General features: G+C 42.0%; 1 pseudogene; it reads left to right on the top strand.

The window, feature by feature from the left end:
• Nucleotides 1-13,997: 13,997 nt before the first annotated feature.
• On the top strand, nucleotides 13,998-70,269 carry LOC122641672 (annotated as a pseudogene).
• Nucleotides 70,270-72,089: the final 1,820 nt, after the last annotated feature.

Genomic DNA, 72,089 nt, shown 5'->3' with positions numbered 1-72,089 from the left:
CTCCATCCAACAAATGCTTCGTGTGCAACAAGTTCGGGCACATAGCAAGACAATATGCCAGTCGGAGATACAATCCCTACCCGCCATTTTAGTCTGCCGCCTGACCTTTCTAGCCCCAGGATAATAAAACATAAGGGAAAGTGTTCGCGCTAACCAATGAAGAAGCGGAGGCAAACACGAAAGTATTGACAGGTACTTACCCGCAACCCCGCCAGTTAGTGGACCAAATGTTAGAAAATTGATTGCATCATTATCTTTCATTTAAACCGTAGGTACATTAATCATATCATCCGCTCCTGCATGAGTGTTATTAGATTCTAGTGCATCCCACTCTTTCGTTTCAACCATGTTTGCGGATAAAATGAACATTCAGCCGAAGGACATAGGCCATAAATTAGTAGTTTGCACTCCGACTGGAAGTGTTGTGAGCTTGAGGGAGGTCTATGAGTCCTGTCTAATAGGAATCTGTGGGCAGAACTTGACAGCCCACTTGATAAAGTTTAACATGAAGGATTTTGATGTGATATTGGGCATGGATTGGCTATCTACATACGGGGCAAACGTCATGTGTACAGAGAAGAAGATTTTGTTTAAAATGATAGATGGGGTAGAATTCACCTACCAGAGTAAGCGGGCGAAGAAACCCAAACAGATATCCCTGTCCGCCCTCTAGGCACAAAAGTTGTTGGAGGTAGGATGCCAGGGCTATTTGTCCATGATAGTAGATACCGAGGTGAAGATTAGACCATTGGAAGAACTTGATGTCATTAGGGAGTTTCCCGATGTTTTTCTGGATGACTTGACTCAGCTGCCGTTGATCGAGAGACGAAGTCCGTGATCGACCTAGTTCCTAGAGCAGTACCTGCGTCCAAGGCACCATACAGGATGCCACCCATGGAGTTAAAGGAGCTGCAGGTTCAGCTATAAGACTTGTTAAAGAAAGGATTTATCCGGCCGAGTGTATCTCCTTGGGGAGCGCCAGTACTATTTGTGCAGAAGAAGGATGGAAGCATGCGTCTATGCGTTGACTATCGAGAACTAAATAAGCTCACCATCAAGCACCAATACCCATTGTCACACACTGACGACATGTTTGACCAATTACAAGGCACGAAGGTATTCTCCAAGATCGATCTGAGGTTTGGATATCATTAGTTGAGGCTCAAGAGTAGCAACATTCACAAGACGGCGTTCAGAACCCAATACGAGCATTATGAATTCCTAGTGTAGTCGTTCGGATTAACCAACGCTTCAAAAACGTTTATGGACTTGATGAACAGAGTATTTCATGATGTATTAGACAAGTGTGTCATCGTATTTATCGACGACATTCTAGTCTACTCCAAAAGTGAAGAAGAGCATGCCTGACACCTAAGATTCGTGTTGCAGCGGTTGAGAGAACAAATGTTTGCCAAATTTTGAAAGTGTGAATTTTGCCTCCACCATATTGGGTTCCCGGGACATATCGTCACCGAGGCAGGCATTAAAGTGGACCCAGATAAGGTAAGGGCGGTTCTCAAATGGGAGACCCTAAAGAATGCCACAGAAATCTACAGTTTTCTGGGACTGGCCGGGTGTTACCGGCGATTCATCAAAGACTTCTCTCGCATATCGGCACCGATGACAAAGCTAATGAAGAAGGGGGAAAAGTTCGAATGGACCGATGTGTGCGAGAAGAGCCTCCAAGAATTGAGAGATCGGTTGCTGTCAGCACTGATATTAACTATTTCAGATGGTATCGGTGGCATGGTAGTATACGCAGACGCGTCCCAAGTAGGGCTGGGTGCCATATTAATGCAAAAAGGGAAAGTGGTCGCCTACGCCTCCAGATAGCTGAAGGAACACGAGAAGAACTACCTTACCCATGACCTAGAGTTAGCCGCGGTGTTATTTGCCTTAAAAATCTGGCGGCACTATCTATATGGAGAAAGGAGCGAAATCTCCAGTGATCATAAGAGCCTGAAGTATTTCTTCACCCAAAAGAAGCTAAACATGAGACAGAGGAGGTGGTTAGAATTGGTAAAGGATTACAATTGCGATATCCAATACCACCTAGGCAAGTCCAATGTTGTTGCTGACGCGCTTAGCAGGAAGTCCCAAACCGGGTCCCTTGCATCACTGGCCATTAGCGAGCAGCTAATAGAAGAAGCTAGGAAGTTCAACCTGGAACTTGTAATCGAAGGAACGGCCGCTCTGCTGGCAGCAATGGACATGCAACCATCGATCAGGGAGGAAATTATTGAAAAACAGCCTAAGACCCCGAGCTGGCAAGGATTATCTGGGAAATTAGACAAGGAACTCACAGAGATCCAGACTTCTCGATCTCCAACGATGGAGCACTGAAGTTCAGAGACAGGTTATGCGTGCCAGCCGATTATGATGTGCAAAATCAAATCCTTAGGGAAGTGCACAATTCAACTTACTCAATACACCCTGGCAGCACCAAAATGTATAAGGACCTGAAAAGATACTATTGGTCGATCGAGATGAAGCAAATCATAGCACTATACGTATCAAAATGCCTCACTTGCCAGCAGATAAAGGCGAAGAGGCATAGACCCTATAGGTTGTTGCAACCACTCCCAATTCCAGAATGGAAATGGGAAAAGATTACCATGGATTTCGTGACTGGTTTGCCAAATACAAAGAAGGGAATGAATGCAATCTGGGTAATAGTAGCTGGGTTGACAAAAGTAGCTCACTTTATTTCCATCAAGATAACTTACTCCATGGAAAAGCTTGTCCAGCTCTACATTGAAAATGTGGTCCGACTGCATGGTGTGCCCATGACCATTGTATCCGATAGAGATCCCCGATTCACATTAAGATTTTGGAAGAGTCTGTAACAGGCCCTGGGATCTCAGCTAAATCTTAGCATCGCTTTTCATCCCCACACAGATGGACAATCCAAAAGAACCATCTAGACTTTGGAAGATATGCTCAGAGCCTGTGTGTTAGAGATGAAGGACAGTTGGGATGCCCATATTCCCCTGGTAGAATTTGCTTACAATAATGGTTACCACTCCACCATTGGCATGGCACCGTACGAGGCCCTATATGGCAGAAGGTACCGCATGCCATTATATTGGGACAAACTCAAAGAACGGAAGTATCTAGGCCCGAGATGATACAAGCAGCTTGCGAGAAGGTGGACGCGATCAGAGAAAAGATCAGAGCTGCTCAGTCCAAACAAAAGAGCTACGTCGATAACCGAAGGAAGGACATCGAGTTTAGGGTTGGCAAAAAGGTATTCCTCCAGGTTTCTCCAGCAAAAGGCCTGTTGTGGTTCAACAAGAAGGGGAAACTAAGCCCAAGGTACATTGGACCATATAAAATTTTGAAGAGGATTGGACAAGTATCATACCGATTGACCCTACCACCATCTTTGGAGGGCGTCCATGATATATTCCATGTGTCGAAGTTAAAGAAATACATCAACAACCCAACATATGTACTCTCGTCAGAACTGGAGCAGCTTGATGCTGACATAACTTATGAGGAGTAGCCGTCAGAGATATTGGATAGAAAGGAACATAACCTCCATAACAGCACGGTTGCATTTTTTAAAGTTAGATGGGGAAACCACCCACCCGAAGAAGCATCTTGGGAGCGGGAGGAAGAAATGCGCAAAAAATATCCTCAACTCTTTGGACAACAAGGCATGCCAATTTCGAGGATGAAATTTCTGTTAAGAGGGGAGAATGTTAAACCTACCCCAATCTGACTGGAACCTTGCTTGCAGGATCAAAGCCTGAGGTCACTCACTCAAGCACCTTGTGGTGTATCCTTCTAGTGATTATGATCAGTGAGGAGCCCCCACTAATGGCATCCTACCTACCAGTAAGAAGATGGGTACCATCACCATGCAACTACCCTGTGCATCATCAGATGTACAACTACCACACCAGGTAATCACTCCGTAATAAATTCTTGGGGGCCATGCCCACATTCATACCTGATTTACCTTGGTAAATGTGTGGGGGAAAGTACCCATGTGAAAGTCCCAGCCCTTGTGTTGAGCTAAGGCAAAATCAGCAAAAGCTGCATTCTCTGGGCGATGCACCCAAATGCCCAGTGCAAGTCCCAGAGTTGCTGGAACCTGTATTTTTCATTCCAGACTTGTGGGAACCATGTGCTTTGCTATTGAACTCCTTCAAAACATCCCCTAGGACATATAGGAGCCATCCCCCAGCCTTAGAACCATGTGGGCCCCATCTACATAGAGTTAAATAGAGTGAAGCAAGTGAAAAATGCATTTTCATTGGGGGGCAGCCTTGGCCAAACAGGCCCTAGTTACCCAAGGCCTAAAAATAGATGGCCCATTTTTAGATTTCATCTCCTACTGTTCAAAACGTTGGTGAGGAAAAGAGAAAAAGGAAAGAGAGGCAGAAGGAAGGAGAGGAAGAAGACAAGAAGAGAGTGAAGCCTAGGAGTCTTGGCCGAATTCTCTAAGCTTGAAGCTAACCCCCATAGAACCTATCCTACCCCCCCCCCTCATGCTTCCCAGATTCTATTCTATGTATGGGAATTCCAAAGACTCAACCATATACCCATATACTACCATGTTTCCTTGTGTAGAACCATGTAGAGTGCATAGTTGAGCCATGGATTATTGCATGCAAGCCTTCTTGCACATGTTTTCCTTCCCTTTTATACTGTTACAAGTTGTAGGTGCATAGATTTCCTATTCCAGCCATGTGTATAGAGTAGTCTCATGCTAGATCATGTATGTATCACATAAATGATAGCATAGAGACATGGATTCTTGCCAGACATGTTATGGTTATTGTTTTATAGCTTAGATTTGCTACTGTAATAGGTGACTATAACCTGAATTCATGTTGTTCATATGAATTAATGATACCTATAAGTCTGATTATAGCCATACTGGCTTGATCCTTTGATGCATGAACCCAATCCATCAACCCATTAGCTAATCTTTGTTAGGATCATGTAAGCCCATTACAATAGCCTCAATATAAGAGGTACTACCCTCTGGGGTCATTCCAAATTGAATTTGGGGTGAAACCAACAAGCAAATTCTGTTTTAGACTCAGAAATCCCATGTTAAACAGGGACTGGGTGATGCATTGGGCGTTAATACAAACGCCTAGTAAAATGCACAGTGTTGCTGTTTGTGGTCAGACTTGATCGTAGCCTTTTGGATCCTCACCCACAGCCCTAGAACAGTATGGGGGACATGAAAATCATCTGAAAGCCCTACCCCATCCACCCTTGTTGATATTCATGCCCTGGGTTCACCAATGGACCCAAAGGGGGTCAGGAACCAACACTATATCATAGACCAACCCTGCTTACTTATAATCTGTTAGTTTAGATGTCGTAGCCGACTTGGAAACGAGACTGGTGGTGACCCGTAAAATGGGATGCGGGGTACCACCCGACTCGTACTATGTCATATAGAATGCATATGGTTAGGGTATCATCACCCGTGCTACGAACCCTTACCAACAGGGGTTAAGGTGTTGGATGTCTGTGAAAGAACTAATACCACAGGTATTTTTCGGTTGGGTACCCGTCTTCAAGAAAGATGGTATAACAGACTAATCATAGAGGACTGGTCGGGCTAACCATGGAGAGGATGTTGGAGCCGACTGGTTTTCTCCGACAACTCAATGGGTGTATTGCGGGAAGGGGTTAAAGGCCCGCACCAGGGATACATGTATTGCGGATTGTAGTAGCACTATACCTACCTTAGTTTGATTGTTAGGTGACTTAATAATAACAAAAAACATCATGCATGCAGTCTCATGGTTATACTTGCATGTGCATGCATGGCTATATTTCATTCACGGGCTCGGTGGAGCTCACACTCTTGTGTATTCTCTTTTAGATGATACTACAGGTGGATATCTCGATGGCTGGGAGAATCATCATGAGTAAGAGAGCGATGTTGATTTTGACCCCGACGGAGGTTATCCCTCTAGTGCGGGTGATCAGGGTGACCCTTGAGGATGATCCTTGAGGGATGGGGCAGCATACTTAATCTAACCTTAGGGATTCTTTTGGGTAGATAGGTTCTACTAATGTCCCTTCTTTTGTATAGCTTACTTGGGCTTTTGTTTCTTGCCCTCTTTTGTATACGTGTAAAGCTATTGGTTAGAGATGTATAGACTACCTAACAAGTAATGGTTGAGAACAGAACAATGATGTTAATATTGATTTTAATGTTTAATGTCAAGTTTAGTTCTGCTTCACTTTGTATTCTATTATCCAGTGTTATGGGTGTGTGTGTGTTTGTGAGTGATATTAACTGCTTCCGGATCCTGGGAATTTGGCAGAGTGTCATCATACATTCTGGGTCCCCTGTCTAATCCTCTTAGGGGGTGGTTTGGGGCGTGACATTAAATATGGTGAGTTACTCTTAGCATCAAATCCTAGTATTTCATTCAAGATGCAATATCAAACAAGGACTACTTTGCAAGAACCAATAACCTTTAAGAGAGTATACATATGTTTGAATGCTTGTAAGGTTGGGTTTCTAAAAGGCTGTAGGCCCTTTCTAGGATTGGATGGATGTCATTTGAAAGGTATGTTTGGTGGGGTACTTCTGTCTACATTATCCATTGATGAAAATAATGGATTGTTTCCTGTTTCCTTCATTATAGTAGAGATTGAAAGCAAAGATTGTTAGAAATTTTTTCTGGACTGTTGATATGATGCTCTAGGCACAGAAGCAAATACTTTGCCAAGTACCTTCATGTCAGACAAACAAAATGTATTTTCTTTTACTTAGCATTCTAATTTGTTTAAAAAAAATTACCATTTTGGGGATTGTTATTATATGTAAAGTAATATATAAATGTATATGATTGTGCAGGGTCTTTCAGATGCTATCACAGAGCTATTTCCTTATGGTAATCACAGACATTGTTGTAGACATCTCTACAACAAATTTAAGAGTAAACATCCTGAAGATGAGTTAAAATTGGAGTTTTGGGTTACCTTGAGGATTACTATTGCAAGAGCATTTAGGAAGGCAATGAATGTTATAAAGAAGATCAACAATGAAGCACATGATTGGTTAATGAGGAATCCCCCAAGCACATAGTCTAAACATGCCTTTGATATCAGATCTAAAAATACGCATATCACTAACAATATGTCTAAGTCATTCAATAGCTGGATAAGACCTTGTAGGAGTAAACCCATTGTGTCATTGATTCACTGGATAAGAATCAAGCTAATGAGCAGCTTATATAAGAGGTATGTAAGGAGTACCAACCTTGAGGGGATGATCACACCTAGGATCACAAAGAGGTTAGATAAGGTACAGAGAGATGCTAGAGGTTGTACAACCATTCAAGCAACAGTTGATAAGTTTGAAGTTGAGGATATGGATGACAGATTAGTGGTTAACTTAGCAGACAGCAAATGTGATTTTAAGGTTTGGGAACCGAGTGAAATTCCTTGTAAGCATGTAGTAATGTGTATTATATACACTAGAGACAAACTGAAAGATCTCTGTGACCCTTACTATACCAAAGAGAAATAATACCAGCTGACATATGAAACTATAATACAGCATGTACTACAACTTCCAGATTATGAAGATTTGGACCAAAAGGATTTGTTGCAACCTCCACCACTTAAGAAGTTATAAGGTAGACCTGGGAAAAACAGGAGAAGAGAACCTGGTGAACCAAATCATACAGAGTACATGAAGAGATCCTCTACTATTAGATGTGACAAGTGCAAGGGAGAAGATCATAATAGGAGGACTTGTCAAAGGAATCTAGTTATTACACAAATAGGATAATCCTCAAGGGCACAGTCTGGTACGAAGGTATTATATCCTAAACTTTCTATGATGAGTTCATTATTTAGGATATTGATCTTTCTTACATTGTTTGTGTAGAGGACACAAAGTGTATGAGACAGTCAAGCTTATATCAACCCTTCTCAGAGGACATCATCTTCAACCAGTATGAAGGTATTATATTCTAAATTATCTATAATGAGTTTTAATATTAGGGAATGTTAGTAATGGTTCTTAATTGTTTGTGTAGACAAAGTAGAGTGTACGAGGCAGTAAAGCTGATATCAACTCTTCTCAGAGGACTACCCAATCACAGACTGCTTCCAGAGCCCAGTTAGTGATGTTGAATGCGTACAATCAAAGCAACTAGCAAGAAAGGCTGCAAGGACAGCAAAGATGTAGGCAAGGAGAAATGCTCAGAAGAAATGATGATGCCTTTGTTTGGATGTAATATTTGAAGTTGGGATGTCTAATATAACAACTTCGGTTTCTTTGGATTTATGTTGTAACATATGAACCCTGATTGAGTTTGTATGTCATACATTATAACAGTTTGATGAGCATGATGTGATGTTAGGTGGATTTTTAGGTTTTATGTAACTTCTGAATCAGGCGGATGTTTCTGTTTTATGCAGGTTATCAGTATGAATTATGTTTGAATGTGGAATGTTGTTAATACGAAGTATACTCTTGTACTCAATGCTTCAAAACATTCATAGATCATTTCATTAGTAATAATTGTCAAAATATAAACATAGATCTATAGGTTCTTTTATCATTTTTTTACAACAATAATAACAAAGAGTACAACAAACAATGTTATTACAACAACCAACAAAGTTTTCATATTTAGAACCTCTTCCTTCAACTGCTTCATCTTAGATATTATTTCACTTACACCTATCATTGGATATAATCCCTTTGTCTAATCAGGTATGGTATCACCTCCACCAGCCCTTGGAGATAAATGCCCTTTGGTTAAAATCAGTTCATCCAACTTGTACGCAGGAAGCATTGCAGTTGATGCTAGTTATTGAACCTAGTCTTTTGAAAGAGCTATTTGATGCTATTAGTAGCTCTAGATATGTATGAGAGGATTGTAGTTACCATTGGATAAGTGTCTAGCAAACTCACTCAATTTAAAATGTATAAATTAAATTGACTTGCATTATCATTTTATGTGCGATGTGTTGATGTGCTGCAAGGTTACAACAAGATTATTTATATATTTATAAATAAATAAATATATATATATATATATATATATATATATATATATATATATATAGATAGATAGATATATAGATATAGAAATAGATATTATGAGAGAGAGAGAGGGAGAGAGAAAAGTTCAATAGCCTCTTTGCAGTCCTTAGAAGATGAAATCCTTAGTCAATTGTGTGCTAGATCTGTGTGATTTAATGTGCTTCTGATTTCTTATGAAGCTCTTTCCCAATATTAGGAAAACATCCCTTTGTCTAGTAGCTGGATTATTGATTGTGTTTTGACTTCTCCTTTGTAACTTCAATTTACTTCTGAATCATGCAAGTTCCTATTTTTTAGCAGCAAAACATGGCTTATCTAACCATTCTGAATTTTAATATAGCTTACTAGCAAAAGCTCTCTAGCCTCCTTAGCTATCCCTTTCAATTTGGATTACAACCATGCTTTAGATGCCTCTGAACTTATACCATAAAATTTCCAAACTTGCACATAAAATGATGTGTCTTTTGAGATCAACTTTGTTTTGATTTCTTTTGAGATCATAATGTAAAACATTAATGGCTTATGAAATAGTTTCCAAAGTTGTTGAAGCTGCTAATCCCCAATTTCACTTAGAGATTGCATCTTCGATTGCAGTTTCTTTGCCATCTTTTACAATTACTGCAACCCCACAACAATAGCTTTCTGTAAACTGTGGTATACATCTCATCCTAGCAACTAACTCTTAGAGGGCAGCTAATTAAAAGCACATTAATATTTTAGTCACTAATTTCTAATTGCTAGATCTTTGTGGTATATGAACAACTGGTAAAACTTAGGACTTCAGCTATAACAGAAACAGTTGAAACTAAAAGATATTATTCAAAATCAAGCCTAAATTCATAATACTATAGTACACTTTCCACCGGATTATACCAGTGATCATATGCAAATTATCAAGTACATTGTGTCAATTGTTAATGGTTTCCAGAGATTTGTCAAGAATTAAAGTGCAGAATAATAAGAAAACCATTAATCAGGACATGCGAGCATAGCCATTAATCTCCAAATACATGTTTATGTTGGTTTTCTTTTCTTAAAATCAATTTGGGTGGAATTCAAATCAATTTCAACTGTTCAATACAATCAACAATTTGGGTGGAATCAGTATTAATTTGTTAACGGAGTTACATTCACGAGAGTCCGCAATTCCATAGGAGTGTACACTGGCTTGCCAAAGTAGGTCCACTAGTTCTCCTAGCTGCGAATGTCTATTGGTTCTCCTATTACTTACACGAAGAAGAGAGAAGGAAGATGAATAGGGTTGAGAACGATGAAGACACAGACAGGGATGAATCAGATGATGAACATGGTTGGGAACGATGAAGATGGTGAATAGGGTTGGGAACAATGAACCCTAAATCGCCTCTTCTCTTTTTGGATTTTATGTTTTGGAGAAGACAAAGAACCCTAGTTTCACCTCTTCTCTTCTTCTATTTCGTAACTTTTCACAAAATAGTGTTTTGGGGAAGACGATGCTCTGGTTTGGTAATGGGTTAAGTTTTAAAGGGCAAAAATGTATTTTTATATCCACTCTCAATGCCACATCATCACTTAACGTGGGATGCCTAATGGACAATTAGTTTAGTATGGTTTTGAAAGTATAGGGGGTGTATTCGTTCATTTTTTAAAACCTTGGGTTGATTTGTACTTAAGGCAAAGTATAGAAGGTGTGCGCGTAATTTTCCCAAGAAAAAAAGAAAGAAAGAAAGAAAGAAAAGATGTGTGTGTGTGTGTGTGTGAGAGAGAGAGAGAGAGACCATTATATCCAACCAAGCTTTTATTATTTTCTCCGTCAGAAGCAAATTTGCTACATGGGGGAGAACAGAGATGGAAAGAAATGTCGGGGTGAAGCCAAGAGACTCAAGACTCAGGAGATCCATGTGATATCTGTACAAACCTTTTCCTCGAGGAGAAAATGGCAAAAACCTAGAAACCTTAGCCACATCTCCTCAGCTTGGCTTCCCAGATCTAGTTGTGGGGTTGAGTTCTATTTGGATCTCCCTTGCCATGTAACCCCTTACCACTTCATCCATCTCCTCAGGAAATTCCATACCTCTGTAGTACGTCCGCCCTCTCTTGTGGTGACAGGTATTTCATCTTCCGTAAATTTTGTCACCTCCACATCTCCAAAAAACCTCTGCCTCTTGTTTTTCCGAATCCACCACAGTATCAGTATTAATGCCAAACCAAGAGACAGAGCACCGACAAAGCCTAGAATCTTCCACCAACTGATATTATTCTCATCTCCCTTTGAAGATGGAGGTGGCGATAGCACATCATAGGCTCTGGAGATGATGCAGAAGACTCCACGACCAGGCTGAAATAACCTTGTTCTACTGCTCAACAGACATTTCCAGATGAAACATTACTAAAATGGTCTCTCCAAAAAGATTAAACACTACACATTTGGGAGATAACTCAGTTGGAATTGATTGATTAACCAAACCACCGGATCAATATCGGGTCACCTGCAAACGCCCTTATGTCTACTTCTAAAAGATCAGTTGTAGATAAGTTGGAATCATCATAGCTCACCAAACCTAAAACAAGAAACAAATAATTGTATCCAGGTAGTGGATAGTAGATATTCGACCAGTTTCCTAGGTTCTGGTAAACCAGAACCAACCTCTTTATGTAAGGTCGCACTTCAATTCGTGTAGGAATCTTGAACTCAAAGTAGCTTTGGAGGCCCCTCTTTCTCAGACTACCAGATGCCAGTTCGTGGCCAAACGAAACTTCTATAAGCGTAACCTTGCAAAATTGCATCCAAAGATCTTTGGTCACTTGTCACCGCAAGCGTTTCTGCTCCTCGTGTCGACCAAATGATGAACAGGAAGAGGCTTCCAAGAAGCCTCATCGAACTGCTGCAAAATGCAGATGCAGAAGTTAGATGAACACAGCTTATCAGATCCAAAAGAAAGAAGAGCCAAATATGAGAGAATTGTAAGCCAGACTTCATTTCTTAAAAAAGGTCGTAAAACAAAGGAGAAAAATTATCAAAACAATTCAAATCCTTGACAAAACACACACAAAGAACACATAGAACAAGATTAAGAGTTGATTTACCAAAATGTTTTGGATCTAAAGATAGCCATAAACCCTAAAACCTCCATAACAACCACCAGTGATGAAACCGTATCTTGAAACAAACTTGGAAAAAAAGAAAGAATAAGAACAAATGGATTTTAGAGAAAAAGTAGAACGAAGAGGGTAGAATGAAACAATTTAAATAAATCCAGCCATTGCTACCAGAGGATAGCTTCGTCATTTTAAATGATGCTCGGTCTTTTTTGGTACTTAACATCGAAAAAATCAAAAAGTTATTGATAAGGAAAAACCTCCATAGACTGACACGTGTTATAGCTACCTATAACAAACTCTTGTATTATCACGTGTACTCTTAGTTGGTTAGAATCTTGATTTCTTTAGTCCAACTGTTATCTTGTGTATATAACTAAGTCTTCTTCTCATTTTGATTATTGGAAAACCTATTCTCTTCAGGTATATGCGCTGACATTTCCTAAGAAGGATTAAAACCATGGGGCTAAGAGGTCATTTCATGAAGAGACTAGAGAGAGGCAGTTGGCGGTTTAGAAAACCTTTTCCTATATATTTATTGGAAAAAGGTTCTCTGGAGTCTCTACACAAATGTATTTTTCTTGCCTCCTCACATGAAATGATGGTATTGCCCTTCTAATATACGATATCGTTTTACTTAGGGTGTCAATTGGTCGGTTTGGTGCGGTTTCTATTAGGCTGAGCCCATTTTCATTTGTTACTAAGCCAATCCAAACTAAACGTTAAGGAAGTTTCAGTTTTGGTTGGTTTTGATTTTGTTCCAGGTTTTTATCGATTTATTGCTATCAGTTTGTGATCAAATTACTATCGAGTTTGGTCTGATCTGATTTTGGTTTTACATGTATACATAAGGAAATCAAGAGGAAAAGTCTGGCTTTGGGGGGTTCTTGGTTTAATTGGGTTACTAGCAGTCCAATCTTTATTTTTTTTTTAAATTGAAACATTTCTCCTCCATAGCACAAGGATCAGCATTAAGCCCTTATCTGTTTGCACTTATCATGGATGAGCTAACTAGAGGCATTGAAGATGAGGTTCCTTGGTGCATGCTTTTCACTGATGACATTGTTTTTGGTAGATGAGACCAAAATTAGAATTAATATCAAACTAGAATTATGGAGATCAACCTTGCAATCAAAAGGTTTAAGATAAGTAGAGCAAAGACGGAGTATATGATATATAAATTTAGCGACTCTGGGACGAAGTACGAAGGGGTGAAACTTGATGAGATGGAGATTCCGCAAAGTGGCATTTTTAGGTATCTTGGATCAATCATCAGTAAGGTTGGTGATATAGAAGATGATGTATCTCAGATGATTAAAGTAAGATGGCTGAAGTGGAGAGGTGCATCCAGAGTGTTATGTGATCAACGGATTCCTTTAAAGCTTACCATAAAAGATTACACGACAATCATAAGACCGATTATGATGTATGGGGCGTAGTGTTGGGATGTTAAGAAGCGTCATATAGATAAGCTAAGTGTAATGGAGATGAGGATGTTGAGATGGATGAACAGCAAAACCAAGAAGGATAAAATAAGGAATGACCATATCAAAGCGGGTTTGGGAGTACCCCTGATTCAAAATAAGCTACAAGAAAGTCACTTGAGGTGGTATGCCCATGTTTGACCGAGTCTGTCGGATGCTCCAGTTCAGAGGAGTGACTTCATTCAGATTGAAGGTACTAAAAGAGCTAGGGGCAGGCCTAATAGAGGGAGAAGGAGCACCACATGGCTATGAAGAGTAGAAGAGCCCAGGATAAGATAGAGGATTTCCTCCACATTCCTATTAATATTGGAAATCCAAGGTCTGAAAGGGGGCCTTATAATTATATGTTATCTGTGAAGCCATTCTGTTCTTATCTTGATATATGTTTTGTAACTGGAGAAATTTCTTTTTTTTTTTGGTTATTGTTCAAATAAGGGATTAATTATGTTTGTGTTATGATCTTCAGAACCATTATATGGCTAGGAGTGTCAATTAACTAATTGTTGAGAAGTAAGAATTGAAAATTATTGTCTTCCTCAAAGTTGATCATGCCTATTGGAAGGATCGTATTATCATGAACCATAAGATATTGGAAGTTTTATCCTCCTCGGGCCTAAAGGAAACAACATGGCCAAAAATGATCAGGGAACCCTTGCAGCCTTCCAGTTTATTATAACCCGTTTCATATGATTAAATTTAACACCAAGCTGGCAAAACAAGTTATCTAATATTTAAATTTCAATTGTCATTATTTAACATAAGCAAAATTGATTTCTCACCTTCCCATTACTCAGGATACATTTTTCCATATTGCTATGATTCATAATTTTTCCAAAGTATTCATAAATAATTTTTTTCATTTTTTAGATGTCAGTCTCTACTTGACATATTTTGGTACTGATTTGAAGCAAAATTCAATGCAAGAAGCAACTTTATTTAGAATTTGCTATGAATTAACTCACTTCAGCTAAGATACATTCAGCATTAATGGGGAACTTGGCTTTGCAAGAAGAGCCGTGTTACTTACATAGTAGAGCGGTTAAACGCTTATAATGGATAGTTTCATCGTTATCTCTATGATGCTTAAGGGCTGATTTACCTTCCTTAAGACTGTAGTTTTTGAGCCAACCAGCGGTGTAGACACTGAAATTTTGCCACCACCCCTGGCGATGATGACGACGGGACTTGGACGATGGACGTTGCACCCCTTGCACCCCTTTCCCTTTCCCAGGACTAAAAAAGACAGGGCCCATGGGCCCAAACACACTCTGAACACCAAAAAAATCCCATTTAGACTCAAAAAAAGGGGAAAGAAGGGGACCATACTGTCCACGGCGCCGTGGACAGTGCCCCATGACCCTGAGGAAGCCTCCTACAGCAGTAGGATACGGAACCACGCCGCCGCAGAGAGCTACGACGTCAGCAGGATGATGTCATCCACGGCGCCGTGGACGACCTATCCGGGGCCGTGGGTGTAGGACACCCCCTATAAATAGGAGGGTCCCCCTCCCCTCATTTCAGGGATTTCAAGCCTTGGGAGACCCTCCCAATCCTATTTTTGCCCTCTTTCAGGCCTTTGTGAGTGAGTTTTGAGTGGTGTTCTGAGTTGTGGGTAGATCCATCGATTACTCAGTCGAGCGAAGAGCGATCCCATTCCAGTCAAGTCGTTATTCCGTCTGTATATGGATAACGAAAGTTCCTTTTTATAGCCGTTATTCTGTCCGCTTACAAATAACGAAACTTCCTTTTTATTAGCCGTTATTTTATCCACATACAAATAATGAAAGGCACATCCAGAGAGCCATTACCCTATTCAAAGAACCGGTGTTGATCCATCCATCCGTCTCCCCCTGAGCCAGGGGATCGCCAAGATCCGAGGAATGCTCGTGTGAAGGTATAATCATTGCATTTTTGTCGTTACAATGGAGTCTTTTATGTTTTCCCATTTCATGTATATAGTGTAAATAAAATGTACATTATGTAGTCATACGTTATGAAGAGAGAATATTCGCCCTTTTAGCATCTATAACAGAAAGACCGATTTCTGCTGGGCAAGATGGGTGCCTAACACCTTCCCATGCTTGTAACCTGGCCCCTTACCCGAATCTCTTACCAGACCATATGGAATTATGTAGCTCGTTTCCGTTCATAACGGATAGGGCTACACCCATTGGGTCCTAGGCCCTAACCCTAGGTGGCAACTCCTCATTTTATTTTAATATTTTTATGAAATATGACCCTTACCCCATGATAATGTATCAAAATGATACTCCCATAATACCAAACCGATAGTCTGTCGCCTATAAGGCTGAGGAAACCCCATCACCGGGGACCGAGGTACTTACAGTGGTGATTCCACTGGGGATTAGTGGGTGAACACCCACTTGAGGTCAAGCTTTCTAAAATAGATGCTACCAATAAATGCAAGAATAGTCTCTCCAATTTTGTGTGAAAACTTGTGTGGCTAATTTTTCTTTGTACTAACTACATCATGCATAGTGCTCGAAGTGAAATCAAACGACGAGGGTACTCCCTATCATACCTTTATCCTCGAGGAGGTGAGGTACGTCATACTAAGTACTCTGTGATCGGATGATAACCGCTTCCTGTACCACTTTCATGCACACACACACAACATGGGAACACATTTACCCCATGGTTAGCCGTTGGACCCCTTGAGTAGTCATGGGTAATTCACGGTGAAGCCACAGCCTTTGATATTTACTATACGAGTTTAGGATCACCAGCGAGGGTAATCACTAGTGTGTTGTGGGGTGCTTTAGCCACTCAAAAAAGGCACTAGCACGGTTACTCTGAGAGTGTGTGACCTACTCTCCAGGTATATTAAAAGAACCACGTACCCATAACTCACGCAAGCGACAGGTATATCAGTTCTGTCAAGGGTGACCTTTTCTGTCCTATTAGCCTACCCATTGTATGCATCATGTAGGAAAATAGATCATACATGATTAGGATACAACACAAACTAACCCTTATTAGCTTAGAGAAGGCCTGAGTTTAAGGTCACCTGATGATTAATCTGGCCTCAATATGAGATACCGCCCAAAGTAGGGAATTCCATAGTCCCACAATAGTCCCTCGAAGAAAGATGGGAGTCCACTCCCATATGATGGAATCCTACGTGTCACTCGAAAATGGGGCACCTCGTATTGATTCAAGATATCGTCATCAGGAACTTGAAACTAGGCTTTCTTCTTTGTTTGTTTATTTTTCCTTTTAAGAAATGTTTGGGCGACGATGACATTTGAAGTATGGTCTGAGGGAGTTTCTATAATATTAGAAATTCTGATGACAACTTCGATTACTTCAGCCAAAATAAAATAAAATACAAAAAATAAATAAAAAATTTGCATACTCAAGTAAATTCCTTGTGACCTGAAATAATTCTCTCTAACTTATGTAAAGCACAATTCACATCAAAAGACTTCCTATTACCCGCGTGAGCCCGTTATGACAATAGGCTAACCTGAATTGGTCCGATCCAATCCAGAGGCATTCAAAAGTTCCCTTTCTCCACTCAACATCGTGAGGCAGAGTTCAGTCAGGCTTTTTTCGAACAAAATCACCATGGATTCGTTAGGCAGTGATCCACCCGAAGTACAGTTGGGTCGGAAAATGAACCAATTACAAGCTGAGATGGTAGAGATGAAGCAACTTATGGTGCAAATCTTGCAAACAGTATAAGACATGTCCCAAGGAGGCACAATACCTACTTTCAGGGAGCCGGAGCATGCTCAGCCTATGACTCACAAAGTAGTCCCAACAGTGCCTAGGGTACCCACCAGGATTGTGATGGAAGAAGAAGATGTCATAATCAACACACCTCAGGAGTATCCCGAGACTGAAAGGGAGCGTATGATGAGGGAGAAAGTTAAAAAGCTTGAAATTGCTGTCAAGAACATGATTCGCGAGGAGCCTGAAGATGACTTGGTGTTCTTCCCTGAAGGAAGGATACCCGAAGACTTCAAATGGAAATTGGATAAATTTGATGGTTCAGGTGGTTCTAAAGCTCATCCCAAAATCTTTGCTATGGTGGCTAAATCTTGGGACCTCACAGAAAATCAAATGGGGTAGACTTTTCTCTACTCACTTGTTGGACCTGCTTTGCGATGGTTGACACAGTTGGATCAGGCACAGACTCAGACTTGGTCAACGATGGTGAAAGCCTTCACAAAGCAATACTCATACAACACTGAAGTGGATGTCATACGGAGAGAGTTGGAGACAATAAGGCAAGGCCCTACTGAAGGGTTCTACAATTTCATTATAAGGTTTAGAGAGAAGGCTGTAAAGATGATAGAATCACCCGACAGAAGCAGAACAGGTGGAGATGATCTTGGAAAATCTGTACGGAGAATGTCACAATTGCCTTTACTACCAACACCTCAAGACTTTTGAAGAGCTAATGGCCATAGGAAAACATATTGAAGACAAGTTGGTTAGAAATGCACATGGCCAATATAGCCACACAATGCAAAATCATAGTCAAAACTCAAAGGAGAATATGACAAATTCAAGTCAACGTCAGTTCATCGATTTGGGTATGGCTAGGTCTCTTACATATGCTGAATTGAAGAAACTGAGACTTTTGGGCACGGTTCCTCCGCGACCAGTCAGGGATCCCCCACCATCTTGGTATGACCCAGATCAGTACTGTGAATATCACACCCAGAAGGGGCATCCTACTGATGAATGCATTGCACTCGGGCATGCTATCTAGGACCTGCTGGAAGCAGGAAGGTTCAAGATGAGGGCGGAGCAACATCCTAACGATCAAACAATCAATGTTCTCGAAGAAGATTTAAAAGGGTTTGATCCCACCTCTTTGATCCGGACTTTGTCAATTCCTTCAAAAGAGGTCACGACAGGACAAATGTCTCTATCAATGACAGTCACCCGAGACGTCAAGGAACCTTCCCTTTTTCCATCGATCAATATGATTGTTGCCAGTGTGGGAGAGCCAAGTGAGCCTGAAGATGGTGAAAAATCCAAGGAAGAAAAAATCTTGGCAGAATTGCAATCTCAGGTAAACCTTTTGCCCTTCAATCTCCAGGAACAAATTGTGCATCAAATCTTACGGACGAGGGATGAAGAGTGCCTAAAGTTGTCTCATGAAGTTACTCTCCTCAACCAAGAGAATGACGACATCCTTCAAGAGCTTAAATAAATATATGGAGAGGCTTTTGCTACTCGAAGTGTCCTTCGACAGGTCATTCTGAGTATGTCGGGCATACCTCAACAGTCTCACTGGTCAAAACATCAGCAACCTTTGCTGATATCAGGATTAAACCCCGTGAGGAAACTCCTTCATGACATACATGATGTAGTCCTAATGACAAATGCATTAGCAAAGGACATTAGGAGGAATCTACCTAACTTAGCTGGCCCAAAAGAAGTGGCCTTAGAGTCTTCTTTAAGAAAATTCTCTGAATCCTCTGACACACCCAAACGGGTTATGATCTATTAGGATGCATCTCCAAGGCGGAAAATAGCGCAAGTTCCGACATCGGTTCCCCTCATGGCACAACAAGACCTGTCGCTCCAACAAACTCAGGGAAAAAGACAATGGCAAATTAAACTAGGGGCAACCATGGTCGTGTTGTACACAGAGCTAAGAGAAGCAGGGCTTTTAGGCACCATCCCTCCATGTTCAATCAGTGATCCTCCACCGAAATGGTACAAGCCAAACCTGTATTGCCATTATCATAACCAGGCGGGTCATCCCACTGATCAATGCTTCTACCTCTGACACGCCATCTAGGATTTGTTGGATGCTGGGAAGATTGAGCTATCGCCCGAAGGCGTTAAACTATGGTCATTAACTTGACAAGCATTAGTCTTGTTGACTAATTTAAAATAGTTCCAACACCCAGCTCTGGTTTTTTTTTTTTTTTTTGGATGAATAAGAAATTATATAAAAGAAGAGAGAAACTTTCCCCCCAAAAAGAGGAGAAAGAAAAGGGAGAGGAGAAAAAGAAAAGAAAATACAAGGAGAAAAACTCCACAACCTACAGCCAAAGCAAGCTGAAAGGACACAACCCAAAGAAGAACTAAAGGACACAATCAACCCCAAACAAAAATTACGAGATTATAAAGTTAATCTTATTCCCGTTAGGGTTATAGGGAGGAATGGGAGCAACTACCCATCTCCCGCGGTGGTTGCTTGAGGCAACGAAAGGACTCGGGATATCAATAATGTCGAAACCACTACCATTTGCTCTTGGATCTCTCCACAGGTTCCCTATAGGAGCTCCACGAGATCCAACACCTTCAGATCCAATATCACCATCATTCCCAATGATATTCCAAGCTGGACTGGTAGCATCCATATCTTTTACAATTGTCGAAACAGAATCAAGGATCAAGGAATTTTGCAGCCGAGATGAGTCATTTACTACTTCTACCTTAGAAGCTCCTGGATCCCATCTCGGAGGAGGAGGCTTACGTACCCTCGAGCTTCTTCGACACACACCCGACCCGATTTTCTTTCTATTTGACGACTTCTTCTTCTTCTTCTTTTTCTTCATTTTTTTTGGGGAAGGTGGGTCTTGGGCTTCAGTTCCCACAATACTCCTATCTTCCAAATGAACTTCAATATCAAGCCCACGAGAACCCAGGTCCACGACTAGCTCAATCCCCCCATTGCATGTAGAGGAGAGGACCCAAAACAGGCCCACCAGAGGAGGGAAGGCCCACCTCAACTCCATTGTCATTTGCTTCTATATTATGAGATATAGCCACGTGAAGAGCCTCCTCTCCAACCGACACATCACTATCCACCTCCAACCCATTTGAACTTAAGGGAGAAAAAGGGTTAGTCGTGCCAATTTGGATTGCAGCCCCTAATGCATCTCTCAGAGTTGGCAAACCATCCAAGTGCCTGGAATAGCAAGACTACAGAGTGTTATCTGCATCAGCAGGCGAAGTAGCGAGAGAGAGCGAAATATTGGGCCCAACATCAACCAGGTTGCTAGAGGGAGCAGTAGAGCTTTGCAGGCCCTCAACGGTCAACTCTTCTGAGCTTCTCACTCCAACTCTTAGATCCGGCACCGGCTGCGGGAGAATCCCCTTCACTACAAAAGGGACGTTGATAAGGAGGGAGGTAGGAAGAATGCCTACTCTCTGGTGGCCTGAGGCGGGGTTACGACGACAAGTGGGAGCAGATTTAGAACACTGGAATGTTGAGTGACCAAATGAGCAGCAAGAGACACACCTCGGTGGCAACCACTCATACTCAATGACCTGCTCAAAACTTGGAGCACCTTCAGGGGAAACAATGATAGATTTGGGAAGCTCCGCCGTGGCTTGGATCTCGATGCAGATACGAGAAAATGATAACCTTTCCTTTGATAACGTGAATCTATCCGAGTACTTAGGGATACCGATGGCACTGCCGATCAAGCTCAACGCTGAAGAAGTCCAACGATGGAAGGGGAGAGCTGGCAGCCTAACCCAAATAGGAACAGAAGATAGCTCCATCTTCTTCAGAGGTACAGTATGATCCCATGGCCTGACTATGAGCGGCCTGCTCAAAAGGGTCCAAGGCCCCTCCTCCAAGACCTTGAATTTATCTTCTTCATTGTTAAATTGGAATACCAAGATGCCATTGTCGATCAGTTTAATTGCAACCTGACCAGAGAGATTCCAGAGCCTAGGGAGAAAGGATTTAATATACTCAAATGTAGGCCTACGACCCACAAAGTAACCCACACATGTATTCTTCCAAAGGTGTAGCTCCTCGTTCACCACGTTAGCTGGGCAATGAATGACAGGATTTCCTTCGAACAAGGTAGGCTGAGAAAACTGAAGAGAGAGTCCTTGAAGAGCTGAAGGAGAGGCCTTGAAGAAGGATAACCATGCGCGAGTTTGCACACCAGCACCCAGGGATGAAGGAGGAGTTTCATCTAGACCAGCTTCTGAGTTCACACCCATCGGAGAAACCACTTGAGGAGATAGGGTATTTGCTACCTCAGTTGAAGCATGACTACCTTTACCCACTACATGGAGAGGACCCGCAACATCACTGGTATGGCAGAAACTAAACACCTGACTGCAAGTTACACCAGGTTCCACCCGTAGGTGGGAGCTCCGTCCAACCTCTCTTGGGAGGCTGGGAGAGCCCACCATAGAATCGCACCAACTTCAGTATCCCATCTTAACCTGACTGCTAGTTGCACCAGGTTGTTCGTTGCTTCTTCTTTGTAGACCTTTGTTCGTCCACTCCCTAAACCCAGCTCTGGTTAGAAGGGCACTTTTTGATGGTATAGACTACATGGTCCGATGACAAAGAAGCAGCAGTACATTACTCTTGAGTAGATGGGATCGCACTAAAAACATCATCGAGACTGTATCCCTTAGGTCTTTAGGTTTTCATTCAATTAAGTTTCTTTTTGTAATTTCATCCACTGTGTTTTCCACAATTATCAATGAATATGTATCTTTTCCATCTATCCAAACTCTTTCTTTTTTCAATTCATCCAAATAGCAGTTTGTGATGATTTCATGACTGTTGGTAAAAAAAAAAAAATCTACTACCCATTTTTCCAATGTTAAAAGTCTTGATGGTCAAAGATCTGGAGCTTTCCATACATCTGATCCCCTTCCAACGAGCCAGAAGCCTAGATGAAGATTTCATCTCATAAAGCCTATTAAGGGAGGTGCCCTCTGGCCACTAGTCATCCCAAATAAACCCTGAGACAACAAAATCTACTAGTCCCCCAGTTGTGCCTTAGCCTTTTCCTTTAAAAAACTCACTATGGCCCACCTACACCTCATTATCCATGTATCCTCTTGCTCATCAAAATGTCCCCTTAGCTTCTAGGGTCTAACCGAAAGAAATCTCCTCGGTGAAGTAAGATGTCACAAGGGCAATACGTTTCCGAAGGATTTAAAAAAAAAAAAAAATAGCTCCATCTCCACAACCAAAATTGGGCCAATCTCAAAACAAATGAGAGTAAAAAGAAACAAGAGTTCAAAAAAAAAAATGAGAGCAAAAAGAAATAAGAGTTCAAAAAAAAAAAAAAAAAAAAAAAAAACGAAACAAGGGTGAAAAAAAAAAAGGAGAGAGCAAAAAAAATAAGAGTTCGAAAAAAAGAAAAAAAAAGAGAAGAGAGGATACATTGGCTCAAGACATTGCAAATAATTGGGAGCACTTAGACCATGGGGGCAAAAATAGCCACTTTTCCTTTAGAGACAATATTGTCAAAATTATCAAGGTTGAATTACCAAAGTCTTCAGTTGAAACACGAGAGGGATTGCCAAACTTCTCGACTACACTACTGAAAATAAGGGTTCCCCAACTAGTTCAGTTACCAGACTCTTAATAGAATTTTGGGAGCAGAAGTACCAAGTCATGGTTGGACCTTAGGGGCACATTCGAGCCTTTACAACCTAGTAAAGCCCTCCCGGGCTAAATGATGATAAGACACTCGTCCACAGCTTCGAGCTCACCTAGCTATGATAGAACTTAATTATCAAGACTTCAACATTAAAACATTTTTGTACTGAACTACGTTCGACCTGATCCCTATTTGGGGTACGTAGGCAACTTGATGAAGTAATAATCAAGTTTGGTCCTCCCACATATACAGTTTTTCATTCGTTCATGTACAACTTTTCATTTTTGCTCACTTGCATCATATCTATCATATTTTTACTTTTCCCCTTTCCTATTGGTATCCCTCTCTCTTTGATGCGATTCGATGGTATAAAGAAAAAGAAGCACGTCTGCCAAGATCACAAAGTCTTATGGCTTATGAAGAGATGATTAGAGGATTAAATGCCAACAGTTTTGTACTCACCCTCTTAACCAGTAAGATGACCAGAAGAATTAACTTGTCGTTGGGGCAATCACTATCCAAGATAAGAAGGATAAAGGAGCATGAGGAAAAAGATTTGTTTCCTTGGGGCAATCCACCAGGCAAGAGCATGTTGTCCATGAGGATCGACTCCTAGTCATTGAAGAGTCTCAGCCTAAAAGGCGAAATGACTGTATAAGCGGAGAAGGATGATACTGTCTGGGACAAAATGCCATGACTCTCCATAAAGGAAGGGAAGAGTGACCTATCCACCCATCTTGTTCATACACATTCCCTCAATTTACCCTTTTGACTCACTTTATCAAAAATTCACCACACCCATTCGATGTTGGCCAATCGATGTTTGTCGAGCCTACGTGTGTAACGGGATGTGAATAATATGCCTCTATGGATTTATGCATTACTGAGTCAGAATGTGAATAACCATAGGTTTTCAAAATAAATTTCTCTAACAAATAAAGTTTTTTAAAAAAGAAAATAAATTTGTTTGAGTAAATCCCAGATTTCTCTACCAAGGGTTTTTGGTGATGTTGTAACATATAATTGTTCACTAAGCTTTTGTGAAGGACAAGTGTTATGCAACACAAAAATGGAGAATATTGGTAAGTATCTATGGTTGTATGTGATTGCTTTTCATTGCCTGTATTTGTGTCATAAACATTTGCATAGAATTGATTACTTGCATGGGATTGTGTTTTCCTTTTTACACAACATAATTTGCATTTGTATGCCAAAAAAAATAATATAAAAAATATATAAAAATAAAGTAATGCTCTTTGTGTGCCAAAAAAAAGTAAAAAAAAATAATATAAAAAATATATAAAAATATAAAAAATTATTTGCATAAGATTATTTTGTTGCATATTGGATCATAATGCTCGCGAACTACCTGAGTTTTAATGGTAGGCTTCTTTTCCATTGTCATCATGGATCCATGTGCATAGGATTGCATTTTCCTTTAAGCATTCCAGTACTCTGATTATGACAGCACTCATGTACTATCTCATTTTCGTCATTATAGTACCCATGCACTACCTGGCATCTAATGGTATGCATGTTGGATTGTTTTTCCATTTTCATCATGGCTACACATGCATAGGATTGCATTTTCCTGACCAATTCCTTGATCATATACGATCTGAATTCTTAATTCCGTGTACTCGCGTGCAACCTACTCATCTGATTATGGCAGAACTCATATATAGTCTGGTCTTTGATCATTTAGTTCCATCAGACCCTCGTACGGTTTGACCAAACCTTCAATCATTCTTGCACTCACGTGCAATTGGACTATCTGATCACTGTTGAATTCATGAACAACTCGATCTCCAATCATTTGGCCCCATATATAGTTTGACCAAGTCCTTAATCACTTCTGCATTCATGTGCATTTGGATTTTTAGATCACTATTGATTTGATCTTCCGGTCATACCAGATTTAGGTATGATTCAACCATATCTTTTAATGAATCCTGCACTCTCGTGCAATTTTGATCTTACTTACACTCGTGTACAGCTTGATCAGTCATTAATTCTTTTGATCCCACTATGCTCGTGTATAGTTTGACGACTTTGCAGATCTTCTGATCCTCACTATACTCGTGTGTAGTTTGATCACGGTCTCCGATTGGCCTATCATCTAATTCTCCTTGTACTCATGTACAAGTTAATCACTGACTCTTCTGATCCTCACCATACTCGTGTGAAGTTTGATCACCCCATGAATCTTCGGTCTTTATTGTACTCGTGTACAGATTGACCCATCATCCTGATCCTCTTTGTACTCGCATACAAGTTAATCATTGAATTTTTTTATCCTCACTATACTCGCGTGTAGTTCGATCATCCCATGAGTCTTTCGGTCTCTGATTGGCCTATCATTTGATCCTCATTGTACTCGCGTACAAGATTGATCCATTATATGATCCTCCTTGTACTCGTGTACAAGTTAATCCTTAAACTTTCTGATCCCCACTATACTCGCGTGTAGTTCGATCATCCCATGAATCTTTCGGTCTCCATTGTACTCGTGTATAGATTGACCCATCATTTGATCCTCATTGTACTCGTGTACAAGATTGATCCATTATCTGATCTTCCTTGCACTCTTGTACAAGTTAATCATTGACATTTCTAATCCTTGCTATACTCATGTGTAGTTCAATCATCCCATGAATCTTCAATCTCTGTTGTACTCATGTACAGATTGATTCGTCATCTGATCCTCTTTGTACTCATGTACAAGTTAATCATTGAACTTTCTGATCCTCACTATGCTCATGTATAGTTTGATCACACCATGAATTTTTTAATCTCCATTGTACTGATCAATCCTCTAAATCTTTTAATCTCTACTGAACTCACATACAGATTGATTAATCCCCACTATACTCGTGTACAAATTGATCCTTTTTTATCTAAACCCATGAACAATTTATCATCCAATCATCATTTTATCCGACCACTACCGGACTCATGTATGGTCTGATCGCCGTGATCTCTTGATCACTTCTACACTTGCGTGTAATTTTGTCATCCAACCATTGTCAAAACTCATGAATGGCTTAGTAAGCCTTTCAGATGAGACTCGTCCCTCATTGAAACCAAATCTTTCCCTTAGAACGACTGGGGTGTGTCATTCCACAGATCAGCTAGATCGGCTATAAGTACATCATACCATTGTCTTGGATTGACCAAAGAGTGGCTTTCCACTTGCCATCATCGACAGAATGATGTCTATACCATGCGAGCACCTTCTCTGTGCCGCAATACTTCTTCAGCATTAGAAGGGTCTTACCCTGCAAAAACATAAGGGGGGGAAGAAATGATTAGATTTAGAAAGAGAAAAAATATATAAATAATCAAAGAAAAGGCAAAAAATAACCCTAAGAATGCTTGAGCCGGTATTTTAGGGTTTTTCCCTGATATCCGTGCCTAAAAATGCTGAGCCAGCATTTTAGAGTTTCACCAACAATGCTGAGCCAGCATTTTAGGGTTTCGCCCCCGACCTAAGAATGCTGAGCCAGCATTTTAGAGTTTCGCCCTGACCTATGCACCTAAAAATGCTGAGCCAGCATTTTAAAGTTTTGCCCCAACCTAATGTGCCTAAAAATGCTGAGCCAGCATTTTAGGGTTTCGCCCAGACCTGGGTGCCTAAAATGCTGAGCCAGTATTTTAGAATTTCACCAACGTGCCTAAAAATGTTGAGCCAGCATTTTAAGGTTTTGCCCTGAGCCAGCATTTTAGAGTTTCGCCCCGACCTACGACCTGCAAGCCTTTTAGGGTTTTGCCCTGATCTAAGTGCCTAAAAATGCTGAGCCAACATTTTAGGGTTTTGCCCCGATCTATGTGCCTAAAAATGCTGAGCTAGCATTTTAGGGTTTTGCCCCGAATTACGTGCCTAAAAAAAAAAAAAAAAAAAAAAACCTAAGACGGTATTTTAGAGTTTCGCCCTGATTTGCGTATTAAAAATGCCTGAGTCGGTATTTTAGGGCCCTGATTTCTGGCACCACCAGCTTCTGGGCGGATGCCCACAAATTTGATGTCTTTTCCAAGGATTATCGGAAGATTTCACGTGATTAATCGCATGAATTTTCCTTTGTGGTTTATCAAGGGATTTATTTACAATTAACCGCTTGTTTGATTCCTTTTTTTTTTTTAAGTTTATCGAAGGAATTCATCACGTGATTTTTCACAACTCTGCCGCCCTTGAGCAAAGCGTCAGCAGTACATGCTCTTGGTGACAAAATCAGTTAGTCTTTTGTCTTTACCCTTTGGCTGTTGGCACAGGCCTCAGCCAAAGAGGGGCAAACTGTAGACACTGAAATTTTGCCACCACCCCTGGCGATGATGACGACGGGACATGGACGATGGACGTTGCACCCCTTTCCCTTTCCTAGGACCAAAAAAGACAGGGCCCATGGGCCCAGACACACTCTAAACACCAAAAAAGCCCATTTAGGCTCAAAAAAAGTGGAAAGGAGGGGACCACACTGTCCACGGCACTGTGGACAGCGCCGCACGGCCCTGTGGAGGCCTCCTACGGTAGTAGGGTACGGAACCACGCCATCGCGGAGAGCTACGATGTCAGTAGGATGACGTGGATGACGTCATTCACGGCGCCGTGGATGACGTCATTCACGGAGCCGTGGATGACCTATCCTGGGCCGTGGGTGTGGGACACCCCCTATAAATAGGAGGGTTCCCCTCCCCTCATTTTATGGATTTCAAGCCTAGGGAGACCCTTCCAGTCCAATTTTTTCCCTCTTTCAAGCCTTTGTGAGTGACTTTTGAGCGATGTTCTGAGTTATGGGTAGATCCATAGATAATCTACTTGAGCGAAGAGCGATCCCATTCTAGCCAAGTCGTTATTCTGTCTGTATACGGATAATGAAAGTTCCTTTTTATAGCCATTATTCTGTCCTCTTACAGATAACGAAACTTCCTTTTTATTAGCCGTTATTCTGTCCATTTATAGATAACGAAAGACACATCCAGAGAGCCGTTACCCTGTTCAAAGAACCGGTGTTGATCCATCCATCCGTCTCCCCCTGAGCTAGGGGATCGCCAAGATCCGAGGAATACTTGTGTGAAGGTATAATCATTGCATTTTTTTCGTTATAATGACGTCTTTTGTGTTTTCCCGTTTTAATGTATATAGTATAAATAGAATGTACATTATGTAGTCATACGTTATGAAGAGAGAATATTCGCCCTTTCAGCATCTATAACAGAAAGATCGATTTCTGCCGGGCAAGATGGGTGCCTAACACCTTCCCATGCCTGTAACCTGACCCCTTACCCGAATCTCTGACCAGACCATATGGAATCATGTAGCCCATTTCCATTCATAACGGAAACGGGCTACACCCATTGGGTCCTAAGCCCTAACCCTAGGTGGTGACTCCTCATTTGATTTTAATATTTTTATGAAGTATGACCCTTACCCCATGATAATGTATCAAAATGATACCCCCATAATATCAGACCGATAGTCTATCGCCTATAAGGCTGAGGAAACCCCGTCACTGGGGACCGAGGTACTTAAAAGCGGGTGATTTTATGTGCCCCAACATTGTAAGTTGATTTCAAAGAATTGAGGAATTCAATTGTTGAATCTACCTCTATCAATGATTATGCATTAGACATGAGTGAATTCTTATCTTTAAGAATGCATCACAAATTATTTTTTTCTTATCTTTGTGAAGGGTTTGGAAAAGTGACAAATCAAACTTTCATATGGAAAATTCATGTGATTCAATATTTGAATGCAAGACAACACTTCTGCTAAAGAATTTAAAACCTACATTTTCTATCATGGATGATTTGGCTTTACTGGTTTATTAATTCTTAGGCAAGAAAATTATGAGGCTATTAAGTTACTATTATTGGTCAATGCAGCTAAGACAGATATTTTTCTGTTTAGATCTACAGATTTGTCGACCAAGGTCAATTTCTTTCAAATACTTAGACAACTTTATCAATTTCTACTTCTGAAGGTACCTGTGAGTGAATATTAGTTGGTTATTCTATTTTCTTCTCTTTCCCTGCATTCAATGCATCTTTCCAGAGAAAAAGAGTCTCTGCACACTGTGCATCTTTTTGGTGAAAAAGAACTCGATAATTATTCTCTTCCTATTGACAAATCGAATGTTTCAAACATTAATTGGTTTTGAAAACACAACAGCTAGCAAGTTCTTCAGGCCTGGTTGTTGGCAGTTCAAACATTCTGACTACCAGTTTAAATGGTTAAATGGGTTAGTAGCAATTACAACAACAACCATAACCTTATCCCAACTAAATGGGGTCGGCTACATAGATCCAAAGAGGCTATGGCAATAAAAGAAATAAGAGAAGTAAAAAAAATTACAAGAAGTAAAACAAAGAAGAATAGAAAATAAGTAAAAGAGAAATGTTAAAACAGCATCCTAGGAACATTCCCCTACAAGGGATCAGCGACACAGGTCCTAGTCCTCCAATCAATTCTATCTACGGTCATACTAGGATCGAGCCCTACCACATGCATATCCTTTCTTACCACTTCTCCAATAGTCATCTTAGGCCTGACCCTACCTCTTTTAGGTTCGTCAAACTAAATCTGGTCACTCTTCCTTACCAGTGCATCCATAGGTCTCCGTTGGACATGACCATACCACCTCAAGCGGCTCTCATGAAGCTTGTCCTGGATTGGTACAACTCCCAATTTGTTTCTAATACAATCATTCCTTACTCTATTTCTCTTGTTCTTGCCACACACCCTCCTCAACATCCTCATCTCCGTTACACTCATCTTATCTACATAATGGTATTTCTATTTAGATTTAAGTTTTATGAGAGAATAAATTGCAACATGGTGGTGAAGTGTTATATGTAATATGTGACTTATGTAAGGCTTTCAGGTCTGAGGTTCAAGCTTCTTTGAAATCACTTCTAAAGAAATCTTTTTACTGTGAATGGCATGCTACTGCTTTTATAGATGGGGAATTGAAGGATGAACTCTCATGCATTCGATTTGCATCAGTTGAGAGTGAGTATTGTTTATTAATTGTTTGCTTATTTTTATGTGATAGAGTACCATTTGATTGGTGTATGATATTTAATATCTATGACCCTTGTCTTTTAGTTCTTTTTGTTAGAACTCCAAGTCAGACTTGTGATCCATTGCAGTGTCATCAACATATTTTCCTTACCTAAAAGGAGTTCTGCCAAATTATCCATCTTTAGATTCTGAGGTACCAAAACTGCAAAATGTTCAAAGTTCTCATTCAGCCCTTGTTGAACTCCTCCTTCAATTATACCTCTTTTCATTTTGTTCTAAAAGAAGTTAATACTCCAGGACAGAACAAGACTAGGTATGTAAACAGATATTCGACAATCCAATTTCGATTTGCATCCGTATTCGTTTACGAGGGAGGAAGGTCCAGGTTACACAAGTAAGGGATTTAAACAGATAGTCAAAAATCCGAATTCGATTTGCATCTATATCCGATTAGGGAATATCTAGATCTGATCACATCTGATCCGTATTTGATCCGTTTACATAATGTAGTCCTAGATTGGTAGGAGACCAACTAGAAGTTAGTAAACCAGGATCTGTTATGAACAAATGAATCTGTTAGGTTAAAAATAGGTTTTGATGGTTTAGAGGATTAGAAGAAGAAGGATGGGGATGGGCATGCTTCCAACTTACTTGTAATGGCAGAAATTATTGGTAGTAGTTTGTTGATGGAGGAACATGAATAAAAATTGAATCTTTGACTGAAATTAGAAAGTAGAACTTGAATAAAAATCAGTTCTTGAACTTGAACTTGAACTTGAAGGAGAGCTTTAAAAGAACCACCCGGGCTTCACATTGCAAGGTATCATTTGGATCAAATACCAATTCCACCAATGAACCACCCGGACTTGCCACCGCAAGGTGTCAATCGGATCAATCATTGATCCCACCAACCTTGATCAAACACAAGACAAAAATCTTCAATGAAGAAGAAGAGTAGGAAAATGCTTTTCATTAATATCAAAATTCATGTTCAATATTTGCCCCCTTTACAACCTTATATAAAAGATTGAAAAGTAGATTTTCACACTAAAGAGAAAAGGCCTAACTTAATCCTTAATCTATTAGGCAATCTAAACTGACTAGAAAAGTGAAATAACATAGGAAACAGACTCAAAACATTGTTGGACTTATAAAGTCCTAATCCAGCCCAACTTAAAAAATCACATGACCACTTAACCAAGTCACATGATCACTTAAGTGATCACATGACTACTAATTACATAAAAATAAAACTAAGGAATCCCATATGCAACCTAATTACCCATATTTTAGGCCCATAAAAGTGGTCTATTACATAGAAAACCTATGGGATCAAAGGCCCAACACATATATAACCCAGCCCTAGTTCTTAATAAAATAAGCTTATTTTGATGATGAATCTACATCACTGTGTATAATAGTACTCTCCCCAGACCTGTAATGGCAGATTCCTCGTGCACTGGGTACACCTTTATATTGGGTTTCAACTACCCCACCCGTCGGGCAAGTATGCAGTTAGGATGTTCTTACCAACATCTGAAAATCTCAGGGAATAAAATTAAATAGTATTTATAAAGGTAATTTTGTAACTATACATTATTAGTCATGAACTCATTAAGGTGTATTGTGATTAGGTAGGAATTTGCTCTTGCAACTAGTTTAAATTTGGTTTCTGTAATATGATTTTCTGTTTGACCATGTGTATTTTGAGAAGTTTGCTCATGTAGGGCGGGCATAAGTAGCATCCTAATTGCTTCAAAATTATTCATCCGTCTAAAGTTTGATTTTACTGTTAATTATTCAAAATAATTATCTGTATGTACTTATAAATTTATGTGCACAGACCACCTCTCTATATTTTAATTTTGTGTTAACATGTAATGGTTTGTATTGTAAGCAAGGATAGGTTAGAGTAGGACTTCTACTCTTTGTAAAATATATGTTGGTTATTGATTGTGAAGTGTGAAGAGCAAATTTAATATGAATGCTAGTGCTTCATTAGAAATTCTAAACATGCATCTTAAGGAGGGGGGATTTAAACATAAACATTGATGATAAAAAAACTCTTATTTCCAATGTAGAAAAAGATACTTCCTTCAAGGTTTCATGGTCATGTTTAGTATGGAATAAATCATTTTCCCATCATATTTTTACGGCCTATATCTCTACACTTGCTACATCTGTTCAGCAACCTTTGATATTTTCTAGAGGTTGATGCCTTGTATCTTCAGAATGGATACTAGTTGTCACGTCCCCATTTTCGAGTAAGAATAAAGTATAGTCAAAGGGGTGACTAGGATGACATGCGTCATCCATTTTCGCTACCAAGACCATTGACATAGTGTCCCAATCCACAGTCAATAATCAATGTAAAGCATAGTAATTACAAATGCGGAGATAAAGGGAAATTCCATTCCAAAATAGATTAATTACAAGCGGATGGGTTTAAATAGCAGTTACAATATGTTCAGCTGGCTAAGTGATACAAATAATGTTTAGTACTGTTTACCGACTGACCATGGCGTAACTACTCAAAAGAAATATAAAGTAATACAAATAAGTGTTTATAATGGGCTCAAAGCCCCAAAAGAATCAAAAGAGGGGATAATCCCAAGAATCAACACAACCCGTAGGCACAATCGTCACAGGGGCATCCATCACCGTGTTCCTCCGACACAGCATCGGGCTCCTCCGTGCTGATACCATCATAATCACCAGGCTGGGCCTCGAGACCAGTCAGATAACCACCATCTGCATCAAAATCTAAAAGAAGGTGTACACACGGGGTTAGCTCCACTGAGCCACTGAGGGGATGGGGAATGCACAATCACACATAGTCCATGATGAATGTAAATGTTGATAGATTTTCCACCTAGCACACAGTCTAAGTCCAGATATATGCTACTATGCTGACTCGGGAGACACTGTGGGTCACTTATGTTGTCGCCACAATGAAATCTCAACCGTCACCAGGGGACCTACGCCGGTCGAACCCACCAAAACCCCCCAGTGCCAGACCCCGATGATTAGTGGTCATCCTTGACCTGACCTCTCTCCCCCACAGGCAACAAGGAGCCCTCATCATCCAACACCTAAACCCCTATTGGTAAGGGTCGTAGCATAGGAAAATGAATCCTAGCCGTAAATATACTACATGCAAGTCCTATCGTCCTGAGAGGTATTCCGGGTGCATCAACGTCCCATTCCATCTAGCATATGGGTACCAGCACGACATGGCACGGCACATACAGGGCAGGATGATAGTCAATGAATTTCATAAGCATTTCTGGGGTTCCAGCACTAGCACATCCGGCACCGTAACCCGGTTCAATAATGAAGTAATAAACACAACCACGTAGTATCAAATCATAACCAAGATAATATATGCAAGAATGCAGTATGCTCATTGATAATACAGGTATCATAACAAATGCATATTTCATATTAAGCAAGCCCAAACATCACCCAAAACCCACTCACCGGTTGTTCGATCGTCGCTTGAGGTGTTTAGTATGGTTTGCCTCAGTACATGCTCTCCCGTACTGGTTAAGTAACCTAGGGATGTGTGAGAATAGTGTTAGAGGTGTGTAGGTGGGCCCTATGCTGAGTCCCAAAGTTAAAGTTAGGTTTCACACAAGGCAGCATGGACGGACTCGGGGATCGAAGCAACAAGGTGAGTCCGTTCCAGGCTCCGTCCAGGCATATGGTGAAAACAGGAGGGACGGATTCACGGAAGGAACCTCACCATGAATCCGTTCGTGCATCCATCCGAACCCTGAGACATTCCCGAGAGGGAATAGAACCACAGATAGAACCACTGGATGAATCCGTTCCTGATTCCGTTCGAGTCAGACAACAGTTTATATTGGACAGATCCATGGATGGAACCACGACGCTGGATCCGTTCGTGCCTCCGTCGAGTTACTGTCTGAGATTTTGAAGGATTTTCACTTCCACCCTTCCATCCTTGAGATCACATGGCTCCTAAGGTTAGAAAGGGGAGTCCTAAGCCTCCCTAGGGTCAATAGTACCTAGTTCATCCATAATCAACAATAATCTGGTATAGGTAAAGGAAGGGAAATAAATATCAAATGATATCTTAAACCATCACTCGGATAAGCCAATCTCTTAGTGTGACATCTTAAACCATCAAAATGACAACACAGAAGTTAAACAAAATTTTTTTTTGCAGAGAAACAAAAAATGCATATCTGACAACAGGAGGGGAGGATTAGAGATGCCAAACCTTAAGCCCTAAGAATCAAAACTGGAGTTGGGGTCCATTGGAAGATGATTTGTTTGGGTGGGTTGTTTCTTGGACTCAGCGATGAAGAGAAGTATCAAATGCTTTTGAAAAAGTGTCTCTTATATTTTTTCAGCGGCGTTTGCCTCAAGGTTACATGATTGGAGTACAATTCCTACTAATGTTTGGAAAATCATTTGGAATTGTAGTACTATGCCCAAGATTCAGCGGTTTCTATGGCGGGCTTGTGCAAGTGGCTTAGCAACAGGAGATGCTCTTAATCGGCGTAATATCAATGTTGATCCGTTGTGTGGTCGTTGTGGTGAATGTGAAATGACTTCACATATTCTCTTGGGCAATGCATATGCTAAAGTTGTTTGGTTTGGTTGTCCACTTGGTTCTATCTCTTTAATGAATGGAAATCCATCCATATCATATTGGATTTATGGTTGGAAGTCATTCTCTAACCAGGGAAAGAAGGAAGCTCGATTGTTGATAACCTTATGCAGCTTTGTTTGTTGGTTTTTGTGGTTATCACACAATGATCTGGTCTTTGGGCGTAGACTTTGGCATCCGAGTGAAGTAATTTCAGCGGCTGTAAAGGCATTTCAGGAGTTTATGGATGTTCAATCTATTGCTGCTACTACTTCTCCAACAACTTTAGTCTTAACACAACGATGGATAGCACTATCTGCGGATTTTATCAAGTGCAACTGTGATGCCAGTCTGTCTTTGGATTTATGCAGATTTGGGATTGGTTTCATTTGTAGAGATCACAGGGGAATGCCTTTGATAGCTGTATCCGATCCAATTACTTTTTAGGATGTTATGGTTGGTGAGGCTCATGCTATTCGTATGGCGATATTGGAGATGATCAAGACTGGATTTGCACAAGTTATGGTTGAATCAGATAATAGAAATCTGATTACACATATCCAGGATGGTGGTGGGACTTCACCAATGCTGATTCGTGTGATCATTGAAGACAGTATCCATCTTTCTTCCTTCTTTGTATCTTGTAGGTTCACTTATATTCCATGGGAGATTAACAGCGTGGCTGACTCCTTGGCTAGGAGGGCTTTGTGGTTAACATACGCAACTGACTGGCCCATTTCCACTCCATGGCTGCGTGAGATGTGTCATTCTTCGCTACCGTGAGCTTTGCATGTCTTTTTCTTAATAAAGACTTGTTTACCAAAAAAAAAAATATATATATATATTTTCAAGTATAACTATTTGCAATGAAAATGGAAGGCAACTCTATAGTACAGATTGAACCTACAGTTAGAATTGTTAAGCCAGATATAAGATGCTCATCGAATGGTTATATTATGAGCCCGATTCTGACTGTGAGAGAGAGGAAGATGTTGATTTATAAACCAAAAGTCTTCCACTTCAGTGTTTTTGTTCTTCCTGAGCGAGAGCGGAGATGTTGAAGTTTCTGTCGAATGTGAAGATCGAGTTCAATGCACTGGACCCACGAACTGCAGCGTGCATGGAGTTCCTGGCACAATGCAACGCACGGAAGGCAAAGGAGTCGAACCCAGCGTGTCAGCTTCTGGTGAAGCGACGAACGGACGATCACCCTCTCAGATCACCGTGACCTTCGTGAATGGCGTCGAAGAGATGATCGATGCTACTTCCACCTCAGCCCGGAACATCAGGACTATGATTCTGGAGAAGGGTCAGCACCTTGAAACCGAACAAATGTTCCGGGACGCGGGTGAGCAATGGCCTGTCATTATCCCTGAAGAGGAGATCCACCAACGCGCACCTGGTACCAAGGTATGTATATAGACGTGTTTACTCTGTAATTTACTTCTCTTTTGTGCTTCTCTTTCCAGTAATTTAGTGCCTGGCTTCTTTTAATACTGTTTATGGCGCTGTTTCTTTGGTGGGCATTTCGTCTGACAATTGATGGGCACTCTATGTGATGGTCTATAACTTTGTTATTAAGTGTTGAATTCTCCATTCTATGAGAAATATTTCTGATGTACAAAACATAGATTCTGGGATTTTAACGACTACTACTTTAACTCCAAATTCGAGCCGTGTTTAAACTGCCAAATTGTCTTCCCTGCGGATCTGAAAGAATATTACCTAGGTTTGATGATTTCCTCTCCCCAACCCCCCCCCCCCTTCAAACCATAGTTATCTGTTATCCAACTTTAATCTTACAACGTGTACAGAGTGCATGCATATGTACTGTTATACTCTGTACTGTGATCTTTCAATATCTAGAAATTTATTTAAATTGAATGAGTACTCCGACAATTTAAAGCCAATATCAGGACGAAGTTTAGGATAAGACTGTTGGGCTTGGAAAAAACTGTTTTTTTCCTACTTTCTCTTTGCATCAACAAGAAGAACAGCTGTAGAGAGTACATAGGCTACGTTTGGTAAATGTCTCAACAAAGAAACGCCCGTTCTAGACTAGAAACGTTTTTTAACGTTCTTTAACATTTCTGGTCTGGAACGGCATTCTGAGACCGAAAATGACCGTTTGGTAACGGTCTCAAGAACGCCGTTCAAAACGAAAATGGTGTTTGGTAAAACCTGTTCTTCGCTATTTGATATTAATTACAACAATGCAATTTCCTTATAAATTATACCAAAAAATACTTGTAAAATCCTTTTATCTTACCAACCTTAACATAAAAATAAAATATCTCATTAACATAACCAAAGTAATTATAAAAATATATCAAATTTTAAAGGTGCCATTAAAATTGGGTTTTTATGTGAATTAGTGTCATAGTGCCATTAAGATGGTATGAACAGTTGAATAAAAAGGGCCTTGGTGGATTCGAACCACCATCCCCATGAGCATGTTCCAAGTGCTCTACCAATTTGAGCTAAAGACCCATCAAGTAGAGCTTTGTGATTCACCCAAAAAAAAAAAAAAAAGTAGAGCTTTGTGAATAAATAGCAGTTAGTGTGGACAAACGGTATAAAGTGCCAAAGTATGTCTAACAATGAAAAATATGCCTTATGTTATTGATAAATATCCAGTACATACATCAGGTCAGCAAAACCACATCAAATTAATCCAGATTCATCTAGTGAAACAAAGTTAAAGGGGATGGTGGTTCGAATATCTAAACATTTATCTATGTTTTCTTGATCAATTAAAGTTCAGATATCCCAATAGGATCTTAGTGTAGAAACAAAAATATAGAATAACATGGTATTCTTAATCTAGAGTCTGGACTCTCTATTTTAATGGCATTGAAGAAACTCAGAAAAGCCTAACAGCCCACATACGAATGCAAAGACTATATCATATAATATAACTTAATTTATTGAATCAAACAAAAGATATCATGTAAGATAAGAGAAATAAAAAAGAAGGGGAAACATTCTGCATTAACCTATTTCTGCCTTCTCCTTTACTTCTCTTTCTATTCTTACAACACTGACAAATCCTCCCATCATTAAAATTTGAAAACTGAAATCCCAAACAACCCTTTATCACTCTATATCATGATCCTATCTCTCTGCACAAAAAGGAATTCAATTGAATCCTCCTATCAGTTCATATTTATCTGGTGGGCACCCCCACAGTTTATATATTAAACTATTTCAGATCATACAAGGGAATGGTGCCCTTCTTCTGGATAAATTACATGACTCGCATCTCAAAATAAACTCTTGTTTATATTTTTATGGTGGGCACCCCCAGAATTTATACTTGCAATTCTCATCTCAAAATAAACTCTCCAAAGTCCCCCACATGGAGACCCCTCGCTTTATAACACAAGCACCCAATAGACCAACACAGCTAGCTAGCAGTCTAATGTAACTCAATAGATTTCGATATCCCAAGAAGATATTATTGTAGAAAAGAAAAAATATATATATAATACCATGCCAAAAGAAACTCAGAAAAGCCTAACAGCCCAACAAAGCCATCAACCCAGCCAAAAGAATCTCCTGCTGTCACTAACAGATCAATAGAGTATATGCATGTATCAAAGGTAAGAGCAAGAACATGTGGTGCTTACATCCAATATCAACTCCTCCCAGGTTAATTTGGATGAGGAACCAAAAAACAAAAGAAACCAATTTGGGGATTATAGAGGTTGGGGTTGGAAATTCTCAGACAAGAGATCAATTTGCCGGTACCAAAGAAGAAAGAGGTCGATTTGCCTACACAGTTAGCGATAGAACAGAGAGAAAGAATGAGTTACCTGGTTCCTTGCGTCTCCAATCGAGCATAAACAGTCCAGCGAGAGCGAGAGAGGTTCGTTGGGGGGGGGGGGGAGTTTGGGAAAATTTTCCAGTAGTTGCACACCAACTGGATGATTAGAATTTGAGCTTCACAGTACTCAGTACTCTGATAGGACCACAGGAGACTCTGGTTGGAGACCTTTTTCTTCTTTTTTTAAATTAATATCTAAACATTTATCAAATTCTCTCACAGACTACTACACATATTATAGTGAAACAAAGTTACAGATTTCAAAAGCCCTAAAAAACTTCATCAAGAACCCTAAAATCCATACCTTTCTGTTTCTGATTTCTTCAATCTAACACCAGAGGGCTTACAACAGGCTGATTCTTACCAATTTCTGAGACAAAATGAGAGAAGAAAGAACAAATAGGTCAGATCAAAGACCCAAAACGCTGCCTACATCTCGCAAAAATCAGAGAGCGAGAGAGTTGCAGAGACTGCGAGAGAGAGAGAGAGAGAGAGAGAGAGACAGAGACAGAGACAGAGCGAAACAGAGAGAGAAGGACAGAGAGATAGAGAGTGAGAGGCGAAGCGAGAGTGAGAGATGGCGAGAGAGCGAGACAGAGAGAGACAGAGAGATAGCGAGATAGAGAGTGAGAGAGGAAGCGAGAGAGAGAGAGGGAGAGAGAGGGCTTCGCAACATACCTAGAAGGGATTGCAGGTCATGAACTCTTCCGGCTGAATCCTTCGCTTCCCCTTCTCTTCCCCTCCTCTTCGCAAGTGATAACTTTCTCAAACCCCAAAGTGCTCACAGGTTTTGCTCGACATCTTCGTAAATTTGTCGTTCTTGTTCTTTACATCAAATATTCCTCCGGTTCGTTCTAAAAGAACAGAAAAACGAACCGTCAAGCCAAACAAAAATTCACGTTCTGAACGCTGTTTGGACATTTACCAAACATAGCCTTAGGCTTCGTTTGGTAATTGTCTTCGTAAAGAACACCCGTTCTTGACCAGAAACGTTCTCTGGCATTTCTGGTCTGGAACAGCATTCTGTGTATGAATATGGCCGTTTGGTAACGGTCTCAAGAACGTTTTCGGAACAATAATAGAACAAAATGTCCTTTGGTAAAACATGTTCTTCCAAATTTGATATTAATTACAATAATGCCATTTCCTTCTAAATTATACCAAAAAATACTTGTAAAATCCTTTTCCCTCTTGCCAACCTTAGCATAAAAGATTCATCCAAAAAAAAAAACCTTAGCATAAAATTAAAATATCTCATTAACATAACCAAAGTAATTATAAAAATATGTCAAATTTCAAAGATGCCATTAAAATTGGGTTTTTGTGTGGATTAGTGCCATAACTGATTATGTTATGAACAGTTGAATAAAAAGGGCCTTGGTGGATTTGAACCATCATCCCCTTGGAACATGCCCATGTTCCAAATGCTCTACCAATTTGAGCTAAAGACCCATCAAATAGAACTTGGAATTTACAAGTAACCATGAGACCTTGCCACAAACCTTGACATTCATGATGTTTTGAAGATGTAGTCCAGAAGTGATGGCAACAGTGATAATATCCTTGGACCAAATACAACTGCGTCATCTGAACCATGTAATGTGTATTATTGTGGTAGACCCCGAATCAAGTTTGTAAGTATAGGGATCAGATTGGGCTGATTAGGATGTGTGGGCAGTGATCTAGCTGAAGCCATATCGCTTCAATTACTGTGTTTCCACTTCACTTGGTTTTTGTGTACAACACATGAACATCTAAATTGATAGGAAATGGAGCCTGAATAGCAATGTCTTAGCCAATCTTCTACTTAGGCTCAGTTTTTTTCCTCAAATCCCCTGAAAATTGAAAATTTTCTATAAAATTCACTTTGTCACTGCCTGTTTCACCTGCCAGATGGTGTCCATGTAAAAATTTACATTAGTCTACTGTTTTCAAGTACTCTTTCCCTGGAAAATTTGCAGCAGGTAAAGTTTTCCAAGTGAAACGAAACAGGGTGAGTGTAATTTGTTCAACTCCACCAAATATCAAAATTAGTGTCCTGTGTCAATACAGATGGAGCATAGTACTATATAGATGAGTCCTGGTAACCTGGCAGCCATGGTTTGAACTGACAATTAAACCTGCTTAATGATTGAAATACTGAGCCTAGCAAACTCTCAATTAAATGTTACTATTGAATAAGCAAGCAGAAAAAATTTACATGATGTCACAGAGAATCATCCTAAAGCATTAAAACACTGCAAGATGCATAGAGAAACATAAAACTGGATAAGAAGGTGCAATCTGTCACCATCTAACAATTTGAGAACAAATTTCTAATAGACTTTACCTCCCCATAGAAAGTACACCTCTTACGTGCTTCACATGACTAAATTCACCAACAACAGTTTTTTCCGCTTCCTCTCTTTGCTCATTGTTCAAAGGAGCTGTTCTGCCACCTACAACATCAGCCACTTGAGCAACAAAACCCTTATCGACCTGCATCCAGTCATTTATTACCACACATGAGAGACTAAATGTATTTTTCATAACCAAGTCACAATTCTGAAGATTTAAGTGATTACCCGGAAAACGAGATTAACAAGGATGTGCTGAATGCAATAGGTTTTATAAGGAGAAATTACGTGTGTCCTATCAGATTCTATCCAAACCAGCCTCACTTCAAGCACAAGTGCTAAAGATCCTAACACATCATATGGCAATGGTAGTAGAGTTTTATATATCTTTATTACAAAACTGGCTTCTATTGGATCAAGAAATTTGAAAGGACACTAACTTAAGTGCTGATAACCCCAATTAGTTGAGATGGGAATTCAATAAAGAAGACTTTTATTTATGGAAAACTATGACAGAATTGAAAAGACTAAAAATAGATTGCTACAATGAGGTTTTTCCACCCAAAAAAAAATCCACAATATATTGCAGCTATAGGTTCAATAAAACTATTAGGAACTGATCAGGAACTAAGAGAAATAATGAATAACTAACTGAATAGCAAAATTATTCAAGAGCAAACTGAAGCAGATCAAGCGACTGAAAATTTTTGAACCTTATGTGCTCCACATGTATTCAAAGTGGCAGGTAATTTAACAGCAGCAATTGGAAAGAAAAACTAATTAAAGCTAATATTCAATCTAACTGCAACCTAAGGTATGCCTTCTGCAATAAACCAATTAAACGTCATCAGTTTCATAAAACTAAAAACGTCACTTAATATCCAATCATCCAGGCCCATATGTAGGCTTAACTCATATAACTATGCTGACTTGGCTCCTTTGACACAATAATAGAAATAATAAACAGAAATAACACTCAAATCGTGAGGACTAAACTCCATTATTGGATTTCTAATTTTTCTCAGCTCATTATAACCACAACCCATTGAAACTAAAAGCCCAAAATCCATTAACCAACTTAACCAGGGTTCATTAATCCTCCTTCTTCACTAGCATACTGACCAAAGGATAGTCTTTCAGATTTCATTGCACATAGGGCCTCATTCACACTATTGGCAGATTTGAAAGGCCAAATTAAGGTCACAGTTGGGTTTTCTAAATCAGATGCATCACACAAGCTCCACTAGACTGGAAAATGGGTTATTGTCCATAAAATCTCTCCACATCCAATATTGCAGTTGATTAAGCTTGAATATGCTTTCCAGCTGAATGCAAGAAGTTTGAAGGAGGACAAGTGCAACATAAATTTATATACTAATAATCAACAAATATATGAGATATTCAAGCCACCAAAAGGAAGGAGGGTATGAAGTCGATTTTAGAAGAGAAAGGGACATCAGACCTTTGGATAACGGAATGTTCAAGATTTCCAAGATAACCCTTTCGATCACATTTATGGAGACTCACAATCAGGTTTATCCTGGTTTTGCCAGCCTCACAGTAAGCCCAGGTCTCAAATTTCAGGCTACTTCTTTGGGTTCTTGCCGAGATCAATGCCAATCCCACCTTCTGGTCCTTCCAAGCAACACAACGACTTGGGCTTACACAGTCAGCAATCACCATGAAGATAGATAGGAAGAAATGTGAAGAGGAAGTAAAAAAAATTCAAAAGCCCTAAACAATTTCATCAAGAACCCTATAAAATCGAGATTAGGTCTTCGAAATAAACAGAGAGAGAGAGAGAGAGTTGCAGAGAGCTGCCCTCGTCTTCGAAATAAATAGAAAGCGAGAGAGAGAGAGAGAGATTTTCAGAGAGACGAACTCACCAAAGGGTTCCTAGAGCTTCCTCAATTTGCAGGCCTTCTCCTCTCCCCCACGAATCCACGACAGAGAAGCTGGTAACCATGGGTTTTTTCCAAGTTTTGACGTTCTTCACTTGATTTTAAGTTGGTCTAAAGAACGTCAGACCATGTCTGAGACGGTCTGTAAAGAACGTTTTTTTCACCATTTTTTCATCCAGTCCGTTCTTAAAGACCAAAAGAACGGACCGAAATGCCAAATATGATTTTCCTTTTTTTTTGTTCTCAAAAAAAGAAAAATCGCCAAAGAACGTTCTTGAGACCATTACCAAACGTAGCCTAACAGATTTGTTGAGAAATAGCCTGATATATTATCTCCTTTTAAACAAGATAGACAGCAAAATATCGATTCAAATCCTTAGCCCAATAGCAGCAGCATATTCACAGTAGCAGCAATATATGACCAATCTGATATTGCTTCTCTTCTCCAAAACACCATAGCAACAACCTCTTACAAGCTCTTGGATTCATGGCCCTCTCTCTTTCTCCTTTTCTCTTCATTTTTTTAATTCATCAATGAATAACTGAGTAGCGGCAGTAACAGTAGTAGTGCTTCTTCTCAACTTCAAACCTCCATTAATGAACTCAAAAAGATTTCAGCAATTAAATACATTCCAGAGAGTGAGCTGCTTGTCACGGACTTAGACCTCTCTAAGCAACCACACCGGCACTTAGCACTCACGCTAGCACTAAGTCAGCCTTTCCACAACTCTAGCAAGGGACTTGGGAAGAGAACTTGGGCGGACCGTGACATGCTGTTGTAGTTCTTCCTTCTGACAGGTTTCTCTTTAACAGTCTGGCAGCATAGAAGAACTCATGAATCTGCTTCTTGGAGGGCTTTTTTATATTGCTAACTTAGTATGTAAGAAACTCACTTGTATTTCTTATAAATTGACAGTAAGAGTTCTATATAATCTGAAACTTCTCTTTTTCCACAAACTCTCAGATTCCCCTGTTTAATTCAAACTCTTGGAAGACTCAACCTTGCAAACCTCCACTCACTCTCTTCTTCTCATGGTAAAGAAAACCCACTACACACTTTTCCAAGTGAGCCTTTGGTTGCCCCAGTAAGGAAAGTGCTTGCCAACTCATATAGCATTTGCACACATGATCTTGGACCCAACATTACCCAATACCAACAAATTCTCTACCTTCCCTATTAGTCCATTTAGACCATTGAACCAAACCTTCAACTGGTTTAGATAAAACCCAGCAAACCCAACAAAGACCTGAGTTTTATTCTTCAAACACTGCCCTGTCTCGTTTTGTCCACTGGTTTAAAGTGATGGAAAGTGGTACCAGCTGCATGAATTCCACCTTTTCTAGTATAACGATGCTGATAAGTTGAGTCTTGAGTTTAAATTGGGGGTATCTTCACCAAATTTCGTTTTGAACATGACCAGCATCCTACTAGATTCCTTCTTGTCAACATTGTCATTTGGAGAACATCAAATTTCCCTTGCACCATATATCAACTGTTCTATAATTTGCTAATTGTTAAGCTTTCTTTCTGTAATGCAAGTTTGCGAAGGAAGTGCATACAATAATTTCATTCTATTGTACTATTGTAGTATAACTGTATAAAGTGTACTGATAAGTGCATTTCGAGCAGTTTTCCAGGGTCACATGGTCTGATGACTTAATATATGTGTTTGGCATTCATACTCCCTAATCACACAGCTGCAAGGCATCATGGATCCAAGTTCTTAGCCAAACAGGACACTAGCCATGTCCTGATAGATTGCTTCTGTTCAAGCTATCTTTATTTCAGCGGTTATTTTCTAAACAAGTACAAATTTGAACAAACTGGACTTTCAGAAGGGAATGAGAAGATTTCTGATGATATTTTGGAAATGGAGAGCATCCTATTGGTCATTGGAAGTAGGAGCAGGAATCTATTCAGTTAGCTCAGTAATTGACCCTTAATCTGTAGGATATATGAAGCATTTAGGTGAATTAGTTACATATCACCCATTTGTTTTTGGCTCTAGATACATCTCCTAGGATCGGACATTTCTTTTGCATGGTTTCGCCATATCAGAACTGATGCAGGACAATTTCGATGGATTGACCCAAACCTGTCACACCCCAAACCACCCCCTGGGGGATTAGGTAGGTGACTCGAATTGCATAACGGCAATCCGCCAAACCCCACGGATCTAGAAGCTGTTAATACATTCATGGTTCCACATTCATCACATTACCACAAGTAAGATCAGAGTGTTGCAGAGAATCTACAATTACAACAAGAAAAAAAGCGTAGTGATACGGGAATGATGATGATATTTACATATACATAAGTGACTTCTGATACATTCCCTCCTTGTACAACCCACAACTGAAAGATAAAGCTGACAAATGGTAAAAGGAAATACATATATATATATATATATATATAAAGGGTGAGATAACTCAACCCCAAAAAGAAAAGAAAACTAAAACTGCACCATGAGTAGGACGGGGATAAACTCCTAACAAAAACAAAAAGGAGTCCCCAAGACAAAAAGCATCAAGCGCACTCCTCACTGGTCTTCATTAATGACCACTGAGAATGCACACATCATCGGCACGACCACTATCGAGGGCCACACCAATATCATCATAACAATTAGGGCTCTCCTCCTCGTAATGAGCCTCCATGCCACAGCGGCATCCACTTGCAGAATCATCTAGAAGAAAAACATGTATAACAGAGTGTGAGCCCCACCGAGCTCGTGAGCAAAATATATCATCATGCATGCACATGCAACCACAATCCACATGATCCTACATAATATGCAAGTCCAGATTATTTATTAGCCACCTAACAAAACAACTAAGTCAGGTTAGTGCTACTACAATCCCCAATACATGTATCCCTGGTGTGGGCTTGGTTACCTTTTCCTGCGATACACCCATTGAGTTGTTGGAGAGGACCAGCCAGCTCCAGCATCTCCCTACCCAGGTCAGCCTGACCGGCCCTCTGAATTAACTCCTGTGAGGTAATCGACTCAATATAATTCCACCAAACCGGTGCATAATCTTTATATGTGGCATATAGCAAAAAATTCACCTTTCGGTGCTTCCCAAGCTTGTAGTCCGAGGCTTCCCGGTAAATTTGCCCTGAGGCATCCCAGCTGTGCTGAGGCTTCTCGGCTTAAACGCCTCTAGGGTTTTACGGTAGTCCTCACAGTTATCCAACACCTTAACCCCTGTTGGCAAGGGTGCGTAGCACGGGTGATGAAACTCTAACCCTATGTCTATATGATATCGTATGAGTCGGGCAGTGTCAACCGTATCCCATATTACGGGCTACCACCGGCCTCATTTCTAAGCCGACTACGGCATCTAGTCTAACATTCACAATCATCATGTAAAAATCACAGTGTTGATTAACAGACAAACAGTGTGTAATAATTTTGAGTAATTGAACAAAATTTAAATAACACAACATTTATAATTTAAGAATTTAATTGCCGGCATAATAATACAGTTACACACACATACACGATAATATTTCACTCACCTGGGTCTGGTTCTAAGGACTCAGTTGCAAATTCAGTTCCGGCTGCGGTCTGGCTGTAGGCCTCGAGCGCGGGATCAAATCCTAGATATAAATCAGAAATTTATCATTTAATATTCCAAACTATTTTTGGAAGTCCTAGGGTTGATCTAAGCATACTGGGTTGACCCGGTGTACAATTGATCATCACTTGGAATTCTCCAGGCCTTGCATTGGGCCTTAGCCCTTAGGCCTATGTCCCGGTGCATCATCCAGAGTTGGTGGCCTAGGGGCAGAATGGTCATTTGTGACATAGGTACATGTTCCTAGATCACATTAGTCTTACAGTGCTGTCCTCAGCTTGACAGTGCTGCAGAACCAACATAGGCAGGCTTTCCAAGTCTTGCGGGGCCCACATGGGTTCCCAAAAGCACTCATACACATGGACAGATGTGGGGAGGGGCATTCTAGTCATTTTCCACCTCCCTACACTGTATCATGGCCCTAGGGTGAGGATCCCCATGTCAGATCATCAAAACAGCAAAATTTCCCACACTGGGCGATGTCTTTGGGTGATGTCTGCATCATCACCCAGTGCATCGCCCAGAGATTTCAAAATTGGAATCAGGCTGAGATTCCAAGGTTTTGAACCATGGGCAATGCATGGACCTTCTCCCAATGCATGTTAGGCCATTTTGGACCCCCAGGGGTACCCTTTGCACTGGTCTTTGTGGATTCTCAACTGGCCCACCACTTGGCTGCCAGAGGCTGCCCAGATAGCCTAGTGAATAGTAACACAGGGTGTCATCAGCTACAAATCATTGTTTTCATTGCATGCAAAGCTGATTTCAGATTTATTACAATGATCCAAGTCTGCTACCACCTAGGGCTAGGTTCCATGCAGCCAGGGCATGTAGTCAGGACTCCAATCAGCCAGTTTTCAGTGTAACATAGCAGTGCAGCCAAGCACAGCTCTGGTTTTGGTTCCAAAGGCAAAAACAGATGTATAAATCCTCATAAAACACTCAGATCTTCCATGCTTCATGCTTGCATGGCAGATCTGAGATAGTACATGGCAGTCCCCAACTGTTCTGGGCTGCTAGTGATCAGAAATCCATCAAAACATAGAGATTCAAAGAGGAAAATAGTAAATCATCAAGGCAGCAGGTAGAGCAGGGTTGTTTATACCTGCACAGGTCTGAGATGCCACGAAATCAGGGCCCTGGGGTGCAAGGCTGCTCCCTCCTTCCTTCTCCTTCTTCCTCTCTTTTCTCTCTTTTCTTTCTTCTCCCTTCCCCCACGATTTGAACAGTAGCTAAGGGTCTAAAATGAACCCAAGGCACTGGTATATATAGCCCAGCCCATAAGTAGGGCTTGTTTGGATGCTAAGGCCTGTTTTCAAAATGCATTTTTAACTGCATTTTCAGCCATTTTGGGCACTCAGGTGGGGTCCACAGTGTTTCAAGGGTATGAGGTGGTCCCTCAGACTCCCCTCATCCTATGGAGGTGCCCATTTCCAATATGGGTGGTCCCCATAGATTAAATCCTTAAAATAATGCAGTTTTGCACTCTGGGCGATGTCTCTGGGTGATGTCTGCATCACCCAGAGAATTCAGCAAGGCTGAAACTCTGTGGGCTTGCACAGGGGTTTGACCCAGGGTTAAGGCCTTGTACCCATATGTCATCTAGGGTCTTTTACACACATTTCCAGGGGTGGGTCCCACATTTATGGAGGGGAGAGAGAATACCTGGAGTCCAAGCAGTACATTATGCTGTGGGCCATTCAACTGCAGGGATCAGTTGTCCATCTTCTGACAGGTATGTAGGAAGACATGCATAGGGTACATCACCCAGAGACATCGCCCAGAGATTGCAAAACCAGAATCAGGCTGAGATTCCAAGGTTTTGAACCATGGGCAGTGCATGGACCTTCTCCCAATGCATGTTAGGTCATTTTGGACCCCCAGGAGTACCCTTTGCACTGGTCCTTGTGGATTTTCAATTGGACCCACCACTTGGTTGCCAAAGGCTGCCAGACAGCCCAGTAAATAGTAACACAGGGTGTCATCGGCTACAAATCATTGTTTTACTGCATGGAAAGCTGATTTCAGGTTTATTACAATGATCCAAGTCTGCTACCACCTAGGGCTAGGTCCCATGCAGCTAGGGCATGCAATCAGAACTCCAATCAGCCAGTTTTCAGTGTAACACAACAGTGTAGCCAAGCACAGCTCTGGTTTCGGTTCCAAAGGCAAAAACAGATGTATAAATCCTCATAAAACACTCAGATCTTCCATGCTTCATGCTTGCATGGCAGATCTGAGATAGTACATGGCAGTCCCCAGCTGTTCTGGGCTGCCAGTGATCAGAAATCCATCAAAACACAGAGATTCAAAGAGGAAAATAGTAAATCATCAAGGCAGCAGGTAGAGCAGGGTTGTTTATACCTGCACAGGTCTGAGATGCCACGAAATCAGGGCCCTGGGGCGCAAGGCTGCTCCCTCCTTCCCTCCTTCTTCTCTTTTCTTCTTCTTCTTCCTCTCTTTTCTCTCTTTTCTTTCTTCTCCCTTCCCCCACGATTTGAACAGTAGCCAAGGGTCTAAAATGAACCCAAGGCACTGGTATATATAGTCCAGCCCATAACTAGGGCCTGTTTGGTTGCTAAGGCCTGTTTTCAAAATGCATTTTTAACTGCATTCTCAGCCATTTTGGGTACTCAGGTGGGGTCCACAGTGTTCCAAGGGTATGAGGTGGTCCCTCAGACTCCCCTCATCCTATGGAGGGTGCCCATTTCCAATATGGGTGGTCCCCACAGATTAAATCCTTAAAATAATGCAGTTTTGCACTCTGGGCGATGTCTCTGGGTGATGTCTGCATCGCCCAGAGAATTCAGCAAGGCTGAAACTCTGTAGACTTGCACAGAGGTTTGACCCAGGGTTAAGGCCTTGTACCCATATGTCATTTAGGGTCTTTTACACACATTTTCAGGGGTGGGTCCCACATTTACGGAGGGGAGAGAGAATACTTGGAGTCCAAGCAGTACATTATGCTTGGAAGCCTGTCCTTCAGTCAAGATTCCAGTCAATTAGGGATAGGGTTTGACATTTCTCCCCACCTTACAAAAATTTCATCCTTGAAATTTGCTTACCTTGTAGTTCGAAGAGTTGGGGATACTTCTCTTTCATCTCTTCTTCTCGCTCCCACGAAGCTTCTTCTATGGGATTGTTTCCCCATCGAGCCTTTACAAAGGCGACTGTGCGGTTACGAAGATTATGCTCCTTTCTGTCCAGTATCTCCGTAGGATGTTCTTCGTAAGTCATGTCCACATCCAACTGTTCAGGTTCAGTTGAGAGTACATGTGTCGGGTTGTTGATGTACTTCCTTAGCATTGACACATGGAAAACATCGTGGACGCCCAACAAAGATGGTGGTTATGCCAGTCGGTATGCTACGGGTTCCACTTTGTTTAGAATTTCATATGGATCAATAAATCGTGGACTCAGTTTACCCTTCCTGTTGAACTGTAGCAATCCCTTGGTTGGAGATACTCGGAGGAACACCTTTTCCCCGACTTCAAATTCTATGTCTTTCCTTCAATTATCTGCATAACTTTTCTGTCTTGATTGGGCCACCTTGATTGTCTCTCTTATGACATCTACCTTGTCACATGTTACTTGTATCATTTCTGGCCCGAGATATCTTCGTTCACCGACCTCGTCCCAATATAACAAGGTTCGACACTTTCGGCCATAAAGAGCTTCGAATGGTGCCATGCCAATGGTGGAGTGGTGACTATTGTTGTATGCAAATTCCACCAGAGGTATGTGGGCATCTCAACTATCACTCATTTCTAAGACACAGGCTCTGAGCATGTCCTCCAGAGTCTGGATAGTTCTTTCTGATTGTCCGTCCGTCTACGAATGGAAAGCTGTACTAAGATTCAGTTGAGATCCCAATGCCTTTTGTAAACTCCTCTAAAACCTTGAGGTAAATCGAGGATCTCTGTCAGACACAATACTAACAGGCACGCCATGTAAGCGGACTATATTTTCTATATATAGTTGGGCAAGCTTTTCCATTGAATAACTTATCTTGATTGGTATGAAGTGAGCTGCCTTTGTCAGTCCGTCTATAATCACCCAAATCGCATTCATGCCCTTTCTGGTGTTGGGTAGATTTGTCACGAAATCCATTGTAATCCTTTCGCACTTCCATTCCGGTATAGGGAGTTGCTGCAACAATCCATACGGTCGGTGTCTCTCTGCCTTAATTTGTTGACAGGTGAGGCACTTGGACACGTATATTGCTATGGTCTCTTTCATTCCAATCCCCCAGTAATACTTCTTCAAGTCCTTGTACATCTTCGTACTTCCGGGGTGAATCGCATAGGGTGAGTTGTGCGCCTCCTTAAGGATTTGGTCTTGGACATCATAATCATCAGGCGTGCACAATCTATCTCGAAACTTCAATGCACCATCATGGGTCAATGAAAAATCTGGGTCCTTATTTACTCTTTGTACTTCCCAAATAATCTTGGCCAACTCAGGGTCCAATGGTTGCTTCGCAATTACCTCTTCTCGTATCGACAGCTGTAGATCCATGGCTGCTAATTGTATAGCTGTTCCTTTGATCACGAGTTCTAGATCAAACTTTCGAGCTTCTTCCTATCAATTGCTCGCTCACGACCAAGGAAGCTAGAGACGCAGTCTGAGATTTTCTGCTTAATGCATCTGCTACAATGTTGGCCTTTCCGGAGTGGTACTGGATTTCACAATCATAATCCTTCACCAATTCTAACCACCGCCTCTGTCTCATATTCAGCTCCTTTTGGGTGAAGAAATACTTCAGACTCTTGTGATCGCTGAAGGTTTTGCTCTTTTCACCATATAGGTAGTGTCGCCATATTTTTAACGCGAAAACCACTATTGCCAACTCTAAGTCATGAGTGTGGTAGTTCTTCTCGTGTTCCTTCAGTTGTCGTGAGGTATATGCGACCACTTTACCTCTCTGCATCAGAACGCCACCCAATCCGATCCTGGATGCGGCAGTATATTACCACCATTCCTTCAGTTCCGTCCGGAATGGTTAAAACTGGAGCTGCTACCAATCGGTTCCTTAACTCCTGAAAACTTTTCTCGCATGCTTCATTTCACTCAAACTTGGCGCCCTTCTTTGTAAGTTTTGTCATGGGTGCCAAAATTCACGAGAAATTTTCAATAAATCGGCGGTAATAACCAGCCAATCCCAAGAAACTTTGGATCTCAATGGCACTCTTCGGTGTCTCCCACTCGAGAACCGCCTTTACTTTATCCGGGTCTACTTTAATGCCATCCTTGGTGACGATATGTCCTAGGAATCTAATTTGGTGAAGCCAAAATTCACATTTGCTAAATTTGGCATAAAGCTGGTGTTCCCGCAACCGCTGCAGTGCTAATGTGAGGTGCCGAGCATGTTCTTCTTCACTCTTGGAGTACACCAGAATGTCGTCAATAAACACAATAACGAACTTGTCCAACACATCATGGAATACTCTGTTCATCATGTCCATGAACGCTGCCAGGGCGTTGGTTAACCCGAACGACAAAATCAGGAATTCATAATGTCCGTATTGAGTTCGGAACGCCGTTTTGTGAATATCACCACTCTTGATCTTCAATTGATGGTATCCAGACCTAAGATCAATCTTGGAGAAAACTCTTGCTCCTTGCAGCTGGTCAAATAGGTCATCAATGCGCGGCAACGGGTATCGATTCTTGATGGTCAGCTTATTCAGCTCGCGGTAGTCGATACACAACCGCATACTACCATCCTTCTTCTTAACGAACAACACGGGTGCTCCCAAGGGTGCCTTAGACACCGGTGCTGCACCAGGAATTAGGTCAATCGCAAACTCTATGTTGCGGTCAGGCGGTAGTTGAGTCAGATCTTCTAGAAAGACATCAGGAAATTCCCTGACGACGTCAAGTTCCTCTAAAGGCTTCACCCTTGCCTCAGTATCTATTACTGTAGCCAGAAAGCCTTGACATCCTTCGTCTAGCAACTTCTGAGCCTAGAGAACGGATAAAGTTATTCTTTTGGGTTTCGTCACTGGCTCACTTTGGTAAGTGAAAACTGACCCATCTTCCAACTTGAATACTATCTTCTTCTCCGCACACATGACGTTCGCTCCATAGGTAGACAACCAATCCATGCCTAATATTATGTCAAAATCCTTCATGGCAAGCTTTATTAGCCGTGCGGTTAAATTCTTTCCACAAATTTCCACCTGACATGGGTCATAGACTTCTTCTAAGTTCACGACACTACCCGTCGGTGTGCTAACTACTAATTCGTGCCCGATGTCTCTCGGTTGATTCTCCATCCTACTCGCAAAAGTGATAGAAACAAAAGAGTGGGATGCGCTCGAGTCGAATAACACTCGTGCAGGTATGGTTGAGACACTCAGGGTACCTAGGGTTTGTATATAATTTAGGTCGCACAAATAACCAGTTGTTTCCTACAACAGTAGTGTATAGTAGACTTACCTGTCAATACATCGGGATTCGCCTCAGCTTCCTCAGTTGTCATTGCGAACACCTTCCCTTGCGTTCTATTATCCCATGGCTGAAAAGGTCTAGCGTAGGACTGGTTTGGCTGGTTGTTGTTGTACCCACTTGATCTGCACTCTTTAGCCATGTGCCCTTCCTTGTTGCACACGTAGCACTTATAAGGTGGAACAGCAGGTGTTGAGGCTTGCCTCACTTGACTTGTAGCTAGTCGGGCTGGCGAAGCTACTGTTGTCGCTTGACTTGTAGCCGGTTGAGCAGGTTGATTGATAATAGGGCAAAAAAGATTCTGACCCACGTTCAGCCTACGGTACGGAGTCGGATTAGGGCTTGAACTTGTTCCTCGATAAACTTTGTTTGGCCATCCAAAAGTTTGAATATTATTTGGCCTTTTGTTCAACCCAGGCGACGTCGTAACCTTCTCTTTTTTTTTCTCTTTGAATCTGTCTTCCATGGTCTTCGCGTTATCGACCATCTGAGCATAATCCTGAATATCCATAATCGACAGTACTGACCCAATTTCGGGTTTAAGTCCTTTCTCAAACTTCTTCGCCTTACTAACTTCCCCTCTTAGGTGCTCTGGAGCGAAATGGAACAAGTCTTCAAACCGCTATTGGTAATCCAACACTGACTTGGTCCCTTGTACCAGTGCGGTGAACTCAGCTTCTTTCCTGTCCCTGAAACTCTCCGGGAAGTAGTTCTTGAAGAAGACTTCTTTAAACTGGTTCCACGTAGGATTTGGATGAGTGGCTTCCAGATTGGGCTTAGTAGCCTTCCACCAAGCTTTAGCCTCATTCTATAGCTGATAACCCGCACATATTAGCTTTTGTGCATCCGTGCACTCGAGCACTTCAAATGCCTTCTCTAGGGCGTTAATCCACCGTTCTAGCTGCATTGCCTCGGAAGTTAACTTAGAAAACTCGGGTGGTTGGGGTTTCTTGAATCTCTTCATCACGTTGGTGGTGGAGTTTTCCGCTAAGTGTTGAGGCACAGGTGCTGGGAAAAGTACGGGCCGGTTAGGTGGTGGGGGTGGTGTTGCACGCTCATGCATCATGGTTGCAAATTACGTGGACATCTGACCTAGCAATTCTTGTTGTTGCTGCATGGTTTGCATCATAGTGGTCATGAACACAGTTACATCGCCAGCTGCCACATTCGGCTGAGGTGCCGCAGCAGTGACTTGTGCAGCCGCTAGTGCCTCTGACGAAGTAGCCGATGCTTTAGAATTTTGAGCCTCAGTTCCATTTGGCAATTCAACCTCCGGTATAACACGAGGGCATTTTCCCTTATGACCACCTCGTGAACTTCTTGTGTTGACCATGGTTGCTTTTCTGAAAAGAGCAACACACTCAATAATCCAACACTTCCTTTGAGGTCAACAAAATAATTCCTAGTTATAACATGTACACACCTATTCCACAGTTCCAGTGATTCTGTTGTCATACCAGCAAGGTGGATTATTATCTGTTATTGCTTATATGTATATTTTTCTTCTTTTTTTGAAGTGTTTCTCTCATTTATGTTGTTATTATTTAAGTATTTTATGCGATGGTAACTATGCATGACACTATATGATAGATTTTTAAAATTTTAACCAAAAGCTTTTAGATATTACCTGAACCTAACAGGCAAGTCTCTGTAACTGCCAACTAGTCACAATGTTCTGCACATACAGGTAGGCTATATCACCTCTAACTTCATGCACTAAGGATAAGTAAATGGCTCAATACTCGGGTTCGCTAGTGTCCGCAAGAGCTAAGTAGACTACTAATTGGTTCTTGGCACGAGCTCGTATCTCACGTATCTTGATCAGTCTCCTCCTCAGTTGTTTAATGTACCGCATGTTGCCGGGGTCTCCAGGTTTGGATGAGGTAGTAGGTCCTGTCATGAAAAAGTTTCTAAGCATCAGGTTATACTTAATTAAAAGAATTAAGTACATGTCTACAGGAATCTAAGCGACTACAATCAATAAAGGTACGATGGGTTGGCTCAAGGCATCTTAGCATCTAGAGTTTCAACTTGACTGGACAACCTATAGAACCTTAGTCTTGGTTAGCCTAGGCTGTGGGTATGGTAAGACCTACACTCACTACACGTCGTAAATACGTATTACAACATACCTACATATCTATGTTTGGATTTGCATAGCATCACACCACTTGGTTCATACATACACAGTATTAGGCACATAATAATGAATATTTACACACACTATTTCTTATAGGCGTATATATATATTTATCTATCATTAAGTATTTAAACACAAGAGAAAAATTACAAATTCCTATGTGTTTTATACTAGAACCCCCAAATAGTGATTATATTCTCCTAAATAGGCTATTTAGGTGGTGTTTGAATTTATTCATTTAATTAAAATAATTAATTACTTTTTTTTTCTTATACAAGTTATGATTATTTTATAAAAATTTATATTTTCATGTTTATTGGGGTTATTTTGGGCAATACCAAAGTTTCCATGAGGAGTTACACAAAAACAGCAACATTTTAATCTCTGGGCGATGTCTCTGGGCGTTAGATGCATCGCCTAGTGCTATCGCCCAGAGAATCGGGGCTCAGTTATATTAGTCCGAGAGGGGCCCATTTCATTCTAATTTTTTCCTAAACTCTTCTAAACTCCTAGGGCAAACCTTTGAGGGCTTGTGTGACCTTTTCCACACCAAATCCTTGCATTTCTTCGGGTCTTCCGCGAATCCACGCAAGCCTAAGTAAGATTCTTTGGTCATTTTCACTACATTAAGTCTTTTCTTTTTTTGGCCCGAATATTACCTGGGACCCGGGTAAGCCCTTAGAATTTTATTTATATCAAGGGGGGGACATGCAGCCTTACTCCACACCCAGTCACAAAATCGCTCAAAGACTCTCTTAAGGAAGTTTCCCTTACAAGCAATTCCTGCTAGACCCTGAAGACCGGCATTCCTACCTTGTCTTCTCTAATAATACCAGAAAAGTCTCCCCCTGGCAGGCTGCCCTGGTGGAAGGTGAAAGACAATCCCGTATCACAAGCGTGGTTAGCTAACCAATCTGCTGCTCTGTTGCTTTCCCGAAATGCAAAAGATACAGTAGCCTGCATTAAAGAAACAAGTCCCAAGACCTCTCGGAACCAGTACCATCCCTTCCATAAGTTAATTTCTGTAGATTGACCATATTGACCGTGGTTGCCAAATCTGAGTTTACTATCACCTCCGCAAGGCCAAGCTCCTTGCAAAGATGCAACCCATCCCTGAGAGCCCTGAGTTCAGCTATGGAGTTAGTACATTCCCCATAGAAATTTGCAAAGGCTGTCAGCACCTCTCCGTTCATATTCCTGATCACCCCTCCCCCACCACCAAGTCCGGGGTTCCCCTTTGTGGCTCCATCTACATTAAGCTTGACTGAATGAAACGGGGGACACCAATAGATAGGAAGCGGCTGTTTCAGCTTTGTAGCTGGGGCCTTCATTCCAAAGCATTGTAGGATCAAGGTATTCCTCCTAGACTTCGACCTGCCAATCTTGGTGGGCATCTGCATTTCACAAACCCAACCTTTGATGTGCTTAATGATGGTATAAGCACTGCGGCACCTCTCCCCATGCCTTCTGTTGTTCCTCTCCTTCTAGAGCTCCCAAACAATCAAACTAGGCATGATTCCGATGATATATTCGCTAAGGTTTTTGCTACTCCCTGACTCCGGCCAGAGCACCATCCGGCTTCTGACATCCTGAGAGGGTAGAAAGGGTGTGTCAAGAAGCTATGAAAAATATTCCCAGACCCTAGAAGCCGTTCTGCCAGAGCCCAAACAGTGATTTATTGTTTCCCTCTGTGGCTGTCCACAACAATTGCACCTAGAGGCCTAGGGGATGCCTAGAGCCATCAGAGAATCGTGGGGATCTTGCCCATTAATAGCTGCCACGAGAAAAAGGCTATCTTCAGGGGCACCGTTTGGTTCCAAATCCATTTCGCAAAGGCCATACCAGGCGCCGTGTGCCGAACCTCGTTCCAAGCCGATCTAGCAGAGAATCGACCATCACTCGCCGGAGTCCAGACCAAAACATCATCTCTGTTTGAAAGCACAAAGTTCCCATGAGTGATGTTGTACCTTACTTCCTCGGAATCGATAAGGTCTAACAAATACTCTCTCCAATTCCCGAACTCATCGACCGCATCCTTGACACACAAATTCAGATTCACCAAAAGCCCATTGTCCACAAAGTCAATCAATGGGCCAACTCCCACCCAATTATCTAGCCAGTATGAGATATTGCCAGCCCCAAGCAGCCACCTTGATCTCTCCATCATGAACCCCTTGAACCCCAAAGTCTTGCGCCAAGATTTAGAACCAGTCCCAATAGGGCCCGCCAGTGACACATGCATATTTTTGAAGTATTTGGCTCTGAAAAAGTCACCCCACAGAGAGTGCCCTGATAAAACTTTCCAAAGCCCTTTCAGTCTGAGGGAGAGTCCCACATCCTCAAGAAGCTGAATGCCTAGCCCCCCTTCCTCCAGAGGCCTACAAATTTTCTGCCAGCTCACCCAATGCCTGCGGTTGCCCCATTCAGAGCTGCCCCAAAGGAAGTCAGCAAAAATCCTGTACAGTCTGCGAAGGACAGCCTTTGGCGGATCTAGTGTGGCCAGGACATGGATCGGCATGGAGGAGAGAACATGTCTCAAGAGCGTCACCCGACCACCAGAAGATAGTAGCCTTCCTTTCCATCCTGCCACCTTACTGCTAATCTTCCCAATTAGCCCATCAAAGAAACTAACCTTCATCCTACCCGAATGTAGAGGAGCTCCAAGGTAGGTGATAGGGAGTGCCTTCCTGGGGAAGCCTGTGACCGCCCCCACCATGCCTGCTGTAGCCATCGCTGCTTTATCCCCTAGCACGTAGCAGCTTTTCTTCCTGTTGACAAGCTGCCCTGAAAAACCTTCATACCTGGTAATAAAACCCATGATTTACTTGAGGGAGTTCTTCAAGCCTCTGGCAAAAATAATGGTGTCGTCTGCAAATAGGCAATGTGATACACCTGGGCATCCCCTCGGGAGTCTGTAGTAAGTTGCATGCCCTTCTGCGAAAAGCCTTTTTAAACCCCTGCTAAGCACTTCCTCAACCAAAATAAACAGAGCCGGTGATAGTGGGTCCCCCTATTGCACTCCCCTAGTGGATTTAAAGAAACCAGACTGCCTGCCCCCTAACACCATAGAGAACCAGCAGTTCTCCACCGTCTTCCTGATCAAAGAAATCCACGCCTCCCCAAAACCAAACCTGCCCTGGACCTGCCAGAGGAACTCCCATTCTAGTCGGTCATAGGCCTTAGCCATATCCAGCTTGAGAATAACATTTCCACCCCTAGTCTTCCAGTTTAAGTCTTGCACCATCTCCTGGGCAATGGCAATATTGTCATGGATGCACCTACCCTGCACAAAAGCACCTTGTTCCTCCGCCACTAAGGAAGGCAGCAGTCTTGCCAATCTCAAAGTAATAATCTTTGCAAGGATCTTATAAGCGAAATTACACAAACTAATAGGCCAGAAATCTGCCATTACCTCGGGGTTGTCCTTTTTGGGGATGAGTACCAGATTGGCGGACATAAAGCTTCTTGGGAGAGCCCCTCCTGTGAAAAAATCTTGCACTGCCGCCCAAACATCATGGCCCACCAGCTCCCAGCAGGCTGTGAAAAAGATCCCTGAGAAGCCGTCTGGACCCGGGGCACTGTCTTTTGATAGGTCAAACACAGCCTTCCTCACTTCCTCCAAAGTTGGGACGGCTATGAGGGCGGAATTGTCAGCTTCAGAAATAATTTTGGGAATTAAAGACAACAGCTCCTCACCCACCACACAGCCCTAAGATGCAAAAATCCCTGAAAAATGTTGCACTGCCTCAGCCTGAATTGCAGCATTATCAGAGATCCACTCACCATCTGCACCTTTAATTTTGTTAATGCTTGCCATCCTGCGACTGACTTTCACAGTGGCTTGGAAGAATTTCGTGTTCCGATCCCCCTCCTTCAACCACGTTGCCCTTGACTTCTGTCTCCAAAAAATTTCCTCCTGAAGGATAACTCCTTGTAGGACATCCTTGGCCTCCACTAACGCCTCCCTGGATTCCCTACTATTACAACGGTCTGCCTCCGCTTCTGCCCTGCTGACAGTGTCCTCTGCTTCCTTCACCCGCTGATGGATGTTACCAAAAACCTCCTTGTTCCATAGACGTAGCGCACCAGGAAGAGCTTTAAGCTTGAGGAATAAAACATAGAGAGGCGAACCCACAACTGGCTTACCTTACTGTGCCTTAACAAAGTCCATAAACCCCGAATGCAGCAGCCACATCTGCTGAAATTTAAATGGAGACAAAATTCGATCGCGATTGACAGAAAAGGACAGCCAAATGGGAGCATGGTCCGAGCAGGTCCGGCTAAAGTGTGTAACTACAGACCTCGAAAAATTACCCGCCCACTCCGCATTAACCAAGAAGCGGTCCAACCTGGCCAGCACTCGTCTAGCACCTTCCTGGTGATTAGACCAGGTGAAAATACTGCCCGTGTACCCAGCATCTAAAAGACCAGCCCCATTCACAAAATTCCCAAACTCCTCTAACGAATGAGAGCAAGCCGGCCTGCCCCCCGCCTTTTCCACTAGAGCAGCCACAACATTGAAATCTCCCCCCACCGCCCACGGGCAGTCTACTGTTCTGGAAAAAGCCTCCAGCTTCTCCCACATCACCCTCCTCTCCAAGGCCGAGTATAGGCCATGCACAAAGGTAATAAAAAATGTCCCCACCTCTGAATCCACACACCCCAGGGTGACGAATTGGTGATGTTCCTCCACAATCGACACCTGCATTGAGTCCCTCCAAAAAATCCACAATCTTTCCTGGATATGCAGCGAATCCAACCCAACCCTTCGCATAATCCTCCTACCCTCTGTGGCCTGTGCCTTAGGCTCTGCAATCGCAACAATGTCAATCTTGTGCTAACTCACAATGGCTTTCAAACGCCTTGACGTAGGCTTGTTACCTATCCCCCTTGCATTCCAAAATAAACAATTCATCTAGGAACCGCTTGTGAAGTCTTTACCGATCCCATAGATCTCGTAATGCACTGGCTAGGCCCCTCTCTGGCCGGCAGACCCCGTCTGGCCTTTTTGAGCTTCTTCCTCTTGTAGAATTTTTCTGCACTAAGCAAGGAAGCGCGAGCCGCAGCCTGCCTGCCCCGTCTACCTGGTCGCACCCCCGCAGGCACTGGCGCCCTTTCCTCCTCCCCCAGCCTCTCAACAGTACGCATGACTCTTCTCGCGAGAGTGGCGTTAAATCGTCGAATGCTCTCCAAGAGAGGCTCACGGCCCAAGGTGGGTACAGCCATCTCCGCTACATGTGAATCATCCCTTGTACGCCTTGATTGGTCATTCTGCCTGAAGAAGGGTGCCGCGCCCTCCCTCATTGAATGTGAACTATCCAGGCGAGTGCAGCTGGGTCGAAAGTCCCCTGCTACAATTTCAGAACACACTTCCAGCCCCTCTTGGGTCTGCGACACCAGCGTTGCGTCACAGTCCACGTTCTCCTCTCCTCCGTCGAGTACAGCGTCCACCTGTGGCAACTCTCCCTCTTCTAACACCAAGGTCTCCGAACCCCTCTCCGTCACCGGCAGGATAACACCTTCATCTCTTACCCCCTCAGTCAACCTTTGATAGTTGCAGCCAGGAGCTGTAGCAAGAACTTGTTGCTCCACTCCTTTAACACCTTCCCCAACGCCTCCAGCAGGCTTATCCACAGCAATACCCCCCACCTTGAGCCCTGCAAAAGTCCAACGACCCCCCCCCCCGCCGCGATTAGGCTCCTGTCGCTGAATCGATGGAGGCACCCTCCCCGCCATTCCTCGCGAAGCCCCTTCCCCAGTAGGTATGTAAACCCCATTACCATCTCTGTCGGCGATAATGCTTGGCTGCACAGTGTCCCCTTCACGATTGGGTGCGCTTGAGAGCCTCGACTTCCTACAACTCTCCTTTGCATGGCCCAGCTTCGAACAACAAGTACAATACACTGGGAGCCTTTCGTATACAACCTTCTAGTAAAAGCCCTCTGCTCCACATCCTATCCATATCTTTGCCGGTAAATCACGCTGGAGGTCAACCTCCACACAGAACCTGGCTTCGACAGTATGAGTAGCTGCAGCAGTGGCACCATCCACCTTTAGGAACTTGCCTATCGCTCCGGCAATCGAAATCAGAAAATTTCCTTGATAAAAGTTCACCGGCAGCCCTGGCAGCGAGACCCACACCGGGACGAGGGGGGATTCCCACCCCGAGACGAAATCCGAGGACCATTTAAGAAAACGTAGCAGGTATCCCTGAATATAAACCTGTTCATTCAGCCAGACTTTGACGAACTCCACCGGCGTCGTGAAGCGCAGAAGGACGTGTCGCAGGTCTAGCGTCAAGACGATCACCTCGCCTCTCACAAAGAGGGATTTCTGCAGGAAAGTCTTGATTGCATGCAGGGAGGGTCTCCCATGGCTGCATTTAGCAATTAGCGAATTCGCAAAGGCTTGCTCCGACAACTCGATTTCTTCTTTGGAGAAGAACTCCGCAGGTCCACCATAAAATGATGAAGGCTTCTTCACTGAGATCACTGCACGAGGCCTTGTAGCAGGGGTTAAAGAACGAGAGACCACTGTAGCAAAAGAAGGCGCAGGGCCACCCGCTGGGACCCCACAAGGAGAGGGATCGGGGGGTGCTCCTCCCGAGATGGAGGAGCCTCCATGGCCAGTCTCTTCTCAAAACGCCAAAACCCTAGCCTGCGCTACCAGAGCTTAACGTGCGCACCCGTGTAACAAAACCACTCCTTTTCTTCTCTTTTTGTAGCCTAATGTATACTAGTCACCGACCGGCACGGAAATCCGTAGCATGCAAGAGGCTACGATCCGAGAGCGAACACTCATCTACTTCTACGGTGCCACCTTCTTCACCTAGAGATGATTCATCATCGGAGGAGCCTGAGTTTGACTGGTTTCTTCTCTCTAGGTACGAGCACTTAAAGGATTGGGACAAGTTTAGGTCCCTAAAGATTGTCAATGGTCGGGTAGTACAGGTGGATGGCTTCCATTAGTACAGTTTGTTCACTAGGGTCAACACCCTGGGTTGGGCCTCTATGCTATCACCTACAGAACCATGTTATCCCAACTTGGTTCGATATTTTTACTGCAACTTGGTGCCATCTGGGCCACAAGAGTTTGGACTAGAGAGTAGAGTGAAGGGAGTGGACATTAGGTTGACCACTGCCTCACTAGCAGGGATCTTGGGGCTGCCCAACACTGGGGAGAGGTGCTATTACAAGCCCAGGGTTGACATTTCTGAGATGTTCTCTTTGGAGACTAGGAGGAGGGTCTTCAAAGTTTTGACTAGGTCTGAGAGCACACCCAAATCTGAGGCTTCCTACAAGCCTAGTGCTCGCATTATCAGTAGGTGTGTGACCTACAACATCTACCCTAAGGGTGGAAACAGGGGTAGCATTTCTATGATGATGGCTTATATTACTTACTGCTTACTGGGAGCGGGCAGAGGAGGTCCGGTGATAAACCTCCCATATTTACTGCTTTAGGCCATGCTATATCACACACAGAACCCTTCTGATGGGAACCTTCCATATGGGAAGTTCCTTACTTTGGTCTTCCGGCACTTCGAGGTTCCTTTGGAAGGTGAGTACGTAGAGACAGATAGGTCTAGGCCCATCAACCAAACCTCAATTCTGAAGATGAAGGTGCCAGTGGGTGATCCACAGGAGGAGGAGCAGATGGAGATGCCAGGAGATGAGCAGCAGGGAGATGAGGAGCTGGGAGAGATGCAAGGTGATGATGAGCAGGGGGAGGAGCATGGTGAGGAGGGAGACATCCACGATAAGGAGCATGGTGACTTTGAGGGGATTGGCACATAGTTCACAGATTCGCCCGCTTATGAGGCGACAGGGGCCACTAGCTCGCATGTGCCAGAGCCATCTGAGTGGGCACGGATGATGTCACAGTTTCAGGGTCTCAGTACTCAGCTTATTGACATGGCGACTAGGATGGATCAGGGCTTCTCATCTTTGGAGAGCAGAGTGGTATCTGTAGAGCAGCGTCTGGACTTTTGGGACAAATTCTACTGTGTTGACTCTCGCCAGTCACAGCCTCCACCGAGCGACTTGCCACCTTCTAAGTAGTACTCTTGACAGCTTCTACATGTGCAGCCTGACTTATCTGACTTATCTCATTTTTTTTTTATAGTTTATGTAGTTTCCTTTGGGTGTGATGTATAGGTGTGATGTATATATATGTTTCTTTTTGTTTTCTACTGATGTAAACTTGAAGGTAGTACCTTTAGTCAAACAGTTTGTAGTGGCTCGGCCACAGTTACCTTTAAATTAATGGAATTATTGCATCTTTGTCTTTTAATTACTTCTACCTCCCCTGTAGCTTTTACTTGATTACATGTTTTAATGTTGGTAGCTTATTATTCCTATTCTGCATCCCGTGAATGTAAGAAGAACCTCTCGCTCTGATACCAAGCTCTGCCACACCCCAAACCACCCCTGGGAGGATTAGGTAGGTGACCCGAATTGCATAACGGCAATCCGCCAAATCCCACAGATCTAGAAGCTGTTAATACATTCACGGTTCCACATTCATCACATTACCACAAGTAAGATCAGAGTGTTGCAGAGAATCTACAATTACAACAAGAAAGAAAGTGTAGCGACACGGGAATGATGATGATATTTACATATACATAAGTGAGTTCTGATACATTCCCTCCCAGCACAACCCACAACTGAAAGATAAAGCTGACAAAAGCTAAAAGGAAATACATACATACATACATATATATATATATATATATATATATATATATATATATATATATACAGGGTGAGATAACTCAACCCCGAAAAGAAAAGAAAACTAAAACTGCATCATAAGCAGGACGGAGATAAACTCCTAACAAAAACAAAAAGGAGTCCCCAAGACAAAAAGCATCAAGCACACTCCTCACTGGTCTTCATCAATGACCATCGAGAATGCACGCATCATCGGCACGACCTCCGTTGGGGTCCACACCAATATCATCATAACAATTAGGGCTCTCCTCCTCGTAATGAGCCTCCATGGCGCAGCGGCATCCACCTGCAGAATCATCTAGAAGAAAAACATGTATAACAGAGTGTGAGCCCCACCGAGCTCATGAGCAAAATATATCATCATGCATGCACATGCAACCACAATCCACATGATCCTACATGATATGCAAGTCCAGATTATTTATTAGTCACCTAACAATTCAACTAAGTCAGGTTAGTGCTACTACAATCCCCAATACATGTATCCCCGGTGTGGGCTTGGTTATCTTTTCCCGTGATACACCCATTGAGTTGTCAGAGAGGACCAGCCGGCTCCAGCATCTCCCTACCCAGGTCAGCCCGACCGGCCCTCTAGATTAAGTCCTGTGAGGTAACAGACTCAATATAATTCCACCAAACCAGTGCATAATCTTTATATGTGGCATATAGCCAAAAATTCACCTTTCGGTGCTTCCCAAGCTTATAGCCCGAGGCTTCCCGGTAAATTTGCCATTGGGCATCCTAGCTGTGCTGAGGCTTCCCGGCGTAAACGCCTCTAGGGTTTTACGGTAGTCCTCACAGTTATCCAACACCTTAACCCCTGTTGGCAAGGGTGCGTAGCACAGGTGATGAAATTCTAACCCCATGTCTATATGGCATCGTATGAGTCGGGCGGTGTCAACCGTATCCCATACTACGGGCTACCACCGGCCTCATTTCTAAGCCGACTACGGCATCTAGTCTAACATTAACAATCATCATGTAAAAATCACAGTGTTGATCAACAGACAAACAGTGTGTAATAATTTTGAGTAATTGAACAAAATTTAAATAACACAGCATTTATAATTTAAGAATTTAATTGCCAGCATAATAATACAGTTACACACACATACACGATAATATTTCACTCACCTGGGTCTGGTTCTAAGGACTCAGTTGCAAATTCAATTCCGGCTGCAGTCTGGTTGTAGGCCTCGAGCACGGGATCAAATCCTAGATATAAATCAGAAATTTGTCATTTAATATTCCAAACTATTTTTGGAAGTACTAGGGTTGATTTAAGCTTACTGGGTTGACCCGGTGTACAATTGATCATCACTTGGAATTCTCCGGGCCTTGCACTGGGCCTTAGGCCTATCTCCCGATGCATCATCTAGAGTTGGTGGCCTAGGGGCAGAATGGTCATTTGTTATATAGGTACATGTTCCTAGGTCACATTAGTCTTACAGTGCTGTCCTCAGCTTGACAGTGCTGTAGGACCAACATAAGCAGGGTTTCCAAGTCCTGTGGGGCCCACTTGGGTTCCCAAAAAACTCATACACATGGACAGATGTGGGGAGGGGCATTCTGGTCATTTTCCACCTCCCTACACTGTATAATGGCCCTAGGGTGAGGATCCCCAGGTCATATCATCAAAACAGCAAAATTTCCCACACTGGGCGATGTCTCTGGGTGATGTCTACATCACCCAGAGATTGCAAAATCAGAATCAGGTTGAGATTCCAAGGTTTTGAACCATGGGCAGTGCATGGACCTTCTCCCAATGCATGTTAGGTCATTTTGGACCCCCAGGGGTACCCTTTGCATTGGTCCTTGTGGATTTTCGATTGGGCCCACCACTTGGCTGCCAGAGGCTGCCCAGACAGCCCGGTGAATAGTAACACTGGGTGTCATCAGCTACAAATCATTGTTTTCACGTCATGCAAAGCTGATTCCAGGTATATTACAATGATCCAAGTCTGCTACCACCTAGGGCTAGGTCCCATGCAGTCAGGGCATGCAATCAAGACTCCAATCAGCCAGTTTTCAATGTAACACAGCAGTGCAGCCAAGCATAGCTCTGGTTTCGGTTCCAGAGGCAAAAACAGATGTATAAATCCTCATAAAACACTTAGATCTTCCATGCTTCATGCTTGCATGGCAGATCTGAGATAGTACATGGCAGTCCCCAACTGTTCTGGGCTCCCAGTGATCAGAAATCCACCAAAACACAGAGATTCAAAGAGGAAAATAGTAAATCATCAAGGCAGCAGGTAGAGCAGGGTTGTTTATACCTGCACAGGTCTGAGATGCCATGAAATCAGGGCCCTGGGGTGCAAGGCTGCTCCCTCCTTCCTTCCTTCTTCTCTTTTCTTTTTCTTCTTCCTCTCTTTTCTCTCTGTTCTTTCTTCTCCCTTCCCCCATGATTTGAATAGTAGCCAAGGGTCTAAAATGAACCCAAGGCACTAGTATATATAGCCCAGCCCATAACTAGGGCCTGTTTGGCTACTAAGGCCTGTTTTCAAAATGCATTTTTAACTGCATTCTCAGCCATTCTGGGTACTCAGGTGGGGTCCACAGTGTTCCAAGGGTATGAGGCGGTCCCTCAGACTCCCCTCATCCTATGGAGGGTGCCCATTTCCCATATGGGTGGTCCCCACAGATTAAATCCTTAAAATAATGCAATTTTGCACTCTGGGCGATGTCTCTGGGTGATGTCTGCATCGCCAAATGCATCGCCCAGAGAATTCAGCAAGGCTGAAACTCTGTGGGCTTGCACGGGGGTTTGACCCAGGGTTAAGGCCTTATACCCATGTGTCATTTAGGGTCTTTTACACACATTTCTAGGGTGGGTCCCACATTTATGGAGGGGAGAGAGAATACCTGGAGTCCAAGCAGTACATTATGCTGTGGGCCATGCAACTGCAGGGATCAGTTGTCCATCTTCTGACAGGTATGTAGGAAGACATGCACAAGGTTTCTTCATCAAATTCAGTCACTGGAGTGATACTCCACAGTGTGCTTGGATGCCATGTCTGGGGTTCCTGTCCTTCAGTTAAGATTCCAGTCAGTCAAGGGCAAGGTTTGACAAAACCTATTTGTGAACCCAAACCAAGATGAACTGTACCAGATTTGGGTCTTTTTTATTTAGTAGTATTTTAGGAATTTATTTTATTTAGCAAGATAATATCTTTTATTTTATTTTATCTTATTTTAGGAGATTGAGTGGATCATGTATTATCACTTTTGGGTAATTTTAGATTTGATATATTTCCTAGGATATGTAGTTTTCCATTTTTAGTTGGGTTTCTATTTTCTTGTAAGGAAGTTTTCTTCTTTATACGCATGTAATACAGGAGAGATTTGAATTAATGAATGCAAGAATGAATTGAAAACAAAATGAGTTTGTGCGTGTGAACACACCCCCCCCCCCCTCTTTCTTCCTCTTCTCACGGCTCCTTCCCCTTTCTTCTGTGTGATTTCTCCTCTCCCCCTCTAGTTTCTTCTTCTACCTCCTTCAATCTTCTTCTCAATTTCTGTCCCGCATTAAGAACACATAGAGACCGTTAAATATCCTATAAGATCTTTCACTCGTTTTAAGTCTAATAGGAGTGACTAATGTAGGCCATGTTGAGTTCTATGTGACTTTTATCGTGATAATTATTTTCAATTATTAGGTGAAACTGCTGTACACTGTCTGTTCAGATCTTATCAGGTGTTGGATGGTTTGTTGCATTCTAATATGTCTATTTCTATTTGTTACCTGTTTGCAACCCGTCAGTATTCACAACAACCACACACCCCCCTTCCCCACAACCCCCCCCCCCAAAAAAAAAAAATGTATGTGCCAATTATGGGCTCCATCTTAGAACTACTATTTCAAGGATAAAGACGAGATAGTCCCTTTTGCTTTCCTGTCCAGACAAGCTGTGGATGCATGGGATTCTGGATCCACTGAGGGCTTTCTAGGTCATATTCATAACCATCTATCCCATCTATTTATTGGTTGGTTTTTTATCTGAATTAGCAAATCTCGTGGATCAAACCTAATGTTAGGATCATTTTTTTTGCATGTGTGCCAAGTGTACAGCTAAGGACATGGAGAATTTCATTTCCCTTGAAGCACAACTTTTCAGAACAGACCTGTCTTGATCAGCTTATCAAGGCAGCCCAAATCTGTGTCAATTGGCAGATTCAATGGGACTCAGATTTTGTGGACAGGTAGACCTTAAGGTCCCTTGTTTACATGTAAAATTTCATTCCAAAAAGAATTTGCCAAGTGAAAAAATAGAGGTTTGAAATCAGGACAATGAAAAAGTGCAAAATAGTGGTCGGAGTACCATAAGCATGCCAATGTACAGGAGGGTATTTGATAGAGCAAGGTTCACTAAATAGTAAACAAACACCCAATCCACAAGTAGGACTAATAGGTACTGATGTACAGCAGTATAGGACCGTAATAGTGGTCGGATCAGACCTAAAATTAGGTCAACAGAAGGGGTTCGACAACAGTAATATACCCCCAAACAATGAATGGTTGGATTGACAACCACGGCAGGCCTACAGTGCATGGCAGCTTAGTGTCAAATTTTGTAACTAGGTAGAACTGTCAAACCCTAGGGTAGAAGCCCCTCAAATTGATAGCTACAGTAGGTCTCAATTACAATGAACAACCCTCAAAATATCTGAGTCATCTGATGGACGGATCAGTGGTTACAAACTCAAACCCAAAATTGGCAACTAAAGGTTAAGAACAACAACCTAGCAGTAGCGGCTGATGGAACCTCTGATGGGGCCAAAGTTCCTATTGAAGGAATAAGCGGTGATATTCTATAAGACTTCAGAAAATCAGCCACACCTGATGGCTCGATGAAGCACAAGAGTCCAAGGAAGAAAATAGAAACTAGGAAGTGAAAGAAACTTACATCCACAAGTCAAACCAGCCAAGGGATTTGGCTGAAACCACTATTGAAGGAAAGGATCGTAAGGGTATTACATTCCCAAATTTTGAGCTGAAGTTGATGGCCAGAACTTGAGTTGGAGGAACTTGAAGATTACTGCAGCAGAATAACAACACAGCAGTGCCGCAGGGTTGGATTGAGTTCTCAATACCAATGGAACTGCCTTCTATTGATCAAACAGCAACAATACTAAAGGAAACTTGATGGGTCAAAACCTCATTGTGAAATCCTAGTTGCAGATTAACAAAATAGGTAAAAGGGAGAAGAAGGATAGAAAAGGAAAAGGGGAAGAAGAAGGGGGGATACGACCAAGGCCTCTCACAGTCTCACCTATGGACTTGGGCAATCTCTCACTAACCTAACCAGTCAACATATAGGCGGGTTTCATTCTTACTTACTAGGGCGGGTTGAAAGTGATTTTGACAGCCGAGAAGCAAGCCCACTCAAACAGGGAGAGCTATTCCCTACTACTATTGGGGAATTGTCGGCTTCTCACCCTCACTTTGCATCTTACAGCATTCATGGCTAAACAACCAAGCTTTTCATTCATCAATAAATCGTGGGTATAGGCTCAAGGCCCTTACAATTAAATAGGTGTGTGTAGCATTCAAAACAGAAAATGAAAAGTAATAAAAAGGAGTCCAGTGCATAGTTGGAACCTTGTACAGTAGGAAATCTTAAATAAAAGAAAAGATACTTAAGATCCTTAGTAGTGTCTAATAACAACTCAATATAGAAACTCCTATGGTAAGACACTACCTACTATTATAAAAAAAAGAGTGTCCCAATGATGAGGCTCCCACTACTGCAGGGTCTGGGAAAGGCAAATGTATGCCTCCTTAACCCCCTGTTTCGCAAGAGAGACCGTTTCCAATTTTTAAACCCGCAACCAACAGGTTGCAATAGTTCAACTTAATCATTGCACCGAGAGCCCACTATACTACCTACTATTATCTATTACATAAAAGACAAATAGCAAAAAATAAAATAGCAACTGAATAAAATTAGAAGGTAGAAGCTAGCTGTCCCCACGCAAGAACTCATTAATTGTCAACTTAATGGGCTGGAAATTAGGCCCATGGCTGGAATAAGACCAACCCAAGGACTGGTTCGATACTCAATGGGTTGGCTGGGCTCAATGGAGGCTTAATAGCTGGGATATTTCTGATCCTTCTTCTCTCTTTCCTCCTCGATCTTGATTGACTTAGACAGAAATTTGGCACGTGGCTAATCCAAGACATGTACTAGCTACCTAAAGGTCAAAATTACCACATCCTCCTTCTACGTGGCACGACAAGCTTGACAACAAGGCTGGACTGTTCAACTGAGTTTCACTTCCCTCAAATATTATTCTTTTGTGTTTTCTTTTAGATAATTGACATATAGTGGAATCATATGTCCTGCTCTGCATGTTCCCCAAAATGTCTGTTATTGCTTTCCATATTCTTATGTTAATATTCCTCTTTTCCATCCAAAGAAAGTGCATGTTCCCCAGATTGGCTGTTATAGCTTTTCATGTTCTTATGTTAATCTCCCTCCTTTTCCAGCCAAGAAAAGCAGAAGAGAAGAAGCAATGATTGTCCCTTGCTGATACTCTACCTGTCGTGTAGTTCATTTTGAATATGCATCTGCAGCGTTACCTCTTTAATACATCATTCTGGTATGGAAATCCTTGTACTTATTTTTCATTATTACATTGCAATAAGATTTCATTCACAACTTGAGCGCCATGTAACTTCAAGCCAGTGCAAATTTGGAAACAATGCAGCGAGACCTATGCTTGAAATGGTTTTTCTTTCTCTTTTGATTATGTGCACATAATAATTTGATACTGGGCATAGGCAGTAAATATAATGGAGAGATGAGCCAGGAAGCCAGGCATGTTTGGTAGCGGATTTTTCCCCTTAATAGGGATGGGTAGAATTAACAATGCTGTCAGTGTTTAAAATCCACCAAAAAGATTATCCTTGGTCATGATTAATATGATCTGAATGGACACAACCATCTAACCTGCACATTTTTCATTTTGTGTATATTTTCTGTCCAACTTAATTGACCTCAAACAGAGCTGCTTGGAGGGTAAGAATCCATGTAGCCGACCCCATTTAGTTGGTACAAGGCTGAGTTGTTGGTTTCTGCCCAACTTAATATTGTAGGTTGGATGGTTAAATTATGATTATTTTGGTTGGTGTTCTGGCCTAAAGATATCCCTTTTGGTTGAGATTGTATGCTTAATAATATTTAGGCATTTATCTGGGGCAGGTTAATAATAACCTTTAAGGATTCTGTGTCTATATTTAACCTATCAACTGGCTGGGAGCACTCTCATCAGTCACTACTCACAAGCAAACCTGTAGGAATGGTGGGTTCCGCTTTGGCTCTACCATACAGATTATGAGTGAACATGGAAATGACTTGAGGAATTCAAATATGATACAAGAACTAGACCTTGGCCCTCATTAGATGGAAGTACAAAATTCCCAAATATCTCTGGTGATAACTCTCACATTCTCAAGTTGCATCAGTTCTCTTCCATATATTAGGTCGAAATATTCTCATAGAATGACAGATCAGGATCGTCTCCAGGGTGCTGCCAGGGGGCATCTAGCGGTTGAGCTGTACCGTACACATCTCGACGCATGCCTAGGGATGTGTGCGGCACAGCTCAATGGCTGGCAGCACCCTGGGCGTGCTGGGCTCCCTGGAGATACAGCTAAATTCTAGAATGACATATATATTTTGAGTTCGGTCTGAACCGTTCAACCATAGCCACCAATGCGTCTTGGCATCCAGGTGTTTGGTCATCTTGTTAGTGTCGTCGTGTCGCCTTGCGTCCAGGCCCCTTCCAACGCCTTTGGTCATCTAGACTATGTGACAACTATGTTTGAATCAGACTACTGTGGACAAGGGGAAAAAATAAAACTGGGCCAGGTGATTTTAATCCTTTAGAGTTCACACTGAATTTTTGGAGCACAATGCTGGTGGTTCTTTGGAGAATATAAACATGCACACTCGAAAGTATTAGTTGGAGAACTTTGAAAATTCATACCTGAGTTTTGTTTTTTTTGGTAGAAAATTCACACCTGAGTTCACACTGAAAGATGTTGTAACTTCAATATCCAATTCTAAATGTATTCGAGTTTTTAGGAGATAAAATAATTAAGCCCATAGTATTAGTAAGGGCACTATCTGTCCCACTGTTCCACAATGATTCTACCCCCGTTTGGTTGCAAGAGAAGTGAAGGGAAGTTTTTCCCTACTTTTTTTGTTCTTTGGCTACAGAGGAAGTGAAGTGAAATTTATTTAGTAGAGTAGTTTGGTTAGATGTAAAATTTAAAATATATATATATAAACTGTTTAATTAAATTGGAACCATTCCCATATGCTCTTGCTCATTTACTTAATAATTTCTATTTTCAGTTAATGGGCAAGAGATTGCACACCGGCTGCATGGGATGGAACCTCACGCCCAATCAATGGGGGCAAATCATCTCAAGTGCGGTGCATTGCCCAGTGCACCTACATGGCACATCGGGTGGTGCACAACACTGGAGAGCATAAAAATTCATCACTCTC

This window comes from Telopea speciosissima, chromosome 10 (assembly GCF_018873765.1).
Source record: "Telopea speciosissima isolate NSW1024214 ecotype Mountain lineage chromosome 10, Tspe_v1, whole genome shotgun sequence".
Taxonomy (NCBI): Eukaryota; Viridiplantae; Streptophyta; class Magnoliopsida; order Proteales; family Proteaceae; genus Telopea; species Telopea speciosissima.
The sequence above is the reverse complement of the archived record's forward strand: the minus strand, read 5'-3'. Positions and strand labels throughout refer to the sequence as shown.